We start from the raw sequence: 59736 nt of genomic DNA, 5'->3' as shown, positions 1-59736 counted from the left end.
TGCCGATTATGTAAAGCCCTTGTATACATACTGTACATGAACGTTTCGTTCACTCACCGTCGCCTCGACCGTTTCATCGCTGCGCAACAGTGGCTGCAGGCTGAGATGCTTCAGTCCCAACAGTGAGACAGGGTGGGATTCCCATTCGTAACACTATGCGGTGTCACGACTCATCTTGAGACCCGCAATGATCACGGTGGCGGATTAAACAGCGGAAATTTCGAAAGGTCGTTTGACCCCACGATGACCCCACCGAGAAGGATGACTGGCTAGGAAGTGGCCGATGAAGCTCTTCCCACACTCGGCTCGGCGTGAACGACCTTCCCTTTGATCCCCGCAAGAAGCGACCGACGATGGACAGAAGACAGGGGAAGAAGGGATTCACCACGTCGGAGTGGAACCGGAACGAATCGGAAGAAGCCGGCGCAGCTGCGGCCGCGGCGCCAGCATGCCTACGCCACACCTGTGTTCGATAAACACGTGCTGCTTGCAGTGATGTTGCACCGCAGTGCAAAGGAGTTGCGGACGCGTTTCCTCCTCGCCAGTTCCCACGCGTGGACTCTGCCGCAGGTGCCTTCGATTGCTGTGCAGTGCCGATCTGTGCGTCGTGTCGAATTGCCACCTGGTGAAAGGGGTGCCTTGGGATATTTAACCAGCGCCCTAAGGGAGAACGGACGCTCTGGGCCTTGGGTAAAAGGCTCATCCAGTCGCTCGACGTCATGAACTCTTGAATTTTTGATTCTTTGCTCTTTTCTTCATTATGTAAATAAGTGTCGTAAAAAGTGCATTAAAACCGCTTGTTTTTCGTTTCCCCAAACTTCAAAGCTTCAGTCTTCCCTCATCCCGGACGAGCCCCCAGGGAGTCGCTACAACTGGTCATGCTACCCGACTTATGATAACTGGTGGCAGCGGTGGGATGCTGCTACACGAGTTATAACTGGTGGCAGCGGTGGGGTGCTGCTACACGCCCCGTCCGAAGCCGGCGAAGAATACGTGGGAAGCCGGCGAGGAAGACGGAAGTGTCGACACGCCAGTGAGCCATGATTGGCTGTCCCTGCTGGCCGCTTCCGGCAGCGTCCGACGACGCGCGTCAAATATCTGGTGGGTCCAGATCGGCGGCGGTGGGCGTTTTTTTAGAGGCCGGGCGTCAAATGCGCGCCGTCGGGCGAAAAACGCCGAAGAAAACGCTCCATGTATCCCAGCCTTAACAGCGGGCTCCGTAGCTGCCGCGCGTCACTTTGATGTGTCTGGACGACCAAAATTCCTATAGCGTCGCAGCACCAAAGACAATTACATTTTCACGCATTTAAAATTCAAGGGGTACGCTTCAGTCTCCTTACGTGCGGAAGCATTTAGAATACCGCACGTGTCGGCATCCAAGAACGAACTGGCAGGGAGCTACACAACTTACTGTCTAGACATGTTTTTTTCTTTTGTGACGTCATCAACTCGTCGACAACTTCTTGTTTAGGCATGCTCCTATCACGTGACTGGTTCATGACGTCACTGTCACTATTACTTCCACTATTACTCTCCCTGTTATTGTCACTAGCTTATACTCTAACTTGCTATGACTATTACTGTCACCAGCTATTACTAGCATTATTACTTTCACTAACTATATCACTATTACTATACTGTCACTAACTATTACACTAATATTATTAATGTCGCTATTACTACCACTAACCATTAATGTTACTAACTTTTATCATTCAATATTCTTTTATCAATTATTAATCACCCATTATTTAACTTAATCATTACCTATTTTATTTATTAATTGTTATCTGTTTTATATAATTAATTATTACTGTAAAGAAGAAGGCGGTCAGCACCCGCAGTGGGAGCGCCAACGCCCAGCGCGAGGCGAGAGAGCCGACTGTCCGAGCCTGGACATGCGATTTTGCTGCTCTGCATGGTCGTCCCGGTCAAGCGCCTTTTGCCAGTATAGCCCGTCACATTACCTTTTAATTACCTGGTTATCGCTGCTTAACATCGTTCTTATCGTCTTATCCCGTGTACACTTCTCGTGGTCACACCATACTACTTTTGCATTACTTCACTAAGAAACACTTTTGCATTAATAATTTATGCTGGCTGCCCTAATAGCCAGCTACAATTCTTTAAATGAGATCAAGCGCCTGGCTGCTAAAATTAAAAAGCAACTTATGAAATTTAGTTAATTACCTCAGTAATCAACTTCTCTCACAAGTTTAATGATGACCGCCAGTGCCGTCGCTATGATCGCTAGGGGATCATTTCATCTCATAAAGGAGTTACGGGGCTGTATGTAGTGTGCCTCGATGATGCGTTTTTAAGGCGAAAGCCTTTAATGTCTCATCGTTGTAAGCAGCAGTTGTCGACAGAAATGTCACGCTTTTCAGTTGGTCGAAACGATCGTGACGTCACAGTGCGCCAATTTCAAAAGGCGCCAATAGACCCTTTAGAAAATTCAGCGCCATCTGGTGTGTGGTGCGCAAACCGCGGTGCCTCCGCCATTACTTGGGCATACGCCTGCCGGTATGCGCTCGGGCCAGATTGAAAAGTACGCGCGCCCGGCGAAGTCACAACAAGCGCAATTTTCTTGTTTCTGTGTCCTAGCCATGTTCCTTGACATTGGCTATCTGCACCAAGCTATAGTCGCGATGCCGGCATGCTGCTGTGTGCCTTTCTGCACCAGCGCGGCGAAGAGACGGGCACGGAAAAAAGCTGTGTTTCCAGAGCACGGAGCGCATGGAGTAGCTGCATGCTTCTTTCTTCTCGCCCGTGACCTGTTCGTTTTCACATTAAAATAAATGATATAAGTATTGAAAGAGCAGCGAAAAGTTCCTTCTACCGTGTAACCGCTCCGTTGTATAGTGAGCACAAAAATAAAGGTGCCACCTTCGGCGCACTCGAGGACATGCATTCCGATGCTGGCGACTGTTTCGGCGCGTCACAAAATCAAAACGTAGCTCAAACGCGCTTGTTTTGGATTTTCAAGAATCCACGTCCATTCATAGAGAGTTCCGTGTGCGCGAAAAAGAGCACGACGATGCGGCGCGGCGAGGAGCGCCGTCGTTCTCTCCGTTGCGAACATGCAGCAAACGACGGCGACATAGGCGGAGTGCAGCAGCAGCAGCTGTGTGTTTTCGTTCGGTCAGGGCCTGTGCACTCTGGCTAAGGCAGGAGACACATGTCCGGCAACACGTCAGTCGCGCCGCTTCCGAACTTCCACACCACAGCAAGCAGGGACACATGCAGCGGCAAGCACTGCTGCGCCGCTCTACCCAAGCTCCGCCGACAACCGGTGTCGCACTTCGCCGCAGCGCAGCAGTGCCTGAGCGCTGCTTGGCTTGGTGTACAAATATTGCAAGAAAAGACGGCATCGCCTTGTTATCAGAAAGACTGCCAGCTATACTCGAGCGGCGACAAAGCATGCCAGCTGATGTTGCGAGCTTTGGGCAACGGCACCGCTCGCGGGCGCTCCGGGCGAAGAGCTCTGCGGCTGCCTGTCTGCCGTGGTCGTCACTAGGCCTATAGCCTGCTTCGCATCGAAGCGGCAGGGGCCGGCGCTTCGGAAGTCGCCTGCGCTATATTGAATGCCTATTCTTCACTCCGCTTTGCTGTTAACAGCATCATCTCACAATAAAATAATAGTATGGTCAATTTCTACGGCGCCTTCAGCAGCGGAGCTAGCGGGCGCCAGTCGAGCCGGACCCCAGCGTCGGGACAGCGGCAGCTTCGAGGCGGTTCTCGCAACAAATTCGCTCGTACCACAGTTGTCACTTTTACCAGCAACTCGGTATTGGCCAATGACCCAGAAAAATGATATATTTTCTCATTTCCCTATCACAGGGTTTATTATTTACGTCGAGAACACTCATTAGCTCGTTTTTATGACGCCGGCAGGGGATCCAGGCTGGCCGGCCGGCAGGCTCAGCTTACTTCACGTTCGCACAAGAAAATATACAAAACGGCCATGCTACCAGAAAGGATGCTTGCCAGATTCTAGCAACGACAGCATGCCTGTGCTAGAGTGGAGCTTTCGGCAACGACACCGCCTGCGGCGACGCCGGACGACGAGCTGCGCGCTGGTCCCCGACTGCCCTAGTCGTCGCTAGGCCTAGATCGCTGATCGAGCGCCCGTATCCGGATCCACACTCATTTCGCCCTGCAGTGCGCCTGCTCGCAGTCGAGTCCGGTCCAAGTGTTGTTAGCCCTCCTTTATCGACAGTATATTCGACCTGCAGGGTAACACGGCAACGCGCACTGTCGACGGATCGCAGTGATACCGGCTTGTAGCTTCGCTGAGAGGTGCGGCCGGACGATAGGAGTCCAAAAGCCTTTCCGAAAATCCGCCCGGAATGACAGTCAGGTCCCTCGACCTCTGCAAATTTTCCGCCATCGCTTTCACAAACGCAACCAGACATGCCACACGGTGGAAACTAGTGCAAAGGCTGTGCAGAGCGCTATAGCTGCGCGTCTTCCAGCCAAAGGTGCCCAAAATATGGCGCACGACGCCGACGAAAGTTGCTGATGATGATGCCTGCCGAGTTGCCAGACTGAATTTTCTAAAGGGTCTATTGTACTTTGGCTAGTAACCATGAAACCAATTGAAGGAATCATATAGTGATGCTCCAAGGAAGTGCGACTGAGCTTAGTTAATTGCTTAATCACCCAATTAGCCTAATTAACTTCGCTAGTCAGGCCATATAAATAAATAAAACCGAGTAGAAAATTGGTCGACCTCGGGAATCGAACCCCGGTCTTCGGAGTGCGAAACGAGCATGCTATCCACTCCGCCATGCCAGCTCGATGGTTCGGGGTAGAGCTGTGCACGGGCTCGGGCCGGCCCGAAAGCCCGTACCCGGCCCGGCCCGCGGGCCGGGCTCGGGCCTTGCGGAAGTCTATTCACCCGGGCCCGGGCCGGGCTCGGGCCACGGTATATTTGTCTCGGACGGGCCGGCCGGGCTTCGCGATCGCGATCGGTCCTGCGTGGCTCCAGCCACCCTACTGTTGAGGTTCGAAACTAATCTCCACATGAGTGGTCCCACGAGCCCAAATGACACTGCACAAAGGAAGGTGTTGTGTGTCGAACCGAAGGCACTCGCAAAAGTACCCTCCGCCACGCGTTGACGGGGGCAGGGTGGGAGGGGGGGGGGTCATTATCACATGTACGGGACAACAGGATTCTCGCTCGTGTGGCAACAACGACGTGTTGTGACCATTATCTTCTTGCTCGCCATGGCTACCTGCGTAGGCGCAAAGTTTAGTTGCCGTCACGTGAATGCACGGAGGTCGCGCGGCTCGATTAGTCACGGAGGACAGCGAAATCGGGCACCAAACATGTCGCTGGCGACTCATTGGGGTCGCCCCCTCCGTGACGATTCGAGTGGCTCCGCGAGTCACCAGAGTGAATTAGCCTTTAGTCAAAAGTGTAGAGCTCTGCGGGTTTCCGGGTAGTAAGGTTCCTGTAGTATTCATGGAAGTCATATTCACTGAAGGGGGCAGAACTAGGAATTTTACCTCCAGGCTTGGAACTCTAGGAATGCATCACGAGCCACACCGTGTGACTCAGAACCAAACCCCCTAGGCTCTAAACTTTGGACAAAAGCTGTTCCTACTACCTTCTGCGAAAGTGTGAATTTAGCCACGGTACGCTGGGGCTTTGCAGGCACAGCAGGAAGTGCTTTGTGTTAGCACCATCAAGTAAGGAATGTACTAGGAGGGTAGAAAGTACAAATGCTAGCAAAAAGCAAAAAAAAGCTAGGTGGGGCTCGAAACGCATTTTAGTTTCTAGCAGGTACCAATGCTGGAAGCCACTAGTTCTGGGAGCCTTGCAGTATGAAGGGTAGTATGAAGCGAAGGTGAGGCTGCGTACGGCGCACGCGGGGTCGCCCTTGCAACGCATACAATTTAGCCATGCAGTGGTGGCAAGGGAAGATTTTCTAATGAACTGCGGCACTGGCTGTTGACGGGAAGTTGTCAAACGGAACGTCACTGCCAGCGCAAGAGAGGTCCTTTTTTTTTTTTTTGCAGCAGCGTCCGGGGAAAGGACTGACTTCTTTGACTCGCCGTTGTCGGTATCAAGCGAAGGGAAAGATGGGACGTTTTGTCCAATTCTCGGGAAGACCTGGGACGTTTCGCGCTTTTCTCGGGAAGACGATTCGAAACGCACCTAAAGCACCGCGGCAGGGATTGCATTCTCTCTTCTACTTCCGACAGAGGCTTGGTTGTGGTGTTTCCCCGTATTTGCATGCCAGCGAAGTAAACAAAGCCCCTTCCTTCCTGTGAACAGCAGAAGCAGGAACATAGCCGCAACGTCGCCGTTTCCAGGAAAAAGCCATGCTGCAGCTTAATTATTGGCTGGCTTATCCTTTGACAACACAAACAGCGGCCAGTCGCGGCACGGCATCTAAGGCTTACGAGACCACGCCTCTGTCATTCCGTTTCGTACTTAAGAACAGTTCGTTCATTTCGCACACGTTATGAGCTTGAAGCATTCAGGCGTGTACCATGGAGAAGTTCAGTGCCGAAAACCTTAGAAGCGGAATTTCCGGCGGACGCTTTAAGCTTAATCCCAAACCTGATGCTAAGAGCGCTGTATGGGACAAGTTTCTCGTCGTCAGTGAGTGTGCAACGAATTCTCCCGTGGGTCATGTACAGTGCAAGATGTGCAAGACGTTCTTCGCCTACGAGTCTTCTAAAACTGGAACATCGCATCTGCAGAGGCACCGGTGTAAAAGCAGCTCAGCCAACGCAAGTACAATAACTTCGTTTCTGAAACCGTCAAGCTCACAGCTTCCAGCATCGGCGAAGGAAAAGTTGACTGCAGCTTTAGCACACTTCTGTGCTAAAGATATGCGTCCATTTGACGTGGTCAGTGGCAGTGGCTTTGCAAAAATAGCACAAGAGTTAATCAGCATTGGTGCTCGCCATGGCAATGTCGATGTCCGTGATGTCCTTCCGCATCGCACTACTGTCTCCAGAAAAGTAGCCGACCTATCAACGCAAATTCGAGGCAACTTAATGCCGAATGTTGCCACAGCTATGATCGAGGGTCGCTGTGCGATCACTACGGATATGTGGACAGACGACTTTCGCAAAGTGGCGTACACGACGGCTACGGCACATTACATTGACAGCGAGTGGTGTCTGCACGCCCACGTTCTTTTTACTTGTAATTTTTCTGAGGAACGCAAGACTGGGGAAAACATTCGGAAAGAGTTGCAACGCTGTTTTTCTAAACTGGGGATTGACAGGGATGCTCTGCAGAAAGCTACGTTCGTGACTGACCAGGGTGCGAACATCATGTGTGCTCTTCAGTCCTACAACAGAATGAACTGCTGCGCGCATCTTCTCAATACCGTTCTTCGGAACACATTCTCTGAAGATTTCATTCAAGCTGAAGCCCCATGTGTTAGTGAGACACTGGAAAATGTAAAATCAGTTGTGAAATTTCTTAAACAAAGTGGCCTAGCCAGCCAACTCAATCAAACCGTTCGCCAGGAAGTTCCGACAAGGTGGAATTCTAAACTTTCTATGCTGAAATCTATATTCGGCCAAATTGCAGAAATTGAAGCTCTTCTTGCAGTGAGGAACTCTTCCATCATGGACAACTTGGACAAGACGGTTCTCAAGGAACTAATCGCATTTCTGGAGCCGTTTTCAGAAGCAACAAGAGCCCTGGAGGCGGAAAAAACACCAACGTTGCCTTTGGCCTTACTGCACTTTTACAAACTTGAAAGAATTCTTCATGACCAAGTCCATCTATCAAATGCCACAGAAATGGCGAAAATTCAACAACGTGCCCAACATTTCCTGAAGAAAAAGGTTATCCTGACCATGGAGCACAAGATAGCAACAATGTTCTGCCCACAATTTCGGCACCTTAGGATGCTTTCCGCCGAGGAGCGCGATGAAGTATACGGGCGCATACGAGAGCTCGTCGCGTCGACACCACAGGAGTTGCCGGAAACTATGCAAGAACAACCTCCTGCGAAAAAGCCGTGCATGGATTTGTTCAGCGAGTGGAGCGACGAAATCAGCAATCAGAGTGCCGAAAGAGACGAACTGAGCGAGTACTTGGCCACAGAGTCGACCCCTTGCTCAGAGTTTGAGCTATCACAGTTTTGGAGAAGCAAGGCAGCGACGTACCCAAAGCTTTCTCTTCTTGCCAAGAAAGTGTTAGCCATTCCGGCTACCAGTTCAAGCAGCGAGAGAAATTTCAGCGCTGCCGGGTTCATTATGCAGGAGCGCCGCACTTGCCTCAAGCCGTCATCAATGGACGATTTGTTGTTTTTACATAATAACTTGGATTGATAACTCTCTACATGCGCCGTGTTTGCATATACTCACTAATTTTCATCTAGACCATGAGAGCCGAGCATTTTAAAAATATTGAAATAAACTGATTTTCCTTAAATTATCTCTTTCTGTTTCATCCTCACTTCAATTTCAGTTTTGCAGGTCGGGCCGGGCCCGGGCCTTAACTCGGGCCGGGCCTTAACCCGGGCCGGGCCCGGGCGGGCTTAGGTTTCGGGCCGGGCCGGGCCGGGCCGGGCCTCCGTCAGTAGTGTAGGGCTCGGGCCGGGCGCGGGCTGAAATTTGCGGCCCGTGCACAGCTCTAGTTCGGGGTGAACAAAGGCGCGTCTAGTGAATACGGTGTCTTCGCTCACTGCCATCCTCCTCCCTTCCCTTCCGGCGAGGTTTACGTGTCCACCGACATATGAGAGACAGATTTCCTTTCCTCAAAAACCAATTTACCGACGAGCGAGGCGTAGAACCGAATGGGCGATGGCGTTCTGTGGACTCCCTGGCAGCGTTGCAAGACACTGTCGCGTTCCACTCTTAGAGGCGAAGCTTAACATCTTAACCACACATCAGTGACCGCACTTTAGGTCAAAAAAGTGCACCCCCCCCCCCCCCCCTGAATTTTGACGGGTGTCCACCGGGATATGTGAGAGAGTTACTGCGTAATTTTTTTTCCCCAAATACAATTTTCATTTTCTTCATTACGGGCCATCTTTGTCTTTCTTCTTTCACTCCCACTTCCTCCCTTCCTCTACGGTGCGGTTCAGGTGTTCACCGAGATGACAGAGAATTACTGCGCCATTTCCTTTCCTCAAAAAGCGTTGCGTTCAAACGGCAAGGCATCGCGCCGAACTTGTGGTGGCGTTCCGTGGCAGCGCTACAACACGCTCTCACGTTACACTCCTAAAGGCGAAGCTTAAGCGCCATTAATTAGCAGTTAATTAGTATTCAGACATTAATAACTAATTAACCATTAATTAGTGATTTGTCAACACTTACTAATTAGTACTCAATTACATGTGACGCCACCAGTGCCACAGAAGCAGCCAAAGTGGTACGGAAAACGCTTTCGCCTCTACGCACTTTAGACAGTCAAAGTGCCCCTGAATTTTTTTAGCGTAGAGCCCCGTCACAGGTTGGAGGGCGTGACTACGGGATCGCAAGCGCTCGCAGCACCGGTCACAGCGCGGTTGAAACGCCCGCCGATATTGAGACAGTTGCTGCACCTTTCCTTTCCCATTTTTTATCTTTCGCTCCTCAGTAAGCCGCGATCTCTTATCCCTGCCTTTTCTCAATCCACGTGCTTCTTACATTCCCCACTCCACGGATCGCGTTCTAGCTGCTGCCGCCGCAGTGTCTGCATCTTTCCTCCTCGCCTTCTTAAATTCCGTGTATTCACGTGTCCGATCCGTTCGGTTTGGTAGGCAAATGCAAATGAGCCGGTGTGCTGTGCATGTTACAGATTCCCTGGGGGTCGAAATTACTTCCTTCTTCGTCCCTTCCCCTACGGCGCGGTTGAGGTTGTGTCCACAGACAAGTGAGACTGAGCCTTTCATTTCCTCAAAAACCAACTTTTTTTTTTCTCCTGGGAAGTTACGGCTGCCGCCTTAAAAAAAATTCAGGGGGCACTTTGACTGTCTAAACTGCGTAGAGGCAGAAGCGTTTTCCGCACCACTTTGACTGCCTCTGTGGCGCGGGTGACGTCACCAGTGGATGACGTCACTCATAATCAATGATTAAGTATCAGGTAATGACAAATTACTAATTAATGGCTAATTGCCAATTAATGACTAAATGCTAATTAACTGCTGATTAATGCCGCACGCGCTCTGTGGACAAACCAACACTAGACCCGTGCTCACGTGGCTACGGCGGCGCTCTCTGTCTGGCTAGAGGGGGCGCGCGCATCGAGGCACCCTAGGCTAGAGTATTCTAGGCACTAGAGTCTGGCGAAGATCTTTGTTTGGCCTCGAGCTCAATATTTCGCGTCGCATCGGCGCTGGTCGTCGTCTTGTTCTTCGGTGAACCAAGGTAAGTGTCCGTCGGTTCGCTTTTGCGGCTGCTTCTGCTGGTGCGCACCTGGTTCTGTTTGAGCGTCTGTCCACGAAGGCAGTTATCGATCAAAGCCTCGCGTCAGCTCCTCTTCTGTGCAGATTCTGTGGGAACTAGGAACGTATAGTTATCCGAGGTTTACGTCCCATATCGTGTTCTGGTGTACACACATCGCAATGCACATGGCCGTATTTTCGTTTCGCCTCCATCAAAATGCGGCCGGGAATCACCCCGCAACCGCGTGGTTGGAATTATAACGCCAAAGCCACTGTGCTGCCGCGGAGTTCGTGAAATGGGCCGATCGAGTCAGTGTGAGGCGGAGCTCGCGTTCGCGTGGTCGAAGGTATACCTTGAGCAGAGCGCATCGCGCATTCACGACGCCACCAGAAATCGCGACTCTCGAGGCACGAGCGCCGCCCGGCGCGCGACGGCCCAGTGTCTTTGGTTGTTAGCGGCGAACGCCTGCGCCCCAACGCCGCTGTATGTGTGGGCAACAAGGCGGCGCCCGTCGAAGCGGGGCCTCTCCTTACAGTGAACTAGCTTGCGCTGCTTGCGAGTCCTCGTGTTGTTGCTGTTGCCTTTGCGCTTGTTGTCGTGGGGTTGGTGCGAGCGTGCGGACCAGCGCGAAACGGTAGCTTTGTGCATTTGAACCAGCGGGACTGCATACATTCTTGTGACAAGTCATTGCGATGAGCTTGTTACGCTTTATGCTCTTTATAAACTCATTTGGTGGCCTCTAAACAGGGCATATTTGCAGAAGTTGTACGGCGTCCCTATGGCGTTTTGACGCATTGTGCAGGCACGAAGACTCGTGCTTTGCGTGACAGCTCTATTTCTTGCGTTCTGCTCGTTAACTTTCGCAACTAATCCAGGCGGTCTTTGTAAAGGTTTGTGCGTGAGTGCAAATGAAAGGAAGGAATTTTGAAATGGCGCGAAGGCAGTTCTTTATAATTCTCGGTGCACTGTTCAGTGGAGACAAGTTGAGCCGCGTCCTCAGCTTGCTTTCAGAGCCGCCTTGTTCGCATGTTATTTCGCAAGGTTTCTGTTCCTCCACGTGATTGACTACAAAACGCATGAAATCAGTAGGCTGAAGTTTGAAAATAGCGTTTGGGCATTCGTTCGAACGTGCAACGGAATAGCTGTTTAGGAAAAAAAAAGAAACGCCGGGCAGTACTTCTCTTCGGTACAGAACGCGCACTTTTGTGAACATAGTCGATGCGGTACACAGTTGACTGTGCAGAAATTATAAACCAGCAGGAGACGCCGCTTCTAGCCACAATAGCCACCTGCGTAGGAGTTCTGAAAGGGCCCCTGGCCCATAACGCTATGTCCTGACCTACCTTTTCGAGATATTTATCCGTTTGCTTAAACGCACACGATGTTTTCGTGTCATTAGTATACTGGCCAGTTGTGAGGCAGGCACCACGTAAATGCGCAATCGCTGGCCAGCGTCTTTGTCCCCGAAATAGTACGCGTTGTTCCTCCAAAAGAAAAGGTTTCCGCCATAAAGTGTAGAGGCTGGTCATGAGAGGCAGCTGAAGAAGTCTTGTCCAGCACATTTAGCCGTCTTGTCCCTGTCGATCAGTGCATATTGGCAAACAGCAAATTTTTAAGGTCTGAAGCTCTGCAATGTTCACTAACATTCATATTATGTCCACACAGTGTTCATACAATCTTCACTTTGTCCATAGTGGACGTCCATATAACATTCATATAATGCCCACATATGACTATTCCTAGACACTCGGAGGATGTTCTAGATATTCAGGCAATCTATTTTCAGGCTGGGGGTGGATGTTATGCCATTTATTTTGTGCGTTGTACAGCTTACAACAAAATAAATATGGTGCAAGATACAACAGAGAGAGACAGAGCAAAAACCAACAATCGCTCATTACACAGGAAACTTCCATCTTTTGTACATAACCTTGGAATGACATTTCAGATAACAGAGGCATTGCTAAAAAATTACACACTGGCCTCCGATCAATGCGACTACATAAACATGTCACATTGAAGTGTCATTTTTCTGGAATGCAGGTTGCCTGAAACATCATTGCCAGTTCGACAAGATGGGACATTCATGTGTAATCAAGCCGTTAGTTTGCGCTCTAGGCGACTGTGCTCTTTCATCATACTCCTTCAGTTCTTGTAAGCTGCACAGCGCATAAAATAAACAAGTATAATCGAACAGCCGCAGTTCTCTTTTCTTCAGAATATTCCACCTTGTGGCAATACATGGGCAAGGAATATGCACAGGCACAGGCTTCGAGTATGGAAGAACATAAGGAAAACAGTCACTTGTTTTGCCCTCAGCCATTTTATTGCCCAGTTGCCATAATGATCAGCGTCTGTTGACGTCCAATTCTTTTACGCCAGGTCCTTGGAGGCTTGTGAATATAACAGTGCATTCTGATGGACAGTAGTCATGACACAGCAGGAAATGTGGACACAAAACGGGTGGATAAGAATATGGAAAAGCTAATGTTTTACCCAACTGGCTCGGTATCTGTACTCAAAGTAATGGCAGAAAGTATGCAGTAGATGCCAAGTACACAAATATGCATCCACCATAATCTTTACTAGCCTTACCAGAGGCAAGATTTAAGCAGCCATAATGTCTAACAGTAGCACATGTTTACTATTTTACCCTCTAAGTCAGCTATAAGCATCACAAAAGAAAGTGGCACCACTGACAAAACAGATAGGGCACAAAAGGAAAGAAAACAGACCATTATCCAAAAACAAATATTTGTTAAAGTATGGGACAGTTGAAATAAAGGACGTCTCGAGATACCGTCTCGGACACAGGTTTCAGAGTACAAAGATCAAACGCAATAGCCTGATTGGTTAATATGAAAAAAGAAGCCTAAGCCTCAGCAGACTAAAACACAAGGACGACAGCCAAGAATTTCAAGTACATATTTGTGACCATACTTTTGTAATGAGTTGAAAAGAAGTTAGCATCTGCAGAGCAATAGTGATTACTGTCAGTTGGTGTGTGCAGTCGGATAAAACTCAAGAATGAAACAGCAAATGCCTCTCAAAGCAGGACCTCCATCCACTGGCGTCAACAGATTCTCATGACATGGGTGTTAATCCCCTTGAGCCAGCTAGCGTGACTTCATAGATGAAAGGGATTGACCACTGTGTCTGAAAATCGATCCACGCCATTGGCTGGAGGGCCTCTTTTGAGGGGCATCTGCTGCTTTGTTCTTAAGTTGTATCTGAAAATACTGCAGCGCGACAGCAGTACCAATGGCCGCACATTTTCAGCAAGAATGAGCACGCACATATCACCATATTTGGTGAGGTAGGCTTACTTTGTGAGGGTAGTTGATGCATGCAGATATGAAGTAGCAGGTGCTACAAAGTACAATCGGAGCCGGTTGTGGTCTTATGAAAAATACAGAAGACCCCTTATGGCAAAGAGTGAAGGGCCGGGATGTTTGGTTTGCACATGCTTGAGGGCATTTATAAGCAGACCAGCCATGGCCAACATAGGACCAGGATATAAGAGATTAAGCCAGAGATAAATAGGATACAAATGCTTTTTCAGTTTCAGTGGAAAAATAGTGTTGTAAATGCATCAGCATGCAACTAGATTTGATGTTAGGTAGTCAGTATTAGTTAGACTGCCATGAATTTTTGTTAAAGATTGTAGTATGCATGCCAAAGAACTTGCATGCTAGAAAGAAGTCAAGGCGACTATTTTTTTAAAATATAGGGACAGGAAGACTGGTAATGAGAAATGCTCATAAATTTGTAACAAAAAGTAAAAAAGCTCCAGACTGTAGTGAAAGCATTTCACAGTATTATTATTGAATTCAGTCCGAAGTGATGCAATGCCAGAACCATCAGTTATTTGCAGTAGATGACAATCAGCAGCAAAAAATCACAGAACTAGAAGCAACACTGAATGAACTGCTAGTACAGGTCAGGAAAAATAAACATGCTAAGGCACATCCGTGACGCATGCCTGAAAGGATGGAAACACCATGAGAGTTGGTTGCATTAGCAGTCGCATGTTGTGTAGCTAGAAAGGAAGTCAGCGATCCTGTAGAAAACCAAGTAGTCAATGTCGAGCTGCATTACTTTTATTGTAGAAACCTGCAGCTTAACACTGAGAAATGCATTCAAGGCATCTAAAAACAAAACTCTTCCCAAACCCAGAAGCTACAAATGTGAGTTAATCATTATTGAACATTATAAATTGCGTTTCATGAAAGAATTTGCAGAATCAAAGTTGGGATGAGTGGGAAAGCAGGTTTAACTCAAGTGAGTCAATGAGGCCATAGAAATGTGACTGCATGAAATTTTTATCTGTTATATGAGGAAGGTGTGGCAGTAGTTGGTGATTAGCCTCTCTTTAATGAAGAACTAGAAAATATCTATTGAAAGCTATTTGCTTTCCATAGTTCATGACTATAACTACCTAAAAATGAAGTACGAAGACCTTCATACCAGCTGTTTGTCTTCATGGAGCAGAATGGAGCTAGTGAGTGACAAGATGCGTGAGGCTATCGGTTCTCTGAACATGATCTACAAAATACCTTAAAAGGAACACGAGAGAAGAATGGTCGTGCCCAGCTGCATTATATCAGGCTTACAACCAGCAACTCTGATTTTATGCATAATTGTAAACCCTTACCTGGGCGCTCAAACAGTAGCAAGAATTTTCACAGCACAACCTTCATTTACAGGTGCCCCCAAAAGTAATACGGAGCATGCTAGCGGTGGCCGAAATGGAAATAACTGCATGTCAGCGCGCTCTATCAGCAGATGTGCGCCAAAGAGCGAAGGGGCATCGGAACATCTGGCTGACCCATCTCAATAACTTGATGCTCACGTTATCGCCTCAACGAGCGAAGCTGCACTGCTGCCATCCCTGCCCGCCACGGGCGCTTTCAATACCTCATGGTTTGTTGTTCGTCTGGGCCATGCAGAAATGTTTGCCATCGGCACCGTGCGCTTTTGCTTCGTCAGGAACTGCATTATCTTAGTCTGCGGAACAGCCTAAGCTTGTGCTACACATGGCGGCGAGTTTGTGCGCTGACGAGTATAAACATTCGAGCAACGTTTTGGCAGATTCGGTGAAAACTTTGCATAGCTCTAGGGAACGCATGACAAAAAAAACCAAAACAATAGCATGCATGTGCTGTCTTTGATAAATATAGGTGCTCAACAGTATAGCAAGTGGGCTAAAAATTCAAGACCAGTTTCTTCAACACAAATTTACTTTCTTACACTGGAGAACATAAAGGTAGAAATGGGTGACAGAAAGGAGACAGTTAAAAAAAAAACGTCCAACGGTGCCGTATTACGCAACTCAACAGTTTCATAAGCGGTAAAGCCCCCAAGCAGGTTGACGACATAGGTCAAGCCCCAAAGAAGAGATTCGTACAAGGAGTCGACGTCATTTTCGGAGGTTGTCCCACATCTTCTTGACAGCCTCTCACCCAAAGGCCATCTGGACTCGTTCTGCGGCTGATATGAGGTAGATTGCTTTCCAACGTTCACCAAATGACCTCACCTATGTTCATATCAGCGTCCTTTGGTGTCCACTCCAACAGCAGCACAGCCCGTTCTTCCAGCAAGACTAATGACTCCCGCAATGTGGACGGGACTACAGTCTTTCTGCTGGAAGAATACATCATCGTTCAAAGGACTGTCCAAGTCATGGGATGAGATAGTGGCCGAGGACGTTGCAGTCGCTAGCTGCGTTCATGCTGTGACTTTGATAATCAATGAGAAGAAGGCTAGACAGCTTTTGCAAGACACGCAGGCACGCACATAAATATCAGCGAACGTTGCGAAAATTCCCATTCGACGAAAAATACCGCCCCGAGTTCCATTGGATGTCAGACGCGAAATTGTTCTTCTATGCGCGCAGGGTGTACTGCAACAAAAAATATGCCGCAGGACTGGAAGGTTGATGACTGCAGTGAATCCTATAATACAAGCTTACAGGGATGAAGGCGGCCGCCTTGGCGATGCTCCACGTCTAGGTCACGAGCGGTGCACTTCAGCTGAGGCTGACCAACTGATCGTTGCTGCAGCCGTTGTGGATCCTTTTCAGAGCACAAAAGAAATTCGAGATGCCCTTGGTATAGACATCAGTCTGAGCACCACTCGGAACCATCTACATGAAGCCGAATTAAGTGGATGTGTGATGGCGCAGAAGCCGTATTTGATGGCAAGACAGAAGGCACAGCGCCTAGCATTTGCTCGCGCCCAGGAGCAGTGGACTGTCGACGACTGGCGACAAGTCATCTTTACAGATTAATCGACTTTCTCTGCAAGATGGGACAAACAGCGGCGTGTTTGGCGTCCATGCAATTGCAGGTATGTCTGAATAAGATTTATTTGTGTGAAGTAAAGAGCACAGTGTTCTAAAGTGCAGTAAGCCATGGGCAAGTAAAAGAAATGAAACTGATTTTTTTCGCTAGTCCTCTCGCAGCAATTACTTAAGTTCTGTAAGCCGAAAAGTATTTTTCTTTTTCTGACTATCATGGTTTTGAGTTAAAGGCGTTTTTTTAATCATGTATTACGCAGGAGCTAATCAACGCATTATTCTTTCGCACATAGGTACCTGCCCGACTTCACGACGCAAGTAGACAGCAGTGGTCGTTGTGCCGTGAACGCCTGGGGAGCTGTCAGTGCGGAAGGCCTCGGCCCTCTTACTGCCATCAAAGTTTTAACGGAGCCAGCTACTGCGATGTCCTGGACCACTATCTCATCCCGTATGCGCTGGACAGACCATTTAAAGATGGAGTATTCCTCCTTCAGCACGACTATAGCCCCATCTACATTGCGCGAGTGGTGAAAGCCTTGCTTGAAGAGCGGGCTGTTCAGATATTGGAGTGGACTCCAAACGGCACCGATATGAACATCATTACGAATGTTTGGGGGACTCTGAAAAATAATCTGTCTCGTATCAATCACAGCACGCGTCCAGATCAGCTCTGGGAGGCCGTCAAGATAGAGTGGGACTACCTTCGAGAGCAACCCGGATACGTCGACTCTTTTCCTCGGCGCATGGTCCATGTCATTAACGTGAGCGGGAGCTTCACTCGTCATTAAACTTTGAGTTTGCATAAAAAGTGCCTTTGGAGGTTTTTTTTAATCGCCTCCACCCTGTTTCCCTTTTCTCCTTGCATGTTTGCAAACTATAGCCGATAGGGGACGACTAAATGAGATACAAGCTCGTTTTTTGTCCTTTTTTCCTCCATTGGTCAAATGTTTAGGGGAATCCCCCAAGGTGGAGAAAGCTGTATAGCTTTCCTTTGTAGCCGTATGGCTGCGCTTGGGTGGACGTCAGTGAGTAATTACTTCAAGTTATTGATTAATTCGCTCTCGCCATTTCATAAGCTTGCCGTCCCGGTTAGCTCAATTGGTAGAGCGACTGCTCCGGTGAAGCGGTGGTTCCGGGTTCGAACTCCAAACGAGGACGAATTTTTCTTTAACTACGAAGTTTCTGAGAAAGCTGTATAGCTTTCCTTTGTAGCCGTACGGCTGCGCTCGGGTGGACGTCAATGAGTAATTACTCCCTTATTTATCCTCCATTGTGAGAAAGCAAATTTGTGCCAAGAGAAGTGACTCTTAATTAGTTCAGTTGAGCCCCTATATTTATAATGAAAACAACATAGGCAACACATGCATGTTATTCTTTTTTTCATGCACTTCCTTGAACCAAGAAAAAGTTGACCACACTTGCCAAAGCGAAGGACGAAGTGTCTATATTCTATAGCTCACGCACAAACTCGACGACCACATCATGAGCTTGTTCATCACGATAAAAGCAGGGCAAACATCACGACGAACGCAGAAAGGGAAGACAGTCAGGGTAAGACCTTCCACTGTTAGATCAGCGTCTGTGTCTCGTCTTCCCTTTCGGCGTCCTTCGTGAAGTTTGCTCTGTTTTCATTGTCACGGACTCGCCACGAAGCCAGGAGCGAACCACGGCGGTCTCGCAAGCTGAAAATGGTGGCATTCCTGAAAAAGCAAAAATTGCAATCTGCCGAACGCCACTTTCTACATGGCGCGGACAAACAACAAACCCTTGCATGATGTACTGAAAGTGCACCTGGCGAGCACTGATGGTAGCAGCACAGCTTCGCTCGTTGAGGCAATAACGCGAGCATCAAGTTATCGAGATGGGTCAGCCAGATGAGCCGACGCCCCTTCGCTTTTTGCTGTGCATCTGCTGATAGAGCGCGCTGGCATGCAGTTTTTTCCAGTTCGGCCACAGCTCGCGTGCTCCGTATTACTTTTGGGGCACCTGTACACACAGCAATAAAATAAAAAAAATTCAGAAAAAGTTGTAAAAAAACATAAGTTGAAAGAAAAAAGTATTCAAGGACCAAATATTGTGAAATGCACTCGAAATGAAAGGAAATTACAATATTGAGAACAGTCCAAGTTCATACAAAAGGTTAAAAGCACAAAGATGGAAAAAACAAAGACATGCCCAAAAAAGGCAAATTGAAACACAAGAGCGTAAGAAGAAAGCATCCCACTTAGTTTTGCAGCGAAAAGCGAATGGGGGCTGTCAGCAAATCCAACACCTATATAAGATCTCCCAAAACTGTCTTGAGCGGCCGGAGACTGGAAACTGTCCACCTGTGTAGTAAGGGTCATAGCATGTCAGGTGGCCGGAATGTGCAGTGGAATGTGTGCCATAAAAGTGCAGGCTACTCTAACAATTGTTAGAAGGCATAGCTAACCGCCAACTCTGTTCGCCTTACAACTCGGCACACTGAAGTCCCTTGCGTGCAGGTCGCCATTTAGAGGCAGAGAACTGGCACAGAGCACAGCCATTCCCGCGCCATTACGGTAACACATCTACGCTTCAGGGACAAGTCGGGCCACAATAACCAAACACCTCGCATTTTAAAGCAATCTCTGCACTCCGTGAACTTATAAACCGCAACTGGCTGAATAAATCGCCAGCATGAATATTACACAGTGCCCCAAACGAACACTAACACTTTGTTTGCCAGAACAGTGTCATAAAAACTCACCATTATTACTGCACTCCGGGTAATCCCCCAGTACTTCCAGCAATGTGGGCTCACAGGACTACAACATGCGCAACAAGCTTGCCGCCACAACGAACAAAATGAGAACACTTCAAACAAAAATAAAAACGTGTGACGAAATGCTGAAAGCAATCGCGAAAATATCGCGGCCGGCGCGGCAGCGCTTGTGGTGACGCTAGCCATAGAGTTTCTTACTATTGTGACCAGCCCACAGTCTCATTCCCCAGCTCCTAAGGTGCAGAGTCCGTTTCTCTCTGCCCAGTGCAGTACATGCACTGTCTTTCTCTGCATTTCTGTCGTTACTGTCATGAGCCCGGTCATGTGGATTACTGGCAGATTGCCTTGAATCCTGCTGGTGAAATGCCCTGTGAAATGTTTTAACTACCAGACGGTTTCGAAAACTTTCAGCATGGCTGGGCTGTCATTAATCATCATCATCATCATTTATTATCCCTTAAGGGCCCTGGTTTGGGCATTACATAGGGGGGGGGACAAGAAAGTATGGCCATGGTCATATTTATATTTATATATTATTTATTAATGGAGAGTAAATGCGGAAAACTGTTGTAAGCCTGTATTCATGCTCTTTGCAGTCAGCACCAGCTCATCAAAAAGATGACATGTTGTCGAGTGGACGCCAGCCGGAACCGGCTACGTTGCCATTGAAAGAGCCGGTCGAGGTAAGTTGTTTGTCCAGTCAGCCTTTAATATCAGTCATGCAGTGTGTGCTGGGTGCGTGAAGTCCCTGATTAATGCTGTCTTTTCAAGAAACCATGGACCATCCCACCTTAGTTGTCTGGTTTTTCTCCATGAACCAGGCTTTTAATACTCTTTGCAACACTTTTCCCACAGTGTCTGTGAAGCATTTTTGACGTTTTTTTTTTCGTAGCTTACTTCTGCGAGTCTTGTGAACAGTCTTAACCTCGTTGCAGCTGACATTGCGTTGTACAGTAGAATCTTGGTGATTCTCACGGAGTCGAAAAAAACATTCTTATAATCCAAAACGAATGAAATCCGTATTCGGAAACATGGAAGATGCATTCATGCAGATCTGTGAACAGCTGGTTGGATTTATTTACGGCCGCATGCCAGCACTCGCTCATTGCTCACTCTAATCCTAATAAAACTAAGTCGCCTTGGTTAAATTTCTGTGCTCATCTCGAATCTGTAGTTACTTCTGCAAATTAATTAGTCCCTGAAAGGATTAATTTTAATTATTCATTGTTTAGTACCTCCATACAAAAAAATAGTCACTTAAAGAGTGCAGTGGTCAAAGCAGTTTTTTAAATTTATCGTTTAAATTAAAGTAGAACCCCACTGTTACATTCCCGAGTGGTGTGTTTTCCGAGCTGCTACGTTTTTGTTAGCCAGTCCTGTCCATGCTGCCATAGAAACCCGTGCAATGAAAGCCCGGCTGTTAGGTTAACAGATGTGGCAGCTTTCCCACTTGCTACATTGCGAATGTCACTTCGCTGATAGTGGTTTAATTCCATGCTGATATTTTGACAACCTACGTTTAGTGCACACAGAATTTGATGGGGTACCGGCCAAAGTGCAACTCGTTGAACATCGATGCATTGCGTTCAGTGGTATCTGTTGTGTCGCACCCACACCAGCAGCGAACACACTTACGGGCGGCATGAATCTTTTTGCGGCTGTCAGTGCATATCCATCACCGCTGTGGTGCGGGCACAAACGACCGAAGCCACGAACACTAAACTATGTGGCGGCAAACTCCACACAGGCTGTGCATATCAGATGCAGTTCGTGTTTTCCTTCTCTTGCAGCTTAATGAGGGGCAGGGCACCCTGCTCCATAGAAGAAAATTATTAATGAAGCCACAGTTATGCAGTCGTCATGGAACGTGTGTTTTGTGTGCTGATGCTACGTATGTCTTAATTTTATGTAAAAGAAGTCCTTATATGTTGTTCAAGTCTTTTGGGGAGAGCATTCAAGAAATTTTGTTGCAGGGAATTTGCTGAAATGCGTGCCATTGATTTGCCTTGATATCAAGGAGTGCAATTGCCTATAATAGAATTTGATTTTAGGGGTCTTGAAGTCACCACTTCAAAAGTCGGTATTCCTGTTTCAGGAGTGGTAACTTAAAAACCCCATATTGAATCATTTTACAATTTTTTAACTGTTCACTGGAATGAGGTTTGACTGTAGCTGTAGACACACCTATAGAAAATCAATGTATGGGTTGTGATGGGAATGACCGGCAGCTGTTCACACGGTGGGACGAAGAGGCTGACGAAGCGCTGTGCTGGTTCCTGAGTGACTCCTGGGAGTGTGCCTGTCGTGACAGGTCTTCGGTCAATGGCCTCCGACCTGCGCTTTGAAGATACACGGTTTACACTTGATGGAGATACTTCTGTCCCCGTCCTTGTGCTCAACCTGGAACTTAGGAGCGGAATGTTACTCGCCCCACCAACAATGCCGAACGCTCTGACTCAGTCATCGCCGCCCATCCCTGCCACCGTCCTCTGTTCTGGGGTGCAACGCCAGCACGTCCCTTCTCCATTCAGTGGTTCAGACAACCATGACATTGATGACTGGCTGGCCTCAGACGAGCGCGTCAGCACTTACAATCGGTTGGACGATTCCGTCAAGTTGAGCAACATTCTCTTCTATCTCACACACGTTCCCAACTTCTGGTTTCGTAACCATGAAGCCGACCTTCCCACCTGGTCATAATTTAAGACGAGCTTTGCCGACATTTTCAGACGCCCCGCCGTGCGGAAACTCCGCGCCAAGCAACGTCTCCATGCTCGAGCTCAGCTACCGGCCGAAACATTCACCAGCTATATTGAAGACACCATCGATTTGTGCAAGCGCGTCAACCCTTTGATGTCCGAGATAGACAAAGTTAACAACATTCTTAAAGGAATAGCCGATGATGCTTTTCAAATGCTCCTGGCGAAGAACCCCACCTCCATCAGTACTGTCATCGAGCTGTGCCAAAGCTTTGACGACTTGCGCAGGCAACGCGCTTCTATGCGGCAGTCTAGTGCACCTACAGAGAGTCTTGCTGGCTTGGCCCTTGGTCCCTCGTCTTCGGAGCAATCCCTGCTCATGGAGCGCGTCAAAGATTTTATATGTGAGGAATTCGCCTGCCAGCTTTCTCTTCTCCATCACGTTCCAGACCCTGTCTGCCCTACTGCCGACCTAGCGCCTTCCCTTGCGGCGACTAGCCGCCGTGTTGTTCAGGAGCAAGTCGCTGCAGTCCTGCCATCCAGCCCTCCGCTGCCTCCTGTCGCAGCACCGCTCACCTATGCTGAAGTCGTCACCCGGACACCAGGCTCGGTTGCCCCTCCCACTTACCGCAGCAGTCCTGTCTATTATGCTCCGCCCCCGTCCATGCCACCTCCGCCAGCCTCGTTTCCTCGCACACGACGCCCTACGAACCCTTGGAGCACCGCCGACAATCGGCCCATCTCTACGCTTGTGGGCTTCCAGGCCACATCGCACGTCTCTGCCGTCAGCGCTTGCCTCGTGCTGGAGGTGATGTGCACCCGTACAGATACGATCACGAGCCACCCTTGCCTAATGGCTCGTCTGGCTCGTCTATGCCTCGCCTCCAGTATCCGACTTGCTGCTTGCCTTCCCTTCGCCGCCGTTCAATTTCCCTAATGCTTTGGCGACCGGAACCCCTCCGAGAGGAAAACTAAATGCCGCAGTTCCGGAGGCAAGAACTGTGTCTTTTGCAAACTCGTCAAGTCCTCCGTTTCCTCCTGCTAACGTGATTCAGGCATTTGTTGAAGGTGCCCCTGTTCTTGCGCTTGTTGACACGGGCGCTGCCGTGTCTGTGATTAGTGACTCTCTTCGCCGCAAAATTCTTAAGGTGGAGACGCCCCTGTCACTTTTCGCTCCGTATGGCCAGCTCGCAGTGCATCCACCCCATCGCAGCCTGCACGGTACGCATTTTTATCAACGACGTAGCATATCTCATCGAGTTTGTGTTGCTGAGTGAGTGCTCTCACGATGTCATTCTAGGCTGCGACGTTCTTTCAACCCACCCTGCAGTGATTGATTGTGCCTGTGCTGAACTTGCGCTATCTTCTGTGTGTAACGTTTTCTTGTGCGACCTGCCTGTGCACTCCGCTAAACTTCTCGTAGCTGCCGACACAGCCATACCTCCCTTCTCTTCTGCCCTCGTCCCACTCCTACCTGACTCTGCCTTCAGCAGCCCTGTTCTCTTCACAGCCACCACAGCTGCCACCCGCCCTCACCGTCTTCTGATTCCTTTCGCCGTTCTCACGATTTCCGATGGTTGCTGTGCCATTTATGTCTGCAATCCTTTTGCTTGCCCGTCCTCTGTCCTTTGTGGCGAATGCCTCGGTCGTATTGAAGAACTGGACTCTGTTCTTGCTTACGAGTTCTCCGATCACCGTGCCTGTCCCAAGGTTGCTCTCCTGGACTGTTGTGCGACCACGCTCGATCCGCTTCCCGTCGACGTCTTTCATCGCGCCATCACTGCCGACCTTCCACCCGCTCAACCTGACCAGCTACTGACACTTCTACAACGCTTCAGCATGTCTTTTGACCTTTCCCAACCTTTTTTGTGCCCTGCATTTGCCGTCTTTCATGAAATTGACACAGGTACGCCCGCCCCCTTGCGCCAGCGACCGTACCGAGTCTCGCCCACAGAGCGCTGCATCATCCATGACAATGTCGACGATATGCTACAGCGCGGCATCATACAGCCCTCTCACAGCGCTTGGGCCTCTCCTGTTGTCCTGGTGACGAAAAAAGATGGCTCCATCCGGCTCTGCGTAGACTGCCGTCATCTCAACCAGATTACTTGCAAGGATGTTTATCCTGTACCCCGAATCGACAATGCACTCGATTGCTTGCAGGGAGCAGAGTATTTTTCGTCCTTAGACTTACGCTCTGGCTACTGGCAGGTCCCGATGGCTGCCGCTGAGCGGCCGAAAACCGCCTTTGTCACACCAGACAGCCTATTTGAATTCAATGCATTGCCATTCGGCCTATGCAATGCCCCAGCCACATTCGAGAGAATGATGGATAATATTCTCAGCGGGCTCAAATGGGAAATGTGTCTGTGCTATCTAGATGACATTGTAGTTTTCTTACAAAGATTTTTTTTCCATTTACTGCGCCTCCAGTGTGTTCTTGCGTGCCTTACTGATGAAGCCGGGCTACAACTAAACCTGAAAAAATGTTACATCGGCGCCACAAAGTTAACGATATTAGGCCATGTCATCTCCAAGGATGGCGTTCTTCCTGACCCTGCCAAACTTCGTGCCGTTGCTTTCCCAAAGCGACCACTTTAAAAGTTCTTCACAGTTTTATAGGCTTGTGTTCATACTTCCGCTGCTTCATCCGGAATTTCGCCTGTATCATCGCGCCTTTTACACAGCTTCCTGCCGGCATTCCGAATCTCCCGTCTTGGTCACCCGCCTGCAATGCCACATTCTACACTTTACGTTGCCTCCTGGTCTCCCCCCCCAATACTCCGCCATTTTGATCCCGACTATCCGACCGAAATTCACACTGACGTGAGCGGTGTGGGCTTGGGCGCAGTTCTTGCCTAACGGAAGTCTGGGCATCCGAAATATGTTGTCGCTTACACCAGCCGTGCCTTCACCAAGGCGAAATCTAACTATTCGGTCACAGAAAAAGAATGTCTCGCCATCATTTGGGCGATTGCCAAGTTCTGCCCTTACGTCTAAGGCCGGCCGTTCTATGTTGTCACCGACCATCATGCTCTCTGCTGGCTGTCTCACCGCGTCCCACCACGTGAACGGCTGCCGGTCGTTCTCATTACAGGGTCATCGTTTGTTCAGGAAGACCAGTGTCCCACCATAAAAACGTTGCAGAAACTCTTACCATTATGGAGCAGTTCTGCTTTTAACCCTCCCGTTAGTTTGCATGAATTACAACATTTCATAGAACTACGAAAAATGATTTTGCACAATATTTGTCTCCGAAGGGTATTATTGCCCAGGTTTTCACTGAATAAGTCTTACTTTTATGCAAACGATTTTTGACAGTTTCGGGAGGCCGTTCGGGTGATAATTTGACATTCAGTTAATTCAGATGTTTTTCTCTACTACCCTGCAAGTCCGAATTAGTGAGGTTTTACTGTACAGCTGTTCTTAGTGCACCCACCTTGGCATGTTTTGCTAGGTTGGTTGTTTTTATTTTCAAGGGAAAATCGGTCACTTTTCGCGTAGCCAGCCGAGAAGGTTTCCTTTCCCACTACTTATTAGCTCACTCACCCCTGGCTGCTAGGGGAAATGTGGTAAGCATCCCACAAGAAATGGTGGCAGTGCAGAAAATTCTTTCATGGCAGACCAAGCAGTTCTAACCATGATTTGGGTCCTAAAGATTTCTACTCCTAATGGCTGCTCCATGTGTGGCTGCATGGTGAACCCTGTCTTTTCAATGTGCATTTGAAGCACTGCTGAAGTAAGGTGCTGATGCCATGCTCATGACAGTTGTTTTCCTCTTTGCGTGGATTTTCTTCATTCAGTGGTTGACGTGCCTTTTCTTCTTTCCCTACCCTTTTTTTGTTTATTTAGGTGACTTTCTCCTCTGGCACCAGCTTGTCCGAATTTTATCTGCAGAGTTTCAGCCAGATGCCACAGTTGGCAGAGCTGCAGGACAAGCTGCAGGCATCCTGTGCAGAGAGAAATGGGAGCTACTCACCTGCCGAGGGAGAAATTTGTGCAGCCCTGTTCAAAGATGATGGCCAGTGGTATCGCGCTAGAGTCAATGCAGTGGTGAGTTTTTTTTTTGCCCACCATGGCCTTTGTCTTAAGCGCTATTTCCAAACGCTCTGTATCTGGGAGAACCTCTCCGTGACTCTGTACTGAGAGTAATCCCAGACACTTTTGAACGAAGTCTTTATCAAGGGATGGTGTCGCTCATAAAGGTTGAATAGCACCTGGTTCAAGAGGTAGTTCCCATTTTGCCTGTTAGACTTGAAAGGAGTGTCTTTTAGGGTAGACGAAGGTCTTAAAAAAATATCTTTATTATTAAAGGTATTGCAGTAAAATTAGACCTGTATATTAATCTCCTCCTCCTGTTTTAAAAAATATACTAATTAGTTTTGATATACCTTAATTATGGGAAAATTAAGCATAATTAAGTAATTAACTCAAGCCTAATTAAGTATTTCTTCCAGAATTACCTAATTAGGCTTACAAGGCCTGCCTACCAGGCATTAAATAAGGAAGTAGGAATCGTATTAGCAATAGCAATAACCTTTGTTGTGTAGGCTAATAGCTTGTTTACAGTTTTTTGAATAGCAATTGCTGTCAATGAAAAAAAAGTGACACTTGATGCTCGCATCACAAAGGGGTTTACTGACTGCTGTCGTGAAGCATTGTAAGGTGGCCGATATTTCCATACTGGAGGAGTGACGTCAGTGATCGATGAATTACTAGTCAAGGCACTGCTGGCAAAATGCAACAAGAGGGCTCATGAAACCGACGGAAGGTCTAGAACTTCAGCTGCAACTTCAGCTGCAACTTAGCTGCAACTTAGCAGAAACTTCAGCTGCGATGCAAGTGGGACAATCTCTTGTCGCAGTTGTTTTCTTTCGCACTGCCCAAAACTGGCAAAATAGTTTCGGATTGGAACGGCCGAAAAGTGGGTAAATGTTTCGGACCGGAAAGACTTAAAATAGTTCTGCTTGGTATATTAAAAAAAAAACATTTTTGTACCGGAGGCAGGGGACAGCATGCAATGTCATACACTAATTAACTTAATATTTTCAAAACAAACATGAGTTGCTCTATAATTATTCAGAAATTGCAGGCATTAAATATTGATCAGCAGCCATTCATAACAGCCATGCTTTGTGGGTTGCGTATAGCTTAGGACATATTACTCTGTGAGCTCAGTGCGCCTCCAGATATTGACTATTAGTATTAGTAGTGCCACTGAACCACATTGCCACACTTAGTTTGTTTTTGGTTTCACTGGTATAGTATGCTGCGGGGTTGCAGCCTCACAGTTGTACTGCTTTTCTCTCTTTCAGGGGGCAGTGTGTATGGTGTACTTCATTGACTATGGCAACGTGGCCCCAGTGGCCCCCAAAAATACTCGTCCCCTTCCAGATGCCTACCTGCAACTGCCAGCACAGGCAGTGCGTTGCCGGCTGCATGGGGTGCGGCCATTGTCAATTTTTTTAGACTGGGCTGTGGAAGCAACTGCAATGCTGGCCTTCCTGCTTCAATCAGGCCCAGTGGTCGCTAATGTACTCAGGCGGGTGGGCGACACGCACGAAGTGGAACTGGCTTCAAAGAAAGGTGAGTGCTCCTGGAAGATTCCTGCTGCTGGCACCAGCTGCTTGCAGCCATGGTAGTCCCGCACTCAAGCTTGCTCTCGGGATGGAAAAGGGGCATTTAATGTGGTCGTGAGTATATTCAAAGTATGTGCTCTTCAAGTAAATATTGTGTGGCATGTTCAGCAGTGGTGCTTCCTCTTGAATTATACAGCATAAAACATCACTGAAGACCTGTCAGGTGAGACTCTGTCGATAATGACAGACATGATGGTGTAGTACACATTTACATCATCGTCATCATCTGCCTTAAATTTTCGCGCTTAAATTTTTTCGGCATTTCTTGCCAACCTGTGAGATTTGGAATCTAAAGGCAAAATACTCCAGAGGGCTTTTAAATAAAAGTTTTACTGCTCAAAAGTGCTTGAGGCTGTAAATTTTGGGGCTCCAGACTACACCAAATTAGGTGTTCCTCTGCTTCCAAGTGCTCCAAAATTTCCTCCAAACTGAGTTTTACCAGTAGTATCTCTGCATATTTTTGCTCACGATTTGGAACATATGAACCAAGAAATCATTTGAATGAGGAGAATATCGCCAAGGTTCTGCTGCACATTCATAAATCTACCACTGAGCTTTTTCACAGTTGCTTGTACCCTACCAGACAAGGCTGTTGTCTAGCGAATGAGAAAATGACCCCGACCTCAAGGCATGGCGGAGGGGACTTTTGTCAGCACTCTTTCATATGGCTATCAGAGAAATGGTGTGCACTGCTTCCTCCTCATCTCCCTTTATGCAGCCGAAGTACCCTCAGTTGGAGATCTTAGTTTATAACCTTGCGCGGGTATGGCGGCTAATGGAGTACAGGGTTGCCGCGCAGGAGCCTCCCGTCTCCCTCGCCAAATCTGATTGTGAAAAGGGTCTGTTGCATGTGGTTGCATGATGGGTTGAAACAGGCAGTGCAGAACCATTTCTTTTGTGTGGGCATCAGCTTGTTCTTTTTGTGACCCATATTATTTACGTCAACAGGCCAGAGTTGTCCTTGTTTCGTTCAGACTGCTTTCTTTCCCTCTTCAGGTGAGGAGCTGTGTAGGCAAGGCACAGATGTGTCTTGGCTGGTGCCTGTTGCGAGCCTCTGCTTTCTTCTGCAGGTGGACAAAGCCTCAACCAGCAGCTGGTGGCCAAAGGGTTTGCTGCCGACCTGAAAGCAGCTGCGGGCCCCGCTTCTGCTTCAACTGCGACCTCAGCCGAGGGACCAGGCATGCCACACCGGCGGCCCGAGCGCATGCGCTCCATGTTGGACCTTGTCAAGGTTGGAGACAAGTTGCACATGGAAGTGATGGTGTCTGCGAAGGAGGTGGTTTGGTGCATGGCCCTGATCATCGACCTGGCCACACGCTTAGACCAAGTGCACAAGGCACTCCACGATGAAGCCATGAAACTCAGTGGCCAGAGCATGGCTCATCAGTAAGTATGGGACAGCTACAGCCAGTGCCAAAGAAATGTGACCTGGTCTGTGTATTTTGTGTTTTAAGGGCAGAGACCCCTCTTATACCTATTTTGTTTTATTTATGGACAAATTCACACCTAATTTTCACTGTTAGTGCATTTTCATGTGATGATTCCAAAACTGTAAACGTTCCAAAACTGTGACTGCTTTTCTCCTTCAACAAGTAGTTTTAGCTATATCTTGGAAAATATGTTTTGTTTGGAAGTAGCATGGTCAAACTATTTTTGCCTTTCGGAATCCCAGCAGCATTCAACATGTGCCGGGGAACACCCTCTCCGCCCCCCCCCCTTCCCAATCTGTTGTCACATTCGTTTGCTGCGTCAGAGGTGGACGTCTTCCCTTGTAGGCTAGGAGCCAGAGAGGTGATGCCATCAATGGTTTTGAGAATGAAGCTCAACCTGCAGGTTTGCTCACGAGGTGCAGGGTTTCAAGGGTTTGTCGGGGATATTCACTACAGTGCACAGAAGTGCGTCTTTGCATAAACAATGTCCAACAGCTCCACTGTGATAGAAATGCGACATTGGAGAGCTACAAAGATTTGGGAAAGTTTAGAGTGTCAATAGGGCCTGTAACTGCCTGGCTTGTTGATTGGCCACTTCTCAGAGCAATTGTACCAAGGAGTGTTCGTGTAGTCAGGTGACATTGAACTGCTTGGCCACGATTGCTACTGCATTCGTATCATTTGGACGGGCACATGAAAGTGTTCAGAACACCCAAATTTTACATTGCGTGCACCATGCACCTTGCTAAGGGAATTCCAGGGCTTCGTCATACTGAAATTCTATCAGTTGTGATCATATCAGCAGGATCATATAGTAGTATTTTTTTCTGGCTTACCAAGTACATATCTGTTATGCAACAAGTTTCAAGTTACTACTTTTAACTGTAACTCTCAACTTAATCTGAAACATGCCAGTGTGCGCTGTATTACCTCCCCCTAGTTTGTACAGTGGTACCAACTGTAGCTCCAAATTGTAAGTGATTGGAAGAGAGGCCAGTGTTCTTGGAGAGCCTAGCTCTCCCTTTGATGTTTCTCTTTCAGAACTACCTGTCATTTAAAGGTGTTGTGAATGGTGACTGTCTTGGTGTCACATGTACAAATTGCGGTCACTTTTTCACATTTTACAACAAAAGAAAAAGAAACATTGCAAATGCTCATCATGCCTGGTCACCTGTGTTTACCATGCAGGGTGACTGCTGGAGATTATGTGGCTTCTAAATCAACGGAAGATGGGTGTTGGTACCGTGCTTATGTGACTGAGAAGACTGCCGACAAGCACACCGTGTGCTATCTGGATTACGGCAATGACGAGGACAACACAGCCGTTTTTCTGATGGCATCGAAGCACAGGGAGGTTCCAGCTGCAGCAGTGCGTCTTCTTACGTCAGACCCCACATCCTTCAGAACGGGGCAGCTGCTTTTGTTTACAGTTGAGTCCATTGATGGCCACGGAGTTCGAGGAACTGCTTCATCTGAGGAGGACAGCAAGTCCGTGGGTGGATTAGGTTTGGTGCCCTGGAACGCTGACCTGATCTCAGGAGGATCTGCCAAGTCTGCTTCATCCAACCCACCTACTCCTGTAAGAAGGCCTTTGGCTTGCCTGACTTGACCTCTGGGGACTAGATTGTGGGGGTCACCTTGGGAATTATTCTCACTAAGCTGTTTATTTTTGTTCTCTGTGCATTAACATAACTGTAAATTATACCTATTTTACGGGCTTCAAAAGCTGTGCAGTTATCCCATGGTTGTTGAATTGGGTGCCCTTCTTTCTTTTTTTTCTGTTGTTTGTTCTTGCATACACCTTATGTCTCCAGCAGTTGATTCATTGTGCTCCGAGATCTTTTCTTACACAGGGGAGGTAACAGATTTGAGAAGGGAGGCATTAGGTATAAACCTGCTCAGATTATTTGCAGGGCTAGTTATTTCCACGTCCTTGCAATCGCCACGGTGAGCAAAAAACAGATGTGGACTAACAGGAAGACGACGCAACTACTCAGAGGTCAGCACTTTGGCGCGAAGTGTCCTGGCCTTGCCATGTCTTTGTTTTCCTACACTGTGGTGAATTCGAGCTTTCTGCTTCGTCACTGCGAGAGCGGACCCATAGCAGCTTCTGCAACCAACCTGTTGCTTACTTTTTAAAATTCCCAGCTCCTCTACTTGCATGCTAGTACAGTTAAACCTTGAAATAACGAAGTCTGTAACATCCACATTTTACTTCAAAACATTGAAATCTAGCTACATAATTCATCTCACCGTGCAAGGAAACCTTCAAAATGTGTTGTGAATCACTCGTGGATAAAACCTTTTTTTCCAGTGAAAGTGTTGGGTAGTCTTATGCTTCCATGCTTTCCCACGAAACACAAAAAGCACTTGTAGAAATCTATAAGTCATCTACAACAAGATGTTTTGACGTCTTATAGGAGCATAGTGAAGATTTTATATAGCTGTCCAAAGTCTTGAAGACCTCCTGTAGCCTAGGCTAATGCAACGATATCTGTCGGCTACAAGAGGTTTTTGTTGACATCTTGTAGACTTCTAGCTTATACCTTGTTTAGCTGTAAAGAAGTGTTTTAGCTCTTCTATAGCTGTGGTATCCGATGCTCGTAGTTGGCTAATAGAAGTCTTACCTAGCTGTATATAGATATATTTTAGGTATTTCGTATTGGGGCTAATGTAATGCTGTTCAATGAAAGGCACTTTACAAAGAGCCGGTCCTTGACGCCTCACAAGCAATAAGAACTGAAGAAAGTACAAACGTCTTCCATGCTTGGGAGACAAAATGTGCATTGAGAGTGTGCAAAAACTTGTTGGTAGAGCGACTGCTCCGGTGAAGCGGTGGTCCTGGGTTCGAACCCCGGACCAGGACGAATTTTTCTTTAACTACGAAGTTTCTGAGAAAGCTGTATAGCTTTCCTTTGTAGCCGTATAGCTGCGCTCGGGTGGATGCCAATGAGTAATTACTCCCTTATTACTTGTTAACTTGTTGCTTTGCTGTTTCTTGCCCCTCTTGTCTGACATTTGGCTTGTTGTCTGCAGACAAAGTATATTTTCTTCAGCAGATGTCTAGGTACCAGGTAATTAATTCATGAGATAATGCAGCAGTTTCTTTTGCAACAAAATTTTGCATATCAAGAGTGCAAAAGAAACTGCTGTGTCATTTCATGTATTGACTGCCTGGTAGCTAGACCTCTGCTAAATGCAAACACTCCTTTAATCTGTAGACAACTATATAAACGTAAAATTATTTGTGCCGTTAGAGCCAAAGCCATTGGAACTGCGTTTAAGGAGAGTTATTGTATGATGAAGGTAAGTAACTTTTTTGTTTTCATGGGATAGCTTGGCTGATCAAGATCACGAGATATAATATGCATAATGAGAAGGCCGGACTTCGGTATGTTCGCTGCTGGTGGGCAGATAGAGAAGAATTTCAAAACGATGAAGGTAAAATGATAGTTGGGAATCTTGGGTCTTGCTTCCATCTCTTGCGGCATTGGGGATATATGGCTGGAAGCTGATCCTTTGTAGTTATGCTTGCTGCCACGGATTTTTGCTGCAGGACTTTTGGAAGGTGACCAGGCCCCGCGAAGATTGGAGCCCTAAGCGCTACGAGGGCAGACGTCGCTACCAGCTCTTCATGGTCAAGAAGGGCTACATGAAGGCCGAGGATGCCGAGAGGCTTAACGATAGCGAGAGGCCTCAGCGCGAGCTCAAGCTCAAGGCCATCCAGGACACCAAGGAGGCAGCTGCAAGCAGGACGGATAAGCCGGAGCAAGAGGCAGCTGCTGGCGAGGTCAAGCAGGAGCCAAAAGTGGAGGCCAAGGCTGAGCCCAAAGCCCAGCCCAAGGCCGAGCCACCGAAACCTGAGGCACCAAAGCCCGAGCCCCGAAAAGGCTGAGATTTGCATGTCGATGTGAAAAGGCTTGTTGCGTGCAAGCTACCTGAGTGTTGGAGAATAAATTGGAACGAGTTGTAGAGTCAGTTTGTTTGTCCAGTGTAACGAATCATTTGCTGGGCCTACAGTATCTTGGCGGGTGCCATGCAGTTTCTTTTCTGGATATATATTTGAAATGCTTAGAAACTTCTGGCGTCTGCCGTATCATTGATAGCATGGTACGTTGTCCAGATGGGCGTAAGATCAAACAAAACATGGAGTACTACATTCAGATGTACCTAAAATGAAAATGTAGGTGTAGACAGTGGCTTTGAGCAGAGCTGCTCGCGCACGACCATTAAGATTCATATCTCTGCAGTGAACTCTGTCCTCATTGTTGAGTATTCAGCACTGCCGATCGCCTTTTGGCAGTCTTAGTAAGTGTTTGCATTGTGTGACAGGCGCAACCGCAAACCGCATGTGGACACATGGGAAATTGCGCGAAGCAGGAGCATAACGACAACAGAACAATCGAGACAGTGAACAGAAGCCAAGTATACGCCGAGTAATACTTGTTGGGGGGCTAGTTGGTGCATGTTTCCAGAAAAGTGTTGCAGCGCCGAAAAAGACAACCCACAGCAAGCAAGACTGGACAGGCGCAACTTCCAACTGTTTATTCACAGCGAATGCGAATGAATATAAGGCAAACAATCAAGAGGGATAGCAAGATCCACATATATAATAAGGGAGTAATTACTCATTGGCATCCACTCGAGCGCAGCCATACGGCTACAAAGGAAAGCTATACAGCTTTCCCAGAAACTTTGTAGTTAAAGAAAAATTCGTCCTGGTCCAGGGTTCGAACCCAGGACCACCGCTTCACCGGAGCAGTCGCTCTACCAATTGAGCTAACCAGGACGGCAAGCTTATGGTAGGGCGAGAGCGAATTGATCAATAACTCGAAGTGGGAACTGTGTTGGTCAAATGTTTAGGGGAATCCCGCAAGGTGGAGTAGATTTGACCAACACAGTTTTGACCAACACAGATTTGACCAACACCAACACAGATTTGACCAAAACATTTGACCAACACAGTTCCCACTTCGAGTTATTGATCAATTCGCTCTCGCCCTACCATAAGCTTGCCGTCCTGGTTAGCTCAATTGGTAGAGCGACTGCTCCGGTGAAGCGGTAGTCCTGGGTTCGAACCCCGGACCAGGACGAATTTTTCTTTAACTACGAAGTTTCTGAGAAAGCTGTATAGTTTTCCTTTGTAGCCGTATGGCTGCGCTCGGGTGGATGCCAATGAGTAATTACTCCTTTATTACAAATCTACTCCACCTTGGGGGATTCCCCTAAACATTTGACCAACACAGTTCCCACTTCGAGTTATTGATGAATTCGCTCTCGCCCTACCATAAGCTTGCCGTCTTGGTTAGCTCAATTGGTAGAGCGACTGCTCCGGTGAAGCGGTGGTCCTGGGTTCGAACCCCGGACCAGGACGAATTTTTCTTTAACTACGAAGTTTCTGAGAAAGCTGTATAGCTTTCCTTTGTAGCCGTATGGCTGCGCTCGGGTGGATGCCAATGAGTAATTACTCCCTTATTACAAATCTACTCCACCTTGGGGGATTCCCCTAAACATTTGACCAACACAGTTCCCACTTCAAGTTATTGATCAATTCGCTCTCGCCCTACCATAAGCTTGCCGTCCTGAAGTTTGATGCAGAACGCTATCGTGCAGCCCGTGTACGATCCCGCAGCAACCGTGCTCTGCACTCTGAGGAGCCTACTAGACAGGCCTTGCTAGATGAGCGTCGTCATCAACGTTTATAGATACTTTTTTAGTTCCATAACTCCTCCGCTGAAAGCGGGCGCTGCTTGTACCCGGGCGGTGAGAGGGCGCTGCAGTCGAGGTTTGCGCGGTCGCCGGCGCGCGCGCGGCCCCTCTCCCGCCGTTACTACTTAGCCCGTGCCCGCGTTTGTCGTTGGCTTTTTTTTGTCCATTTGTGTTCCTGTGCGCTCTGCGAACACGTGGTCCCCATCGTGCACTCAGAACAACAAACGCTGCTGGCCGTGAAGCAGCTTTCGAGCGCGACGATGCAACTTGCTTCGTGCCCGGCTGTACCAGCGGGTACAAGAGCAACTCGGAGAAACGCCATCCGGACGGAAGGAAGAGGAAATATCAAACTCATTGCATAAAATCAAACCGTTGAGTCCCTGCGGGTGACACTGATGTCAGCGCTGTCCATTATAGACTTCCTACACAACAAGGGCGTCAGCTATATTCTGACATCGAAGTTAAACCAAGACCCGCTTGAGGTAATTAGACTGGCATGTTGGAAAAGCCTAGAAATGCTCATATATATATATTTTTAATCCAGAGATTTTTTGGCCTAGTGAGGTCATTTGGAGGTGACGAAGACCACCCTACAGTGACGAAGTTCAGCCAATTATTTAGGCTGCTTTGTCTTTACACACCTGGTGAAGTAGCTGTGAAAGGAAACTGTGAGACGGGAACTGATCGTGTCTTACTTAGTGCCTTCAAAAGCCTCGGAGAAAAGCGTCGCGACGCCCTCATCCAGAAAAAGACTAGAAAGAACAGATCTGGCAGGAGCTGACGGCGATACCTTTCAGGGACCTCTCTAATGCCTCCAACGACCACAGATTTCATCACCAGAAGAAACAGCCCTGTACTATTTGGCAGGCTATGTGGCTTTCAAAAAGAAAAATAAAGCGAAATGTGAACTCTGCAAAGCGGACGCACTTGGCAGGCAGGATTCTCTGCCGCGTGAGGTTATGCTCATTATTGAGCGCGACTATGTCAGTGGCAGTTTCGCGTACCCTTCCAAAAAGATGTTTGCCTGTGTAAGCGCGGTAGAGGGTATTATAAAACAGGCTACAAAGGGCGAGTTGTTCGGCGACCTGTTTTGGAACGTGCTGGATTCTCTTGTAAAAAGAGGCACGAATGGTGTTGGTTGTCCAGAGCATGCTGAGGTGTTCACAGCTTAATTAATTTACTTTTATTTAGTGACGCGCATGCACTTCTTTGCGCGAGGAAAGTGCTTGGAAAATAGTAGAGCCGTTAGAGCTCAAAGAGAGCGAAAGAAGGCGAAGCTTGTCTCACAAATTAGTTGACAGCAAATTTGTCAACAACGATGTTTAGTGGGTTTCTGAATAAAATTTTTCTATTTAAATGCCAAGGGCCTTGAGTTGCTCTTGCATTTCGCCTACACCGGTATTAAACTCGCGGATTTCGGGAAAGCAGCCGCGGGCCGTAGCCACTGAGACAGCGGCGGGTTTTATTTGCACCAGTATTGCTGTAATAAAACGTAAAAGTAATTTTGCGCGAAATGCGAAACACAACAGCCAGTCGCGAAAAACTGGTTCGGCGGATAATCCGAATCTATTGAAGTAGCAAGGTTAGGTTCATCTCACGAGAAACAGAATCGAAGCATGCATTTCGTCATTGCCCGTACAAAACGGCCGCTAGTGACACTGCTCAGAATACCGCTCTTAAGTTCGCAAACGCGCTAAGCACACATATGTCACGAAATACCTCCGGGCAAGAGGCGGAAACAAAAAAACAGCAGTCGCGCAGCGATGATTCGAATGCGAGTGCTCGTGCAAAACGCTGCACGCTAGCAGACGACTCTCGCTCTCCCAGCTCAACCCGCGATTGCAGCGCCGCGGTGGCGGGGACGGCGACAGGCCGCCTGCTCCCTACGGGCGCTGCGAGGAGTTATGGAACTAAAAAAGTATCTATAAACGTTGCGTCGTCATGTGGTTGCCAAGCGGATTTCTGAGCTCTACTGTGGTGGTGCCCTGGTCACAAGTACAGATGTCATAGTTACCCGAGTTTGAAAACCACTATAGCTCTCTGTTTGCTGCCACGTCTAGCACTGCTGATGATGATCATATAGCGCGATTGGTGTCCATGATTAACCCACTCAATGAGGATGAGTCCAAGGCAATAAGTGGCTCTTTAAGCTTGGGTGAATTGCAAGATGCAATTGATCAATTGCCGCTTTCGAAAACTCCGGGGCCTGACGGCCTCTCAGGAGAATTTTACAAGGCATTTAAATCCGTTCTAGCCCCTGTCCTGCTCCAAATTTTTGAGACAAGTATTGATGTTGAATTTCGGCCTCAGTCATTTACGAAAAGACATATTGTCTTTATACCAAAGACCGAGGATGGCTACAGACCAATCACGCTTTCTAATGTAGATTATAAGATTTTTGCTAAAGTACTGTCAAATCGGCTGCAGCTTGCAATGTCTACTTTGATTGGGCCTAATCAAACATGTGGCTTGCGGGGACTATCAATACAAACTAACCTACATGTAGCACGTACGGTGTTGCAGTATTGCAGTGACGCTCAAGAACAATTAGCAATGCTGCAAATTGACCTGGCAAAGGTATTTGATCGAGTGTGCTATTCATTTCTTTTTGCACCTTTAAATCACGTCAATCTCGGTTCAATACTTTCTACTGGCATACGCCTTTGTTACAAATCCTGTACCACGCGCTTGATTGTTAATGGCTGTCTCTCGCAACCAGTCCCAATTCAGTCTTTGGTGAAACAAGGGTGCCCACTGTCTCCGCTCCTGTTCGCATTATACTTGAGCCACTTTGCATAAGTGTTATAAACAATAGAGCTGTCAATGGTTTCCGAATAATGGGCCACGAACTGAAGGTATTGGCTTATGCAGATGACCTTGCGTTTTTTTGTACAGATAAGCCAAACATTGATGAGGTTATTCGTTTAACGGAGGACTTTGGTTCGGTGTCAGGAAGTCGGATTAATCGCTCTAAGAGTTAAGGTCTTTGGTTTGGTAGCTGGGGTACGACACCTGCAGAATATGCTGGTATAACATGGACATGCAGGCCACCAAAGTACCTTGGCGTCCCTTTGAGTGCCTATAAGCATAGCGCACATTATTGGAAAGACCGCGTGTCAACTCTTCAGCGCTATGCTCAAACGTTTGTCCCCCATGGCCTCTTAATTTTTGGCAGGGCGACCGCCTGTAATCTGTTTCTCGCCACTAAAATATATTATGTACTGCAAATTATTCATTGCGCAAGACTTCCTATGCAGCGTTTTCACAGGGGTTTCGCTACTTTTGTGTGGGATTCGTCTTTTGAATCCATGAGGCGTGATAACCTTTTTCGGCCTGTAACCGCTGGTGACCTTGGTCTAGTTCACCTGTATGTCCGACAGATAGTGTCATGTTTCATGTTTTCCCGTGACACTACACACCCAATAGTACGTTCATTCCTGCAAACAAATTTAGTTCATGTTTTACCCAACCTCATTGTGTCTTCCAATGTTTTTGACCGTCCGTGTTTGTGGGGCATAATGCAAGGGGTGTATTTGGCTGTCCGTTTCCTACTTGTTCGTTTTTCTCCTGAGTTCTTTTTTTTAGTGTCGAGGAAAAAGTTGTATAAGGATTTGATTAGTATGCTCTTCCCTCCGCCCATGTACCGCTCTCTGTATTTTGGTTTACCTGTGCATGACGTACTCAAAAGAGTACGTCAGATGCCAGTCTCGCCGTGTACAAAGACCTTTTTCTTTAAGTTACACACCGGTACGTTGCCCGTTAGAACATGGTTAGAGAAAAAGGGCATTTTTGTGTCTACCGTTAATTGCCGCCTTTGTGATGAACCAGAAACAATTGAGCATTGTTTCATCAGTTGCAAAGATGCAGTACTCTTCTGGGATATCCTGCAACGCACATTTAAAAAAAGAATTCATCTGACTCCACATACTGTTCGCTATCTCACTGCGCTGCCATTTGTTGATGAACCCCTGGACATGTTCTTTCTGATTGGACTGCACAGCCTCTGGAAAACCCGCATGATGGACAGACACTGTGAACCTGTTGTGTCTACAAAGGATCACTTCAGTCGAATGGTTGTTCATCTAAGAGACGTGTATGCCCAGACTGAGTACGAATCAGAGTGGCACTTACTATTAGTGATGTGCTCTGCATTGCCCCTTTTCTAGTGCATGGTCTTTTCAATATGTATTGTTTAACACTGTTTTCATGATGGCTTGTATATAGTTCATGTTCATAGAACATTACATAACTAATAAATACCATGTTGAAGAAAAAAAAGTCCTGGTTAGCTCAATTGGTAGAGCGACTGCTCCGGTGAAGCGGTGGTCCTGGGTTCGAACCCCGGACCAGGACGAATTTTTCATTAACTACGAAGTTTCTGAGAAAGCTGTATAGCTTTTCTTTGTAGCCGTATGGCTGCGCTCGGGTGGATGCCAATGAGTAATCTCCCTTATTACAAATCTACTCCACCTTGGGGGATTCCCCTAAACATTTGACCAAGATCCACATATGCGCGCGAGGGTTGTACAAAAATTGAAAAAAAAATTGAAAAAATTTAAGTGAGCCACACAGATGTCTCACCCTGTGGGTAATTTGTAGCACATGTCAGACATGATTATTCACGATGCTAGATGACATCTTCAAACGATACACCTTTTTTCCCACGTTGAAGCGGGACGTCTTGCCAGTAACGTAAGAGGAAGTAAAGGAAACCTTAGGAGCAACGCAAAGCGGGAAAGCAGCTGGTGAGTGTTAACTAATTGTTTGGCTACCCTGGCAGTTTTTCATATGACAGAATGACGCCACCGAGAGGCAAGAGAGATCGCCGAGATGAAAGGATTTAGGGGGGGGGGGGGCAGGGGGGGGGCGAAGTCGGATGTGGAAGTGAAGTCATATGGTACAGAGGCGAGTGAGGTTGGAACGATTGTTTTACTGTAGTGTTTCTTCACGCATCCCGTGTGTGGCAGTGGCAGTGTCCGCCCCAGTGGGGATACCTAATCAAAAGCTCTCGTTCACAGAAGGCATTATCGCGTTCTTTTTGGAAAAAAGGAAGGGGGAGGGGCGGAGATGCCACTTAATCTGCAAGAGAGGGAAGCTGTCGAAGACAGGATAGAGTTACGGAAAAAGCGTTCCAGTGAATCCAAAAGAACACATTGGAGGCCAACTCGCCGATTTCTGGTTAACTACACTTGGCAAAGCAGGAAGTGAAAACAATTTGTGAACGAGGGTTTTTGGTGGGAAATTTTCTCCGAGTGAGTCAGCTACCCTGGAATTTTGCAAGTTGACTGTTCTTTCATACAATAAGCGCGCGGGAGACGTCTCCTCGGGCCCTCTGGGAGGGAACCATAGCGACCCAACCCATCTTGGTAGCCAGTAGAGGGGTGTGTACTGGAAAAGAGTTCACTGATGTCCAATCCACTCAAACGTGAATGCGAGAACTACATTAGTACAATGAATCGTATATTTGTACACCCCGCTTTTTCTTTACTGTCTTTCCGCACCCCGCTGGTTGAACATGGGCCACCGGCTTGTGCCAGGCACGCGCAGTTCTTTTTTTTAATGAGATTTATTGCCTCAGGGCATCAATGGGCGAAGTGATGGAGGATGTTGTAATGATAAAAGTAATGGGATTAGGTTAGCTGATTTTAGGAAGCCCAGTAGTGAGCAATGGAATAGTCCTTGCGTCCAGGCAATATATGAAGAAGGGTTGCGCAGTAGAAGACCCGCTGCTTTCAGTTGCCGGATCCTTGTATGCTTCAAAGTCCTCGCGTTTATATGTATATCGGACCCCTAAGCCGAGGAAAGACATATCGATACTGAGGCCACTTCCGAGGGACGGCAGGTGTGAGGGCAACCCCCACCCCGGCCGATTCTCTGAAGCGCAACCACCTTTGGAATTCGTTTTCGCGGAAGCGAATTGCACCTTCGGTGGGCATGCGACATCCACGCACGTTGAATTCCGACCAGTTTTCTGTGCTGGAGACGAATGACATAAATAGCGCTTCGTGTTCCCGCCCGTACACGTCGCTGAAGGAGCGGTGCGTTGGCGTGGGCACAGCATTAAAAAATCTCGTCGCAGGTAAGAAGCGCCACATTCTTCCATACTATTCCTTCGAGCCTTGTCCGCTCTTGCAGTCGGAGATTATCCCCTTTTCGGTGATCATCATCATCAGAGGCCTTCAAGACCTCTGTAGTAGTAAGAGAATAAGTAATCACTAATAAATTTCGCAGACTTGCATGATACAAGGTAAACCTGCAAAAACTGCCACAACTTAGGCACCTCATAGCACGTAGCGTCACCTCCGTTTCAAATTCCGTGCATTTACTGTACCCTTTTGAACTTGTGCAACGTGGCTCAGTGCAACAGACAACGTTATTCGCGCGTTTCACACACTGACGCGCCGCGGTGGTGGTGGTGGAAAACATTTATTTACAGATAAACTTCGGGAGGTGAGGTATGAGCTGACCCAGAGGGGGCCAGCCCTCACAAGTACTAGGTGGAGGTCCCTAGTTCGGGACCCCAGTGGCGTCGGCCGCTGCCCGGGCTCGCGCGACCAGGGCCCGTTGGGCCTGCAGGTCAGAGCAGCCGAGCAGGGTCGCCTCCCAGTCCTCCCGGGTTGGGTTGGGGTGAGGGGGGATAGCAGGGTTGGAGGGGCAGGCCCACACCATGTGGTAGATGTCCGAAGACTTCTCCGCACAGTGCGGACAGCTGCCAGAGAAAGAAGGGTCAAAGTGTTTGAGAGCTGCCGGGCACAGCAAAGTATTTGTATATAGGCGAAGCAGAAGCCGCTCCTCCGCCTTTCAGAGACCTTTACACTGGCGGGGATAAAGACTATGGCCAGATTGATAAAGTAAAGAAATGTCTTTAAACGAGTAAGCTGGAGTGAATTCGAGTTCCTGATCGTCGAAAGACGTCCCAGTCTCCGTGATGAACAGCGGCGGTGGGGAATCAGAGGCGTCTGCGGTAGTTGCATAGGGTGTAAGTGAACCGTTTCGTGTGTTGTGCGCTTGTTTCGCCGAGTGATCTTTCAAGAATGCGTGTGCCTAAGAAGCCTTTTCGCAGCAACGGCAAGTCTTCAACAACAAACGAGTGCAGCGCTGCAAGCTCATCCAAACTAGTGTCTCATGCCATAAATTGCACCAGTGAATGGTTAGCCTTCCTTTCAATGATCTCATCTTGAACAACATTCCCGCTATGTCGGCCGTCTACATGCAGGGCGACGATGGACCCGCCTGCAAGACGTTCTGCAGGATTTTGTTTGAGTAGACTCGTCCAGCTTCACTGTTTCTAATGTTTTTCACGTGGCAGAATTTTTCTGTCTCCTTTGGATCGTAGAGGTTTTTCGACGAGCGCCGGCCCTACTGTTGCTGAAGCTCTGATTTATTTATTTTTATTTATTTAAATACCCTCATAGCCTTGCGCGAATTAGTGAGAGCAAAAACTTGGAAGTTTTTGAGGCCAAGCCTGCAAGAGGGAAAAAAATTTGGAGGACACTTAAGTTCCGCCTTTAAGGGTATGGCGTGATTGCTTAATGGTCGGGGGACTTATTAGCACACAACACATGTGCCATATGATATCAGAACTAGTAATCTCAATTGGTTATCCACTGCGGGCACATATTCCAAGTCACATGATGCCTGTATAAATGTATAATTAATATATAAATGTAATATATTAATGTATAAGTGTATAATTATATAGTATAATTACTATATCACTAATTAGCACACCTCTACTTCCACTCCCCTCATTAGCCCATCACTAAACTACGTTCGCGGACAGACACTTCTCACTTGTACACTTAATTACTCTAATTATGATCTCACCTAATCCATTCGACTGGATAGCACGTTACAACACATACATCCACTCCACTTAGTCAACGTGGCCAGTGGGGACATGGACTGGTTCGCTACTCAAGGGTCACGGGTTCGAATCCGAATAAGATTTATGAAATATTTTCTTTACTCACTTTACAAAGTTAAGTCAGTTGAGACATGCGCCGTCCTTTAATTCAAATTGAGGTCCTCTTTCTATCAATTTCATTGCAGACATTGACGCATGACGCCACTCGGAGTTTCGGTAGAATCCGGATTTCCCGCTTAACGAGACACATATTAATGCTGTCGATTAACAAAGCCATCTCGCAAATCGGATATCAGGCTCCGCTGCGAGCAGACACGTTTTTGTCGCGCAATCTTGCCCTAGCTATGGGTGAGCGGCGGGGAAGGTTAAAGCGATGGCGCGGATACTGAATGCTTTGTAGACAGGCCACAATTTTTTCACTATAATTTTTTTCGACAAAACTATCGATTAGCGCCCGACAATATGTGCAACAAGATATGACTGAATGAACCAAATGCAGTGCAAAACGATTAAAGATCTCAGCTTAATTACCAACGCTAAGAAGAAAGCGGTGAAACGAAATACGCCGTACTTGATGCCGCTTGTTTTTTATTTTGATTAATTGGGGACATACCCATTTACATGCAGTTGCGTCGCTATCACATGCTTGCAATAAGCGAACAGTCTAGCTTTAGAAGGGCACTTGTCCTGTAAAACGAAACTGCGCAACTCAGCATTGCTTCTGCTGTGGTTCCTTCTGAGTGCTAGCGAGATATCAAATGGTTTATGCTTTATTCACCTTTATGTCCAGTTCCACTTGAATTTCATGCGGTGGTCCTTTCACCTTATTCGTTTCCAGACACAAACTGACTACTTGCACATCTTGGTCTGAATATCGGCGGCGGCCGCAGCACATAGGGTGCCCGGCGTCCAGTACTGCTTCGCCTTAGTTTAGGGAGCGCTTGCGATCCCGGACGTAAGAAAACACAGACGTTATGGAAAGAATATCTGGAGGTGCCACACCGTCAAGACACACGTGAGATTGGCCGTGTTTACAGCGAGTGAACACGTTGTCAGCCGCAAAACATCGCAGCTACGCTGGCAGTGCTATGCAGCGATCATCATGCTGTCGGCCATGTTGTCCGAACGGTGGCGCCCCTTATAGGCCGTGAAAAGCGCGAATAGAACACGGAGCTACTTTGAGAAAAGCAACGACAGACAACGGGAAAATAGAGGTGGCCACGGATCGAGCAAGCGGCTAAGAAAACCAAACAAAACAAACTCTAAAAGCCGGTGCACTGTAGCACAAAATCAATGAGTAATTCGCATTCAAACTGGGAATATGGAACGAATACAGTAAAAAAAAGCAGTGCATGTACCCACACTCTAAGCAGAAAGGAGTAAAGAGGGAGCAAGATGTCCTCCAGCGCACTTCCTTTTATGAAAAGGGAGTGCGCTAAAGGACATCCTACTCCCTCTTTACCCCCGTATAAGCGAAATCGTGTTTAGAGTGCCGAGTGTAAGACCCGTAGGCAGGCCAAGTATCCTCCACCTGGCCACGTATGTGCAGCCATATCACCTGCTTTTAAATAGTCATCGCGACTGGTATCCTACCGAATAGCAAACTCGTCAACAAGGGCAATGAAATAAATCATCAATTCATCAGGCCAAGAAGCCCTTTTCGCTCATGAACTCCAACACGCGCAAATAGCATGCCAGCAAAACACCGCTAAGCTCAAAGGAAAGTCATCACAGTGAGAGAGGGAGACGGCAGTTCAGACTTGGCCACTGAACAGTGGATCGCATCATAGCAGACACCTGCACCGTGATATATGAAAGCTTTAAAGGGGCCCAGAAACACAATCTTAGTTGACTGTTTTGCCTGTTGATCGCATACAGTGAGTTACAATGGTGCTATTAGCGTCGGTGATACAGCGTATGTTCCGTTTTTTAATATGTTAATGTCCTCTAAAAAACAAATTCATGGCTCTGATGGTGTCCCCACAGAGTGGCGGGTGTCAGAAGCGGATATGGCATCACCTGGCACGAGCTTGATGATTGTACAAACAGTAAATATACTGCAATTTGTGTGAATAAATAGAGAAACATTTTGTCACCTGTCTGCGTTTTATATATTAGATGAACAAAAACAACTTGTTCGTCCTAGATAAAAGCCCTGCAAAGCAAGTAAAATAAAAATACACCACCAGGGGCTCTACCATATGGAAATGACGCTGCCAGTGTCAGCAAGAACGAGCTGCAGAGAGTAGGCAACCATGGAGTGCAAACTTCCGCGACGTGTTTGGCAGGCTGTTTTGATTGGTTGCGCCAGGTGCTATCATTGGGAGAGCGAAATATGAGTGGGAAGCCCCGCCAAAATCGAGTTGAGGGCACCGTTTTGTTTGCTTGTATTTTGAAATTTCTTCACTGAACAACTCCCGTTCCTGTGCATCGATTCCTGGAATTCTTTTTAAGTCAGCATCTGTGTGACATAAAGAATCCACCTGAAGTATAGCCGGTATCCCCCCAAGCAGTGTTCTGCAGCCCCTTTAAGGGGATTGCCAAAGGGCGCCGGAAACAACAAAAAAAGATTGGCAAAACAATATAGCGGCATTTAATGAAGATTGGCAATATGCAAATTGTGCCATTGCAATGGACGGAAAACTTGTCTGCATACCGAACCGACAAAATCAGGCTCAATTTATTTTACCTACAAAAAATCATACAGTATTGTTCTATTTGGTATTGTGTACTCAAAGTACCGATTTATCTGCATCGAGGTCGGTGCGCCAGGATCCCAGGGCGATGGAGGTGTCGGGCAAACGACAGCGTTGCAGCGTGCCCTGACGGAGAACAGAGCCAACCTGCCGGAGGCAGTCATTGTGGGAGGACCGGCAGAGTTGCTTCTGCCACCTGTGTTCGTGGCGCACGACGCGTGCCCTATCGGCAGAAACCTAATGAAGCCATACGGAGGAACCACCCTGTCGGATGAGCAGAGGATATTTAGTCACAGGTAAACTTAGTATTCTCGTAGTTAATGGCTTCATGACAGTGTGTTTTGGGCAGTTTCACCTATTCGGCTGACACACATATTTATTTTCCTAAATGCACATACAACGATGAATTCTTGTACAGCTAAAGTTTGATTTAAGGAATACCCCGAAAGTGAAAAGCTTATCAAGCATATTAAGTACTATTGGTGTCCGTTTTGCTAGTAAACAACTGAGGAAAATAATTAGTGCGCAAGAGAAGTGCTGTTCCACGCGTCCAGCCCACTGATGCATCACTTAGTTACGCATTTGAATTTTTCGTATAAACACTCCTTTTTCTTGTAGGCTGTCAAGAGCCCGGCGCGTTGTCGGATGTGCATTCGGGATCTTGGCGAATCGTTTTCGTTGTCTGCAAACCGTCATCAACGCGAAGCAGGAGAGAGTCGCTGCCATGGCTAATGCGGTGTGTGGCACGCACATTTTTGTGTCTAAAGATGGACAAGGTGCTGCCGAAGGAGGTGGCGAAGTGCGGGAGGGTCCATTTTTTTCGGGATACCGCCATACGGTGCTGCATACGGTGCTGCTGTTCGTGACAAAATATTCGAGTACTTCAAAGGCAAAGGTGCTGTGCCATGGCAGCGAGAGTCTGCGCATGTTGGCACAGTGTATATGCCCAGAGCTAAGCAAAAAGAAGTGAAACATAGGACTGTATTGTACAGCTGTGCGTAGACAACATGTACTACCTGCCCAGACCATTCGCGCTGCCCATGCAGACCCCATAAAACAATATCAGGAAGTCGAAGTGTGGTTATTCCGTGGTGAAATGCGTCTCTAGTACATCCAATAACTCTTTCTGGCAGCGAGAAAGCTTAACACCATCCAAAGTCCTCAGCATCGCTGCGGCAGTTTTGCCAAGTGCGCAGCGGCATCGTTGCCCTCTGCTGGCCGCATCGCGCCCGCAATGGTCGCGAGCACGTTCTTTCGCTCCTCCCACATCTCCGCTCTTTTTCTTGGTTTCAACTTTTTGGCCGAGAGTTGTTGAAGTACGCTAAGCCGAATGGAGTGCAGTTTGCCGGCAGTGACAGCTTCAACATCAGGGCTCTCCTCATTCAAGGTGCCACCTTCTGATGCGACGGTGCCCTCTGCAAGCTGTAATGCGAATGTAGAATTTGCATGACTATACAACCAGACAGAAAAAATGGAATTCTTGTTGTGCAATCTGCAATCATGTGGGACGTACAGGTAAATTACTTATAAACGTTTTTAAATGTTGAAACAGTGCGCGGTGATGCCACTGTTGCTTTCAAGCTAATTTTGCACCTTTCCAATCTGTTCACTGCAAAATTTCTCGCTGGCTTGCTTGTTTCTACTTCGCGCTGCCAGTGGGGCACAGCGAAAAATAACACTCGCCGCCCCCTCCGCAGGCGCGGTCAATTGGCAGCACCAAAATGAAAAAAAAAAGCAGCGCGGCGAGTGATGCAGTACTGACAGGTTGAAAGGGTAGGGCACCATTGTAGTCTGCGCAGCAGAGTGTAAACGAGTTTTTTTGGGAAAATTTTTTTTTTTTCGTTCAAGTTGAATTTAGCATTCGTACTCTAATAGAATTACCCCTGCTACTTGTCAGTGCCCCTTTACTAGTTGCGCATTACTGGTGCTGCCTTCGGCGGACTGCTACTTCCAGGCTACCTCTCAGAAAAATAATTCGTTTAAAGTGACGGGGAGGGGAGGGAGTCTTGCCTTTATCCTCGTGATTGCAGTCTGACAGTGCCAAGAAAAACAGGGTGTAAAAGAAACCAGCACTGCACCCATATTTTGTTGTCTTTTTTTTCCTCGAACGCTTTTCTAAAATATACCTTCAGCGAACTTATCTGGGTTTCTAGCTGGCAAAGACGGCGAACTAGGAGGTTTGTGCACAGCGCTACTAGAAATGGTGCATTATTTCTGTCGTAATGTAAACCTTGCTTTTTTATTAGGAAATCGGCGGTTACATTCATGTAAGATCGTTCAAATATGAATGAAAGGAAGACGCCCATGCATTTACTCGCATATTCTTACACAGTCATATTTCGCATGTATGCTTCTCCTCCCCTGTCTTTTTCTCCACGCCACTGGTTCACCCCTGCGGCCCGTCGGCGTGTATGACTCACACGCAGTCCATTTCCGAGGAAGCGGATGGCACCTGCAGCAGGCAGCGCGATGACCACGTGCGTTGGCTTCCAACCAGCCTTCTGTGCAAGAGAGGAATGACACACCGTTTTTTGTGGCACTCCATACGGGTCATTGGAAGAGCGGTGGGCGGAGAGGGCACCGCCACTGGGCACCGCAAAAAACCGCCACCTCCGCAAGTACCTCTCTTCAGAGCCCTGCCCGCTCTTTGACTGGGACATTTTTTCTTTTTCTTTGCGGTATGTGCGGCGCTTGTTCGTAAACTGGGTCTTCAAGGCCTCTGTTATAACAAAAGAATAAATCATTTATAAGAGGCACTCCCCGTTTCACCTCGTGCCACTGTGTATTTCGCTTGAACTTTTTCATATTGAGCAGCACGCCTCAACAGTCAAGCCAAGGATTTTTTTAAAAAAAGTAAACAGGGTGCTAGTTTGAGAAAAGCAACGACAGGCAACGTAAACACAGAAGCCACCTACGAGAGGTAGGCACGCAGGTGATTAAAATGAAGCGGCTAATAAAACAAAAAAAAACAAACCAGATTATAAATGAGTGGCACAAAACATTAACGAAGAATCCAGCTGTTTTATGCCGCAAACACAGTGAAATAAAAAGCGTACGTGACAACAGTGAATGGCATGTAGCCAGGCCATCTATCCTCCATTATTATCCTCCATTCTGTCCCGTATGTGAGCCCACTGCACCTGCTTCTTTTGTGTGTTCAAATAATCATACCGGCCTATTCCACAGAGTTGAGAACTCTTTAAGAAGATAAATAAAATAAACTGTCGTTTCAGCCGGCCACGACGTCATGGTAGCGAACGCACTGCAACTTATCAAAACAGCGCGTCACTGAGCGAAATGCGCAAGCCGACCGAAAACTGGCAAGAGGCGGCGGTTGCCAGAGGTAGCGCGCGGATCTTCGCGAGCCACCGGTAATGGACAACTTGCAAAATTGCGGGAAGGCTGACTTAGAGGAAGACGTTTTGCAACCAAAAACCATCGTTCACAGACACGTTTTCGCTTCCTGCAATACTGCATGAAGGGTTTAGCGCGAGAGGAGATGAGTCAGCAGCCCTGCACTGTGTCCTTCTTCGAAAAAGTGTGCAGGGCTGCCCCCAAATCTGCGTGAACCTGAAGCCCCGCCGGACATTGCCAGGTTTCGAGGTAGAGTGTAAAGGAAAGAGCTGAAAAGGTTACAATGATGCATTCCCTTGACAAGTACCTGTCTCGACCCGCTCCTGTCGTTCGCGCCTGGGCTCTATTGAGATAAGGGGACGTCTTTCCTCTTCCTTTTCGAAGAAGAATGCGAGATTGCCGTCTGTGTACGAGGGCCGAAAGCGCGCCTCTCAATGTGGTGACGCATGAACACGTGATGTGTGGCAAAGCACCTATTGGTCGAAGAAAGGGGAAAACCCCTTCCCTCTGGTGGGGGATGGACAGCTCTCTCCATTGTGGCCCCGCTCCCTGCATTCTCACACTAGCAGGGTCATGAAAATCGAGGGATGCCAGTCCTAACATTCCTGGAAGGGGCACCTTTGACAGGCAAGAGCCACTGGGTTCTAGTGTTGTACTGTACTGTATGGGGAACGTGTTTCCGGCCCCTTCTTTTTTCTCCTTTCCTTCTTTATCTCGTCTTGTTGGTCCTCCTACTCACTTCAATATTCTGAGAATATTGTGGTTGTGCTAGAGGTTGCTATTGTGCTAGGGGTTGACCGTCATTCACATGAGTCACAAACACGCCCAGACCCATCGCCTTCCCTTTACTTCTTTCCCTTAATTTCTCTCTCTCATCACACGTGACCTGGGTCACCTTGCCTTTAAAAATAGAGCCCGCAGGATAGACCCCTCAGTTGTCAAACCGTTTGTGTACCGAGTTAGTCCGAAGTTGATTCGAATCGTGTATTCGGGGACGTCTGAACAGTCGACGTGAGGAAAGTGTGGAGGTTGAACCTGCCGTATAGCGAACTGCAACCCAGAAATTCCTGAGGTGAGTCGATCCAGCTGTTCACGCTTGTCTGCCGAGAAATTATCGTTCTATTTGACATATCCACTTGTTGAAGTCTCGATAGCGCTCCTGTTCTCACAATGTTGTAGATGCTTGCATACTGCCGATGGCGTTCGAGGTCTGTTCAGATATTTCTCAGATTGATATCAATATGCATTCGTTATTTGAATGAGGAATGAATGAAGGAAGTCCCGCTTCCCACCTGTTGGACTACACGTGGACGGCGTAATTATCAGTGAATTGCAATGCAAAATAGGCATAGATCGGCAGACTCACTCATGAGTGCACTCGTATTGCCTGACTGAAACTCACCCTCACGTCTTTGAGTGTGAGTGTTAGTCAGTGCATGGGTGGACATGAGTGTGAGTGAGGGGATATAAGTGGAGATGAGTGTTAGTGCGAGTGAGTGAATGTGAGCTCCTGTAGTTCATCGTTGGCACAGGCGCAGGCACGTCGGGGATACAATGAGCAGCTACAAGGTTTGTGAGGTCCTTTACAGAATTTCGCATTGCCCGTCCTGAAAGTAGATAGTCTCTTACCACGCTCCCCGCACTTCTCGATCTCATATCCAGAAAAGTTGTAATGCTTAATGCTGAAACAACGACTGTCCGCTTCTCGGCAATAACTACCGTAAGATGCGGCTCTCGACTGCTGCAGTGGCCTCTTAGGTTTTTTTTTCTGCGCACAGGTGTGCGCATTGCAGAGCTCTGCGCTGGCCGTAATTTGTCGATTGGGCCGGACCCACGCGAAAAAACTGACCTACTTGGCCCAGCTCTTCAACTGCAACTGACTCAAAGTTCCAGAAAGCTGGTGCTTTTAGATATGTCGAACTTTCATGTCATCTAGGGAAAAAACTAAGTCAAATATCAAAATTTCATCCGCAACATTTCCTCCCTTTTTCTTTCTTGATTGTTAAGCCGCAATTTTTATCCATTTCGAACCTATTGTTTGCGTTTTACAGGCTCTGAAAGTTGTGTATGTATTTTCTGCGGGGATTTGAATTTCGCGCTAAAACTTTACTAGTGCGACGTGGCTCCACCTGGCGACAAATTATTTTGTCGCTACTACACACTACCACCAACTTCTTGCTTGTCTGTGTTCGTGCGCACATATTTTTTTCAGCGGGGATTTGAATTTCGCGCTAAAATTTTGGATGGATGGATAGGAGCGCCCCCTTTGAAGCGGGGTGGTGCCAATTGCCACCATACTCAGCTTTTCTTTACTATTTTTTGTTTACTGTGTTGGCAATTCTCATTAAGAATCGCCATCATCTTTATTTACGGTTTAGTACAATTCTGACCTTATGCCACATCTCTGTTTTTGAGCCACCAATCCTCCAATCGGTTTTTGCTAACTTCCACTGCAGATTCATTTACATGACCATTGTTATCTTTAAACCCTAGGGAAGAGTGACTGTGCCGGCATCGCCACCCGGATGGATACCATCACATTTGATTATGAGGTGTTCAATTGTTTCCACAGATCTACCACACACTGCACATGTGTCATCTTCTTCGTTAAATTTCTTTTTGCAGCTGCGCGTTCTAAGGCACCCTGATCTAGCTTCAAAAAGTAGGGCACTGCCTCTTGAGTTATAGAAAAATTCCTTCCTGATCTGCCTTTTCCAGTATCTATATAGTTCTACACTATGTTTATTTTCCATTGAATTCATCCATTTTTTAACTTCCGCGTTTTTAGCCTGTCGTTTAATACTCTTTCTTTCTCCATCCTCATGACCGGCATACTTACGGGTTAGTTTTCTAGTTCTTTTCCGCCACTGTGAGTCAACGTTATTTCTGTATATATATTTAAATACCGTACCTGCCAACCCTTTATCGTCCAATTTCCTGAGGCGTTCTTCATATAGTATTTTCCTCTTAGCTTCCCGTGCTTCGAACGATGCCCAGCCCATGTCCCCTTGTACTGCCTCGTTTGTGGTTTTGCCGTGGGCACCTAGTCCTAATCTTCCAGCAGGTATCTGATTTACGTCTAATCTCGACTGAACTTCTGCCCTTAAGCACAGAGCCGCATTGCCGAAAGTAAGTCCCGGCACCATTATTCCTTTCCAAATACCTCTTAGTACTTCATATTTGTTGTACCCCCATAATGCCCTATGTTTCATTATCCCGGCGTCTCTTCGTCCTTTTGCCCTAAGAGCCTGTTCATGCTTTTCCGTGTATATCTGCCCTTCGTTTAGCCATATCCCGAGCTATTCGTATTCGGCCACTTTGGGTATTTCTTGGCCTTGTATTGTAAGCACCTGGTCAGTTGTATCGTTAAAAATCATCACACCTGATTTAGTTGCGCTAAAACTGAATCCTAGAGCGTCTCCTTGGTCTCCACAGCAATTACCCTAAGTTTGTAAATCTTCATGGCTATCTGCAAACAGTACAATATCGTCCGCATACATTAAACCTGGGAGTCGCTGCTCAACTACATTTCCGCCTAATCTGTACGACAGATTATAACCTAGATTACTTTCTTCTAGCCTTCTTTTCATATTTATCACATAGAGCATGAACAGCAGCGGTGATAGAGGACAAATTGGAAAAACAGCGCAGCAAACAGCGCAAAACACCAGCGCTGGTGTTTTGTCCTTCTCTTGTCTCTCGTCTTTGATTGCGCTGTTTTTCCAATTCGTAAAACATGTACCAACCAGCCCGTATTTGCCCTCTTCTGGAATAGAGGACAACCTTGCCTTAATCCTTGGTGCACCCCCACAGTTGTGGCACTTTTTTTCCCTTCCCATGTAATTTCAACTTCATTATCTCGTTAGATTTCCTGTAGAAAATCAATTACCTCATGACGATACCTAAATCTTTCAATATGCTTCACAGGAGTTCCCTGTTCACGTTATCGTATGCACCGCTTATGTCCAGAAAGGCTAAAAACAGAGGTCTGTTTTCCGCCTTAGCTATTTCTATGCATTGGGTAATCACGAACAGGCTATCATCTAAGCGCCTACTCCTTTTGAACTCATTCTGAAGTTCTCCGAGTATCCGATTACCTTCTACCCATGACTGTATTTTTAATTTCACAGCCTGATTTGCCAGCCTGTACACAACAGATGTTATCGTAATCGGACGGAAGGATTTTATGTTCATCTTATCTCCTTTCCCTTTATAACTCAAATTCATTTTACTCCGTCTCCAGCTGTGCGGAATTTGCTGATTTGTTATGACTGTCTCCAATGCTTTTATCAGCGCTTTCTTGCTTCTTGGGCCAAGTTCATTAATCAGCTTAATTGTAATTTCGTCTGTCCCTGCGGATGTTACTAGTGAGACGTGACCCCACCTGGCGACACATTATTTTTTCGCTACTAGTCTCGACTAGCTAAAATCGAGTTCGTGTAACTACGCGTTGGTCGAGTTGGGTTGACTTCGCTCAGCCCGACCCCTGACTCAACCTGGCGTTATTAGTTCATGTAAACAGAGCTAAGCAAGAACTCGCTTATACAATGCCAAAGTTTGCATTCAGTCACCATGCATAGGTACAGGACGCTCTCAGTGCTTTTGCAAACCACACTTCTCGTCCTTTTAAGTTTCATCCAACTTTGATTTGCTTGGTGCCTTGTTGGTGCCGAGAAGCGGAAGATGGGTGTTCGGCGCTGGGAAGGCTCGTACGAGTCTAGGCTGTCACTACAACCGAGGACATGCTTCTGTAGCTATGTAAGGAAGGCTACGCGGGAATGGGAAGAAAACCAGTCATAAGGCATTGTGCTAGGAGCTCCTTTCTTTCCTTTGATTTAGCGACTGACTGCATAGGTGTTCAACGCAATGAACCCTTTTCCGGGTAACTTCCTGGGGATGCACCAAGCCTCGCATCCGCCATTTTAAACGACCACACCTGTCTGCTCAGGGGAAACTAGTAACCCCACCCTACCATTGCAAAAGAATTTTCCCAGAAAAGACTCAAGGAAGCTTAGGCATTCCAAACCGGAAATGCTAAATTGGTGGGTTCCTGGGAAGTGGTCCATTGTATGACCCCCACATCCTTCTGGGCTCAATGGCTTGAGAGGGGTTAACTTTTTTGTGCTTCGGTCCCCGGAACTTTTGCCGCATACCTACAGAAAGTTATGGGCTCTACTTTTTGTACGCGGAAGAACGAATACTTTCGTGTCGCGGTGTAGTTTACACACTTGGAGGGGCAATAGAACTTCCCTCCTTTTTGGGGTACTCAGGTGTGGCCATCTATCCACAGAAAAAGTTCAAATCTGAGTTGCCTTCTTCCTGGTGAGCCCGCTTAATATTTGATGTTTTAATTTGCGCCAGAAATGATTGTTGCGTGCAGCCGGTGAACCGCCTTGTCACAAGAACGTGCACAGTGGGATGCCACGTGACGCATACGCTCCCGGAGGGTGCTTGACCTTACCCGTATTCTTGGAATCCTTCATTGTCCGGCTCCCTTTATCCCGCAGGGTAGCGAGGGTGACTTTTCTCTAGAGGGTGTTGGCATGACTCACCCCCTTTATCTGCAGTGTTGTGGCTGGTAGAGAAAAAACTGAATGGAAGTTCTTTTATCGCGAACGCGGCAAGCCATTGCTTGCCGCGTTCTCGATGGCGCTTTTCCCAGTAAAGTCCTACCGTTTCAGAAGGGGGAGCGCTACAAAATGGCTCACAAGTTAGCTGCATACGCATGCTTCAGCGAACGACGTTGGAGAATAATGTGGTGCAATTTAAGCACACCCTATTACTAAGTGGATGCACATGTGTTCTCCGCACGCACTTGCCTCAAAAACACTGCTCTGGTTTGTAAAACCTCCTTTAGACAGATTGTGTGCAATGCAGTGGTAGTATTCTGCCGGTGTCGCCTTTTGCGACATGTCGCATATGGGCGGGGCCTAAAAAAGTGCTTACAGATGCTCGAAGAAACGGAAAAAGCCGCCGGAACTTTCGTCTGCGGTGCATTCATTCACTCCGAGAAGCGACAATTTACCTCTACTGATTCACTAGCAGCAGTAGTTTCGTATCTTTTATAGCAAGAATATTTGCCATCACATGACGTCTAATGTTCAAAAAAACATTTGCAAATTTAACATAAACTCGCTTTACTTCATTTAAGTCTATAAAACACCGCGAAAAAGCTCCAAATCTATTTTTCTTTCCCATTAGGCTTGCGCGCTCCAGAATCTAGAGCGTATCTAAAAAACTAGGCTGAATTGCAGCTTAAGCTTTATCGTGGAAGCAAGGTAAGTGATAGCGAAGAGTAACAACAGCAGTAGTTGCCGGTAAACATGCCGACCGGAATCGCAAGGACTGCTGAATTGGCTGAAGCGGGCGGCTCTCGCTTGAAAGGACGTCGCCATGTTTTCACGCCAAGTGCGCAAAAGCCGCAACTGCCGATTGCGTTCGTACGCTAACGGTAGCCCGTCGCCCGCGCGAATCGCTTCAGCACATTCCGTTGTTCGACTAAGCGTAGTAAATTGGGGCGACGTCACGATGACGTAGCAGGAAAGCGGGTCCGTGTCGTCACGCCGCCGTCACCGCGGCTCGAGCCAATCAGCGAAGAGCGAATGCGACATGTCGCAAAAGGCGACACCGGGAGAATACCACCCCAGAAAACATACTGCACTGCAGAAATGTCTGCATATCAGTCATTCGTAGTAAGCTTAGGAGGTTTTGTAAATGGATTGATAATAACAACTCCCCTTAGCATGGTGATTACGCGGGGAAATCCTCGACCTGCGGCCTATTCCACCCATTCCCCTTTACTTGAGGAAATAACTCGATCGTGTAAAAACACGCTCTATTTTCCGTGCCGCGAAAGGTACTCATAGCCGTCACTTGTCTAAAATATATTCACCCAGAGTCACGGACATTTCATTGTCAAGGAAGACAAAACAGGGAGCTTGACGCACGCCGGCGGCACTATGCATTCTGGGTAATCCGCCATCTTGCCGTCCTAAACAGCAGTCGACGCCGCACAGGCAGGCTGCAGTGAACTGACCCGAGAGCCGCGTCGTCTTCGACAGTCAACCAAACAAACACAGGGTTGCTCGTGTGCCACCCCGACGCGCATGGACGATGTCAGCAGTTTCTGCTCCGGATTGTTGTGTGCAGCTGTGCCGAAAAGATCGGGTGCGCTACGAGGAAAAGGCAAAGCAATGCAGTGTGGACTCGTTCACAATACGCGCCGGCGACTGCACTATGGATCACTATGCATTTGGACACGTGGCCGCCCGTCGACGTCGTCCGCAGTCATGAATTTCTAGTTCGGAGAACTAGTTTTGTCACTAAGCAGGAACTTAAGGACAAGGAAGCTTTGGAAGGCCATAGCATTCTCACCAGTGGATGCGTATGCAAGCCATGGATGAAAACGGTCACAGCCGAGGCCGTGATCCTGAAAACACAGGCAAGGATACTATTGACAGAGATACAAATTCCTTTTGTTGCCTTTGTGATTTAAACCCAGGTGAACCACTAGAGCGAAAGCGACGGCGACATTTGATCTGCACACTGTATCTGCATGGATGGCAACGGCGAAGCATGCTTGCGTGTTGCTACCTTACTGTATTATGTAGGGTACGGCTTGCACGCACTTCAAAAACAGTCGTTCATAGACGGCATTAACACTGGCTGCTGGCCAGCCATGGGATCGTGCTTTGCAACAATGATAGCGCGTCTGATTTGGGGATTTCGAGTCATAGCGCAGCTGCAGCGATGGGGTAATCGTCGAAAAGTTTCCACGGTTGATGTAGGAAATGTATGCGTGTAACCAAAGATCTTCGGTGTGGGCAGCAATTAGACGCGTCGCCAGGTACCTGCCTTGTGAAGCGTAGAACGCAGGAGCTGCAGTAAACAAATCGACTATCAAACTCTCCATATGTCGCAAATTGTTTACGCACATGACACGAAGTGGCATGAACAGACTTTACACTTGTCCAGGCTGGCGTCGATCTCGCGTCTGTTAATCCGCGCGAGCCATTCGCGTAGGCGTCGCCTTGAGAGCTGGTTTGCCTTCTCGCACTCGTGCAGACGTATCATAGTCTGCCCGTCCTTTCTTAGTTTCTGCGCTTTGATTTGGGCTCGGCTGTTAAAGCTCATGACATAACAGTATACCATCATGCCAGCACCGTTTGCACGCACTACACAACCGTATAAACTTGGCTGCGTTGCAAGTGCGGTGGCTGCGACGACTGCTGCTAGGAAGACAAGATGGCGTAGTACCCAGAATGCATAGCGTCGCCAGCGTTCGTGCAAACTCTCTATATGGGTAATTAGACACCATCCAAGGCTATTGTCAAAGGAACCTCATTATTGTTACTTAGACACCTTCATAGGCGCGCGCACAAGGGAAGGGGGGTTCGCTCCTTCCCCCTAATCGTCTCAGCCCCCTAATCACGAAGTCTGCCCAATACATTTACTCTGCCGATTTGTTCCGTCATTGTTTACAGTGCAATGCTATGGTCACGCAGGAATGTTAACGGCCGACGCTCCATGATGCGGTGTTTCAAGTACTGTTTACTCTTGACGGGTCATTTTGAGGCAATGTTTTCAGGTTCTTTTTTGCAGTGACAGTAACCAAATAAGAAATTGTCATATTTTCTTGGGTCTAGAGAGGATGAAAATTACTCCGGAAGCGCGAAATTACACTGATGCTTCAGCGATGCAGTGAGTGCCTTCCTCTGCCGGTACTCACGTGGTGAACAAGGGACGGGAAAGCGTCAGGGTGCTTGCGAACATTTCAATAAGAGAACAGCCTTCGTCTGGGTGAAGACAATAAAGAGTTTTAGCTGAGCGTTTTTACGGCCAGCGGAGCCGAGCGGACGAGCGCGGACGCCACTGCGCATGCGCAGTGCGCTGGGGCGGCGAGCGCGTTTACGGCGCCCCGCTGGGAGGCCTTCCTCAGCGGAGCGCGCGAGTGTGCGTGAGCGCGCGCGAGCGTGTATGGGTATTCAAGATGGCGGCCGCGAGCATGACCGCTGGCAACGCTGTTTCGTCGGTTACGACCGCGGCGATCTTCTATCTTGGACCATTTAAGTCTCGACAGGAGTAGCGGATCTTGCAATATGCTTTTCGGCATCTTGGAAACGCATATAAGCAGAGCAGAAGCAACTAAAAAAGCGCGCGAAAGAACAACTGACCTGGCGGTTAGCACTTGGCTTCATTTTCGTAGCGTCGCAGTCGCAAACATTTTTTCTAACACAAATATTTCTCTACTGCATCCAGAACACCCCTATTTTAAACTAATATAGAGAAAACAAAAGAAAATTACATTTATTCCGCAGTTATAGCATAATAAAAACAAGCGCGACGCGTATTCATATTACGCTAGCTCCAATTCTGACCACGAGATCGCGCAACAGAGCGCGCCGATCTTTTCCGCTCGGGCGGGTTCCGGACCCGCCGAGCTAAGTCTTTTCTCGCTCGACGCTCCGCTGGTGTATCCGCTGGGCCGCTCAGCGCCGCTGGCCGCAAACCCGCTCAGCTAAAAGTATCTAATACCTCTTGTGGAAACGCTGACAAGCACCCTGATGCCTTCTCCTCCCTTGCTCACATTTTCAGTGTTAACAAACCAGCCCCTTATCTTCTCTATACCACATATTCCTCTGCCGATGTTGCAGGTTACAATAAAAACTACTGGTGAATATCTTGTGTATTTTGCAATTCCATCAAAAAATGTTTTATAATCATTCTTTGCGATCCGTTTTGGCCAAAGGGGCATAGGTGAGAGGAGGTTGGTGGGAGGGGGCACTGCGCTGAAACTTGGCTCATTCTCATGGAGAACTCTGCGCATGCCTATGGACACCGTTCAAAAACTTGTCTAAACGTCTTATCTGGCGCTGAACAGGCACTCGTCGTCTCAGCAGAAAACGCGGGAGCACACGTGAGTAGCATTCGGTGCATGGAATATGCGTTATGAGTGACCACTTTCTTCGAGCATCGAAACTGAAAATTTTCCAACTATGCCGCCAGAGCCTGGGTGGCTCACCACCGCATCTTTGCGACTCAGGCTATGGTAGGGGAGCCACGAGGGCAGTCAGCCGCGGCAGTAAATCTCTCATTAAGGTATGGTTTTGGGCTAGTGTAAAACCGCTTTTGACATAAAGCGCGCAGAAAGACACGGACGAGTCAGGACAGACCACGGCCGGTCTCGACGCGCACGCTCGCTCTCTCTAGAGTGAGAGCGCGCGCGTCGAGACCGGCCGTGGACAGACAGGCTCGCATCCCCGCAGCTGTGCTAGTCGCCGAGCGAGAAGCTGTTCAGCGGCGATGAAGGGCGGCCGGCGAAGATCTTGCAGTATTGAGAGCCGCGCCATCGATGATGCGAAAACCTCCAGACTGACGCCTCGGACGAAGCTCGCGAAGAGGGCTGTGTTGACGCGAGGGCGTAGGAATGATTGATTGACACTTTTTTTTATTCGAGCAATATAGGAGGCTCCCCTACTCAGTTACGCAGGAGGGACTCCCAAGCTTCTAAGTCTAGGATGTTCGCCATAGTCCTAGGCGAGAAGGGGCATTGCCATATGATGTGGTCTAGTGTGCCTCTCTGTCCACATTGTTTGCTTTTATCGTGTTCTCTGTCATCTATTTTGAGGTGGTGTACCCATACGAAATTTGGGTAGTTTCCAGCCTGTAGCCTTCGAAGGCTTATCGTCTCTCCGTTGTTTAGTTGTTTGTGTGGTGTTCGGATTATTTTCCTGCTGGGCCTGTAATATTCGCAGATGTTGTATATGTTTATCGTCTTCCCGGGCTCTGGGTTGTGGGGCCTTTTTGCGTTCGTCCGGTAGTAGATATCTCGGGGGAGCGCGTGAACGGTTTCGTTTCCAGACACCGATTCGTGGTCTGGGGGCCATTTGACTTGGATCTTGCGCTTGATCTCTCTTGGTGTGAGTATTTACTTCGCATCGATCGAGGTTCTTCC

At 47.7% G+C, this 59736-nt stretch overlaps 1 protein-coding gene across 1 annotated transcript; it reads left to right on the top strand.

The window, feature by feature from the left end:
- Positions 1-20045: 20045 nt before the first annotated feature.
- LOC149358125 (tudor domain-containing protein 1-like) lies at positions 20046-33051 on the top strand. Its single transcript, XM_089576732.1, has 6 exons — positions 20046-20071; positions 25940-26140; positions 27403-27673; positions 28797-29112; positions 30345-30735; positions 32713-33051. Exons 2-6 carry the CDS (start codon positions 25997-25999, stop codon positions 33049-33051), a joined length of 1461 nt encoding a protein of 486 aa, XP_089432858.1. The 5' UTR covers positions 20046-20071; positions 25940-25996.
- Positions 33052-59736: the final 26685 nt, after the last annotated feature.

This window comes from Amblyomma mixtum, chromosome 3, assembly GCF_055824585.1.
Source record: "Amblyomma mixtum isolate Tamu chromosome 3, ASM5582458v1, whole genome shotgun sequence".
Classification (NCBI taxonomy): Eukaryota; Metazoa; Arthropoda; class Arachnida; order Ixodida; family Ixodidae; genus Amblyomma; species Amblyomma mixtum.
This window is presented reverse-complemented; position numbering and strand designations above follow the sequence as displayed.

What these genes read in the sequence shown, in the direction of transcription:
- LOC149358125 (XM_089576732.1), top strand. Translation starts at nt 25,997, where the DNA reads ATGCCACAGTTGGCAGAGCTGCAGGACAAGCTGCAGGCATCCTGTGCA. An exon ending in GGAACTGGCTTCAAAGAAAG is followed by an intron (nt 27,674 to 28,796) that starts GTGAGTGCTCCT and finishes TTTCTTCTGCAG; the next exon opens with GTGGACAAAGCCTCAACCAG. An exon ending in CATCCAACCCACCTACTCCT is followed by an intron (nt 30,736 to 32,712) that starts GTAAGAAGGCCT and finishes TTTTTGCTGCAG; the next exon opens with GACTTTTGGAAGGTGACCAG.